A 72,089-nucleotide genomic window follows, 5' to 3' on the forward strand; every position below is an offset into this window, starting at 1 on the left:
CAGACTTGTTGTGCTCTGAGGTTTGTCGAAGCAGAAGGAAAAGAAGAAAAGTGTGCACAGTTGGACTCACTTTTCTGTGACACATAACGCATTCTTTCTGCCTTCATTAAAAAATGACTCACTGGATTGTGGGTGATTGTGCCTGTTAGAGGCAAGTGTCTGCAGATTTGTATTCAGATCAAAAGCTGCAGCAGGCGGTTTTACCCTTTTCTTTGGGAAAGCTGTACTAACCAGTGAAATCAGACGCAACCCACTAAGGTCAGACTTAGGTAACGACAGTCCACAACAGATGACACAAAGAGCAAACATGTAGGCAATCCAAAGTACACATGAACCCACCTTTTCCTCTAAAAGGCACAATTTAATGACTGCAGAAGATTCAGGAACATTTTTCTTGCATCAAAGCAAAGACAACTAGCGGATGAGTCACTTACCGTTAGTCTCATAAACAATTTGTTGATACAAGCACCAAATGCACTCCCAACTGCAACTGTCATGTGCTTGCTGGAATTTACAAAGTCATTTCCTGTCTTTTATTACAGGGAAAGAGACCAAAGCCACTAAAATAGGCCAAGACAAGGAGTGAGTCACAAACAAGGGGCATGAATTAATGACAGAAAAATGGAAGTTCCATTACTGTAGGCTACTTGATGTTTCCTTTGTTTCGCTCTATGGGGAATACGAAACACAAGCTATTTACCGTTTCTTTCGCTCATTCCTTCACCGTGTCTCAATCACGCTCTCCTTTCCTCTCAGTCTCCATATTCCTTTCCCTCTCTTACCGTGTCGGTCTCAAAAAGCTATTAACCATTTATCATTCTTTCCCTCTTGATTGCCTTGTACTGCCCCCTCCATCTCTCTCTCCCCCTCTTACTCCCGAGAGTGCTCTGGCGCCAGAGGATTGAGACGACAAACACACACCCACACACAGTCCAGCTCTGCGTACAATCGCCATTACCATTCATCCGATTTGTTTTTCAAACATGTAAATTAGCACACTTCGAGTGTGGCGGCGAACCTGAAATGCTCTTAATGTTTTGCTAAGTTGTCATGATGGCAGCATGTTTCTGTACGCCTACTGAGGGTAATGGCTTTTGTGATCACACACTGCAGATAAGCACCATGTGACAAGCAATCCAGTCTTGAGCGTGAATATGATGTGACACAGCATTGATCCTCGTAGGAGAATACTCAGTTTACTCGGCCGCACTGAACCAGGGCATCACAGACAGCAGCATCTTAAGTGCTAATAGGGATTGAGTGTTTTTCCCAACCCTTGAGTTGGGTGGAGATGCCCACACTAGATTCAAACACAGGTAGTTCAGTTGGAAAGGTGCTAAAGTAAGCGAGTCTGGTCTTGAGGTGATTTTATCATCTTAACTGGTTTCATGTTTGTCTTAAAGATACATGAATTCTTGTGCTCTTGAGCGCCTCCCACTGGCAATAATCTGTAATTTTGTGAGCACTCTTCCCAATTTAACCAGACGGCTGGCTCCTTTTGTCATGGTTCTAACTCTTGATTTTCCTCATGCTCCTTTCCAGACTGTTTGCCTTCATCTGAGTGTTGAGTTTGTTTTTTTTTCTTTGGTTTGTCACTTATTTCTGAAGTTGTATCTGTAGTCATCCATCTTTTCTTTGTTTGTTCAGCCATAGTAGATAACTGTTTACTCACAACGCTTAGCTCCGCCTACCCTCTCTGGCGGACCAACACTGCTGGCTGATGGAAAACGTGTCACTAACTGGGCGCCGCTTGTGATTTTTTTTGTGAAAGTTGCCACAGACACCCAGTTGCGTAATGAGACACAAGTTTGAGATTGTTACTTTAACTATGACTCCATGAAAACATGCCATGTTACACAAGAGTAATGCCTTCCTTCTAACGGACAGAGTTTCGAATGCCTGTTGCGCCTTCTTGGTTGCTTGCATTGGTTGATAAGGTAAGATAAGTAAGTACACTCTGGTCTTTAAGATGGGTGCATCAGCATAGGCATCCTTCTTAAAGACCTTCTTCTGGCACTGTTCTACCACATAAAAATCACAAGAAAACTCTAAGACACTTAAAGCCATTAAAATGCTTGTCTTGTCACGATGCGGTCACGTTAGACCTCAAAACGTCTCAGACGATGGATCAGAGATTTAAGAAGATCTGATTGAACAACAGGCCCTTTTATAAAAACAAAACAAAATGTTTGTCAAAAAAACTTGATAAAAGACCAACAAACTGATTTCTACACATTTTCTCTTTTAGTCTCGGTCAGACCAAGATTAATTCTCCAGTAGTTTAATTCATAGTTGGGTCAGATCACGGTTAGATCATGCTCACCTCATTAAATTGGACACTCCAGAATTGGTTAGTGATTGGAAACAAAGCCTCTTCTGTCATTCTTGTTTAGTCATATATTTTGTGTTCAGTTTTCATGTCCTGTTTTATTTTGTCTATCACCCTCCCCTCTTATGAATGATGTTCTGCTTCCTGCATTGTGTGTTTTCCCTCCTGTGTGATTATGTACCCCGCTCTTATTGTTTTCACCTGCTCCTTGATTGTCTCACATGTGCCTGATTACCCTCTCATCCTCAGTGTATTTAGTCTTCCCGTTTCTGTGCCAGTTCATCTTTCCTCTTACCTGTAAACCTGGCTCTTTTGTGAAGATGTTTCCCGTGGCTGTACCAGCCTGGTTTTTGTTTTCTTTTGAATATTTATTTCTCACGCTTTCTCCTTGGACTCTCAAACCGTAAGCCTTTGTTTTGGTCTTTCTGTTTTTTTGAATGAATTTCTTTAAAGTCTGTGAGTCCTCTCCTTTCATGTTTAAAACCTCAACATAACAATTTCGTCTTAATGGTTGTTTTGTTTCTTTTGTCCTTACCTGTCTGAACAAATCTGATTCAACCAGACCAAACAATACAGATTTAAAAAGACCCTGAGTTTCAAAACTACTCTGACTTAGACTGAGCTTAACTGATCCTGACTACAGAGCTGGAATAAACTGTCTTTTTTGCATCTCAGTTACGCTGCTGGCTGTCCCAAAATAGCCAGAGGGAAATTTCCAGTCTAAATCCTTAATTAAACAGAATTCACAGCATCATTCCAGCTCATTCCAATTTGGACTTTACTGTTGCTACGCCTGTCAAGCTTTCACCCCGGCATGTAAATAATGGTGTTTTCAACTATAACAGTGAGAGATGTTCCAAGGGAAATAATAGCAAATTTCTGGAAAAACAGTTCCCAGATATCAGAGAGAAGTCGACAGAAAGGACGACAACACACATTTGAAAGCTACATCCAGAATATAATCTGTCAGCGGACTGTTGAGAATGAAGAGGACATAGAAATCGAGGTCTCACCGGTCTCAATGCAAGCATCGGACACCCCAGGTCCTGACAGCTCATGATAACGATCATATACAGGAACAACACTGTTCTTGCAAAGCAGGGTAAGTCAATAACAATGTAGTTTTCTTTTACGCTAAGGTGTTTAGTTATGACTCTCTATGGTAAATGGACTGTACTTTATATGGCGCTTTTCTAGTCTATCTGATTGACAGTGCCCAACTGTCAATCAGATAACACATTCATACCCGTTGGCTATGCCACCGGGAGCAATTTGGGGTTCAGTGTCTTGCCCAAGGACACTTCGACATGCAGCCTGAGGGAGCTGGGGATCGAACCTCCGACCTTCCGATTGAAAGACGACCGACTCTACCACTGACCACTACCGCCCCTCTATAACTTTCATTATCTAATATGTGTTAGCCCATTGCTAGCAAAACGAAATTATCCCACTTTTTCTTTTTGTTTAAAGGATGTCAGGACATTGCTCCCATATCGTTGGCTTGATCCAAACACTGGATCTGGATTAACTTATAATTAATATTCAACCATCTTTGTTTGCTAGCCAAGTTAGTTAGCGTCTTACCTTGGAGCAAACAAATGAGTTTTTGTTGGCTTTGGAAAAAACAAAACTTATGACACCCTTCTCTCAACTTTGAGGAAATCTGCTGTCGGACTTGCAGGTTCCATATGCACACCATTACGGCATCTGAAAGCTTGATAGGCCTCCCAAGCCTAGTTACAGTTGCTAACGTAGGATTGGACAGTGACCGTTCATTGGGCTTAGCGAATGTGTAATCCCATAACTGATAATATTTCACCTAACAAGTTAATGGCTGAAATCGGGGACAGCTTGTCTGATGGGACTTTCTGTGTAACACTGGTGACAGTTATTTTAGCCAAAACTATTCAAAAAAGATGAAAGATGTAACAGACCAGGATTTGGCACTAATGATTTCTGGAGAATCATCCCAGTGATGAAATTGTAGCTCCAAAATTGATGCATTTGAACAATTACACATTAGCTGTCTTTGAGGCTTATGTGTTTCTTGTAGTGCCTCTGATAATGAATATGATTACAGTGCTGAGAGGCAATGTAGAACAAGCTTCAGGCTTGTCAGCGAAGGAAACAGGCATGTGATTGATGCTGAACAGGGAAATCAAACCAGCAAGGTGTACGACCAGTATGGTCTTGTTACACAACTCTACTCTACTACACTTTTTTCCGGTATAATTTTCATCTCTCGTGCCCTCATCACAGAGGTACACAATGTTCTTATTTTTTTCAGTTTATTTGTTTACGGTGCATCAATTTAGTCTGCTTTGTGCCTCGTGGTAGGGCCCCTTGTGTGTGGACTAACAGTACAAGAAAAATGTGTGCTGCTCTTTTAACATTACACACCGCACGCAGCTGTGTGTTGCTCTCTTCTACCGCATGAGCTTTATCCCATTACAACATCAGTGGTTTGCAGCATTATTGAGCTTGTGGTGAAAGAAGGGAGAAATAGAAATAGGTTTTCCTGCTTTCCAAATAATGGATGCTTAAGTCCAGCTATGAATGCCATTTGGGGACTTGATTGAGGACTTAAAAATAAAGGAAACAATTTCTTCGAGCACTTATCATATTCTGCCAGCTTTGCTTTCTTTGAGCTTTAGGTGTTTTCATTACTTATCATGTTCCCCAATGCAGCACTTTTACATTCCTAGTTTTCTTTTACTATTTTTTACTGTGTACTTTTAAGTTATTACTTTTTCTCAGTTTTCTGTTTTTTAGCAAGATGTGTTTTCTAGAGATGACAAGACTAGCTGACAAGCTGTATGCAAGGCCAGTGACAGGAAAGTTCAATTAAATCAAAGATGCTAAAGGGAGACTCCTCAGGGATCACTGCGACCTCAAAGCCAGGGATCATGGGACTGATGGTGTGCACTGAACACGACCCCTAAATGTGTGCGTGCTGCCCTGCACAGTTCCTCCAGCAGCTCAGGTGCCTTTCTGCAGAAACATAAGGAGAACTGATCAACCTCACTGCAATAAAAAGACAAAAGTTATTTCAAATAATCCTTTTCTTTTATCATTTTATTCCATTGTGACATTTTCAATACATTTAGGGTGGGTTCACATCAGCCTTGTTTAGTCCGACTGAACCGAACTCTGGAGCGTTTGTCCCCTCGGTGCGGTTTGTTTAGGTGGTGTGAACGCTGGAATGAAACTCTGGTGCGGACCAAACAACCGGACCATGGTCCGCTAGAAAAGACGAGTTTCGTTCCGTTTCCAAACGAAGCACGGTCCGGTTTGATTCTGGTGAGAACGTAAACAGATGTAAAGTAGGACCAAATACAGGAAACAAACCATGAAACTGTGCATTGTAGTTTATGGGTCCTGACATTTACAGAGACACCCAGCGAGATGAGTAGAGGACAGACGTGGGGGAGCAATGAGGAAGTAGAAATATGGGCTGACCAAACAATTTCACAAATGCTTGTGGAAACGCACAAGAACACGGAGGTGTTCAAACTGATAAACTAAAGGAGAGGAACTGATCGATCTGTGGAACAATGTTGGTTAAAAGTAAAAAACACAATTTTGACAACAAAACATTAAAATCCGTGATCATGTGTGTGATTGATCAGTGTGCTCTCTTGCTTTGTTTACTTCAGAGTTTTCCCACGTGGAAATTCTGACCAATCAGAGAGCAGTTTCCCCGTGCATCAAAACTTTTGGTCCCCTGGTAAAAGCTGCTGTGTGAACACAAACCAAACTTTAGGAAAAATGCAACTTTTGTAACAATTTGTTCTTTGATTCGGACAAAACAAATGGACTTTAGGTGTGAATGCGTCCTCAAACTCTAAATAGTTTATCTGATTTGTAATATCAGTAAATGGACTGCACTTATATGTCCCTTTTCTAGTCTTGCGACCACTCAAAGCACTCTTACACTACACGTCACATTCACCCATTCACACACACATACACACATCGTTGGCTATGCCACCAAAACAATTTGGGGTTCAGTGTCCTGCCCAAGGACACTTCGACACGTAGACTGAGGGAGCTGGGGATCAAAACACCAGCCTTCCGATTGAAAGGCGGCCAGCTGCCCAGGGATCACTACATCAGTAAGCAAGTTAGCAGATTGGCTTGTGGTAGTGCCTGAGTCTGATGGATCATGTGTCACTATTGGCATGCTGACATTAGCATTTAGTTTATAGAACCAGCTGTGCCTGATTACAGCCGAGCATGGCTGTAGAGCTAGAACTGAATTTGCACACAGGCTTCTTGGTGAAACTCGGACTCGGATAAACATATAAACTTTGGAGGCAATAAATGTAAAAGCAGATAGTTACAGCGGGACTGTTTGGGTAAAGAGCAATAATACCTTACAATGAATATGATTTAATATCTTGTGTTTTGTTGGACAGTTTAACTGCTGTTATTTCTTTTGAAACAGTGTGTGTTCTCTTTTTTCCCAAAGGCATAATTTACTTAGTGAGGTATAATTGTCGTGCATATTCTATTTTGTTCAGTGAGTCTCTCTAGAGGGCAGAGGCATACCTTGTAAAGCCTGAACACTTCTTTTTTGCTCTCCTGTATTCACTTGCTCTCTCTATTCTTCTCTTTTCCTCTTTCCAGGAAGACTTGTGGTGACAGAGTGTAATTGAGAAAAGCTCTGCTTTGTCTCCTTGTTGTAACTGGCTGCTATTGCATCACTGCCCAACAGGTAGGGGTTAGAAATACACACACACACACGCACGCACGCACACACAACCGTGCAACTCAGTCCTGTAGAGATCAGAGAGGATCCAGCTGGTGGTGGTACATGGGACTGGTCAGAGGTTAATGGATAGAAAGCAGAGGAGAGGAGGACAAAAAGGATTGGGTGAGTGGCGCAGAGTGGGGGTAAAAGGGAGCAGTGAAAAGAGAGTGGAACACAGGGATAAAAGGGAAAAAGATACAGGGCACAAAGCACAGGAGGTAAAAAGAAAAATCCAATTCGAACAGATGAGGAGGGAGATAAAGATGACACGAGTGAGATATAGAGAACAAAGGTATCTAAAAGCACAGAGGGGGAGTTCAGCAACTTACTGAATAATATCCTGACAGCTGCCGTGGAGTGAACTTATTTTTGAAATTTGCAGAAATGTAGTCCCTGGAGTGAAGCTTGTGTACTCACTCCAAAAAACAATGCACCAAAAGCATAGACCGAGGTGTAGCTAGCGACCATATTTGACTCAACCATGAATCAGATAAACCATCAAACATGGCCAGAACACTTAGAAAGCCACAATATGTATGTGTTTTCATTGTCTTTGCGGGATGAACATGCATGATAAATGCATCGCTAAAGATAGCCTGAAGAAGAATATCACACTCAATTTTCACCTTCCAAGAAGGTAGTCCTTTTGATCTTTTGCACTGCAGAAGCAGCAAACCTTTTGTTTTTAACATATTCTCTACTGAAGCCCATTTGCTCCCTCAGTATTCCCCCCCGTACTTCTTCAAAATGATACCTTTAATTTGGTTTTGCATTTGCAAAATCCCCGGTGAGCAGACTCATCTGAAGTTCCGTTATCTCTCTGTAGTTACATTAACTCAAATGGTGCGTAGCCAGGTGTCACTTTGCACTCAGCACAGAAATGCATCCCATCTTTGATGTGTTGTTGTCAGCAGCGTTGCTCATGGTGTAAATGTTCAGGGCCATTATGGGAGCAGTTTTCCTCAAACACTAAACTTGGCTTCACTTTATGTTTATTACACTGTTTTTTACCTAAAAATCATATCATTGGATTGCATGAACAGTCTACATGTGAATAGTTATTTGCTACACAGTATGTTAGAAGTTACAATGTTACAATTTCACACAAGCAATCAATATCATCAAGGTGAATATACTAATCAACATCAACAACATCCCTAATATCATCGTCATCAGACATGACTTTTGGATCACGTATGTCTTTGTTCCCCTTTTCCAATTTTCCTTTATTTCTATTATTATCTTTTATATGTGATTTTTTTGTCATTTCTCTTGTGTGCATGTCTTCTGTCCAGCCATTCTTTATGAATGGATCCCTTTTATTCAAAATCTAACTTCAGGACTACAGCTGTAGCTGTGTAGTAATCCAGGGGATGTATTGTCTGATGGATGTGGGCTATGACAGTAATTCATTTGAAGGTCAAGCTTAAACTGTGCCTCCTCCACAAATGAGACCAAAACTAATGATGCGAGGATTTATCAGCCATATCAGTTAAACATATTTTTAGCACATTTCAAGAGAGTTTAAAGACTCTGAGAACAGTGAAATGATTTATTTAAAATGATACTGGTAGATTCATAAACTGAAATGAATGAATAGTCAAAGCTTAAAGGTGCTATATGTAACTTTCAGAAAATCCTCATTTCAAGTGACACAGTCGGCTGTTGAGGGAACTGCAGTCAACCTTCTTGTACGTGCTTGGATGCGAACGAGCATCCAGGGTTTTTGCCAAAGACACACAAAACTGAGCATGCTCAGTCTCGGAACTCACCGGCTGTTTACTTTTCACTGAAGAGTTGTGTTCATTGACCTGTGTCATGTTGACAGCATCATGTTGTCCAAAATCAACACTGTTTGTCATAAAACCTACATTAATAACATGTTAGCTGGTGAAGCTATCTGTCAAGCTAGACTGACAACACTGACATACACACTCGGATAGTATTTTGGTTGTCATAACGTTAGCGAGCATGCTAAGGTTAGCCAACTAGCTCTGACATAACTACACTGCATGGATCTGGCATTGTGCTTCGTAACCAAGCGGCAGATTACTCAATTACCAGCCAGATCAGCCCCGGGAGTCTGCGTGAGTTAGCTGGTGTTATCTACTCTACGGTATTTTACGAACCAGCAACTCATCACAAGCATTAGCTAACATTAGCCAGGCAGGGCAGGACGGCTGGAGAGAGCTGTGATGACGCGCTTTAGCGGTGAGAGAAAAAACGCTTTACGCAGGTTTTGTTTTTATAACAACAATAAGTTTTCTTTACTACAGTGCTAACAACGAGCTTACAACACGTCGCAAGAAAGCCAGTTGTGGGTCTGTTTTGATCCCCAAAAGCAATCGAAGGTCTCTCCATGAGCCGCATGCCCTGCCGATGTTGACTCTAGTTTTCCCCCTGACGTCGGGAAGAGGAAACCAAACAATTAAAACAATTTAAAAAATCAGCGTCAGAGATGAAAAGCAGTTCTAAAAAGGTGGGGATCAGCTTGGAAGAAGAATCTGAGTTGGGTACAGCCATAAACATTATGTCACTTAACAACATTATAAAGGTCAGACTCTCTTCTTCTTCCTGGGATACTGGCAAACTGGTGATTGAATGATAAAACTAAGTCCCACTGCCAACATGAATCGCCAATAGGTCAGTACAAGACAGTGAAAAACTGAATCAAATTACAAAGGTTACAGTACTCCTGTCCTTAAGCCTCTGCACTGCCCAACAGCTGGATACCCAGATACTATGCAACTCTCCAGCTCATCATGGACTTGTTCCTGACTGTAACATTGATATGCTGACAAAACACAGTAGGCTCCTGGTAGAGCTCACAAATCAAAAGACTCTACCTCTTATTGTACCAAAATCCCACAGAAAAAGTAGTGCTGCTCTGAACTCTGAAATAGTCTCCCTCTGAAACTAAAGCCAGCTTTCAGATTAAAGCTATTAAGCCCCTTTTCAAACGTACTGTTTTAGCCTGGCTAAACTCATTATTAGTTTTCTCTGCAAAAAAGTATGAATATATATCAGCCCTCCAGGGTAAACTGAAGTTATGTTGAGAAATGACATGTTTGTGTATATGTAGGGCTTTACCAGGATCGGTTTAGAAGCAGTCAGCATGATGAGCCAAGTCATCACAGATCAGACGCTGATGTTTACAGATTACAAACACAAAATTCACAGCAAACATTTGTGCAACACCATTTTCTTATTAAATCTGTCCCTGATTATGTAATTTGAGCTGTTTCGCCACAGTGCAGACATTTTTATAAGCCTCAGAACTACCCCTTTGTTGGAAACCTACTGACAGTTGTGCATCTAGCATGGCTTGTTTTAATAATAATAATTATATATATATATAGCACCTTTCAAGAGCAGAAGTCCCAAGGTGCTTTACAGAGAGGATAAAAGAAACAGACATGATACAAGATAAAAACACAAAGCAAAATTAAAACAGGAACAGGGTAAAAGCAACAAAATACAAAGCCAAAACTAGTTTGGGGATAAAAGCAACAAGAACCAGATACAGTCAGGGTAAAAAGCAGCAGAAGCAACAATATACACAACAGATTAAGTGAAGGCTCGTCTAAGCAGGTGGGGTTTAAGGTTCTTTTTGAAGGTGACAACAGTATCCAGAGATCTGAGACTTCCAGAGTGTTGGAGCTACAAACTGCAATGCACAGTCACCTTTGGTGACACCTGCTGGGGTTGTAAGGCTGTAGGAGATCTGAGATGTAGGCAGGTGCTTGTCCACGCAGGGCTTTAAAGGTGATGACAAGAATCTTCAAATGTATTCTGAATTTTATGGGAAGCCAGTGTAAAGAAAACAGAAGTCTGGCTGCAGCATTTTGGACTAGTTGTAACCGGTTCAGAGATGTTTAATTTAGACAGGTGAAAAGTGAATTACAATAGTCCAAGCGGGAGGAAATGAATGCATGAATTATCATCTCACAGGGTCTTTCTTAAGAAGCTGGGGGTTTACTATTCTAATTGTACATGGTTTGTGTGGGTTCCAAAATGAACACTTAAAAATATGACTTTTGGTACGGGTTAGTTCACTGCTGTAGCTTAAGTTAAGCAAACTTGCAGGGATGTGCTTATTTGAGGAGGAGGAAGCAGACCTTTGATGTATTATCAATACTCATCATGCTGAAGGTTTAGAAGGTTCTGCTTGATGCCAGCAGCTGTTCTTCCTAGAAACCAGTTTTCCTTCCCACATATCCTCAGGCTCTTTTCTCCTGGGCGTCCAGCATTGTATGCACCAAACCAAAGATAACAGGGCTTCGCTGCAAGGAATCCATACTGGAAGGTACATCAAGCAACAAGTTTTCTTTTGTCAGAGTGAAAGTTATGTCTTTAGTCTTATTACAACATGTGATGGCTGACATGTCTCCTATTTAATGAGATGAGAGGGCTTGAGGAGTGTTCCTCTCTAACTGCTCAAAACAATAAATTACCAATCATTATCAATTCTCTTCTTCAATGTATTTTGTTTTGCCATATTTATATTTTTTAAAGTAGTCCCCATTTTGTATTTATTTACTTTGTGCATTTTAACTCTTATGATTGTTTTTAAGAATTGTATACAGTGTGTTCCTCTAAAACTACTCGATACAGTAATCAAGCCTTCTGCATAGCCGTACTCTTTACTACCTTCTAAATGTTGGCTTCCCTTTGGATCACTGATGGTGACTGGTGCTTCCTCTGGTCATGACAAACACACATCCACCATGATAACAATTCTGACTTTCTAATGTATTCCCTCGACAAACGTTGATCATTAAAGCTACACCAGAAGCATAATGACATCCAAATGTTGCATTTCATGGTTTTATCTGGAAACCAAAATCAAACAAAGGCCATTCATTTTAGAAAAAAGTCAATTAAAAGAACACAAAGTTTATATGGAAAGATACAACAGAAGGAGGAGTCAGGTGAGGCAGAGAAGGGAAGGGCACTAAATCATTAACAACAAGACGGAATCCTTTCTGCCTCATTTTACTATTATTAACTCTCAGATGTACGTCGCTTTGGACAAACGCGTCCACTAAATGAAACTGTAACATTGTAACATTAAAACAGTACAAAGACAAAATAGCAAGTAAGTAAATACAGTATAAAAATAAGAATAGATAAATAAAAAATAAAATATTTGGTAACTGTTATATAAGTAGGAGTAAGTGACAAAATATTCTAATTACTCTAAGTTTACCTCATCAAACCAAAAATACAGTATACATTAGCAACCACCCATAAACCTAACGTATAAGTAACAACTGAAATTACCTTAAAAACTAAACCTAATGCCCAACTCCCAAAGAAAACAGAGTTAATGCCTCATTTCGAGTCAACGTTACCACACTGAAACCAAATCAACAGCTAACAACTACAGCTATCAACCAGAGATAACGTACAGAGCAAGAGACACAGAGGGGTACTGCTCAATTCATCGAACACACAGAGTGGCCCTTTTTAAGATGAACAGATGGCAGGTGATGAAGAAGGTGGAACTGGGGAACACTGATGTTTGCAGTATATATTATGAACATAGGAAATACATCTAAAATAAAGTTAATACCTATAATACTAAAAGTTTCTCCTTGATAATTAGGATGTATTCAAATAATGCAAAATATGTTCTGTTATTTTCCAATTTAACGACACTAGTAACTACAGATACACTACACAAAGGGAAGGCACAGAATAATGAGCTGAGAGGCAGAATGGACCTGCTACCTACCTACATGCTTTGAAGCCAATACATGGTTTAATAAATGTGGGTGTAGATGTTGCATTTACACAGGCCAGCTCAGCAGGTTCAGCTGCAGGATACTACCTCCTTTATAGTGATATATTTCAAAGAATCTTTCTTGCTGACAGGGGTCCATCCAATTACCCAGTACTGTTACTGTTTCAGAAGTGTTCAAGTTTCATGTGGTTGCTCCATCCATTTATCAAAGAAGGGATGTCTTACGTGTGTCTAAAAACACAGTAATACAGGTTTAAAATGTCACTGAGAACCATGTGACCAAAGCGAGATGATGAATCATGCTAAATATTCACAAGTCAGTGCAGGTTGAATGATGCGCTCCCAACAGAAGATCCTCTCTTTATGCTGAAATCAATGGCACAGAATTCTATATCAGGACAGTGCTGCTGGTGCTGTTTGCAGTAATAAACCCGAGAGGAACAGTCAGGCTCCTACAAGAAGCCATCAACTTTAATCATGTTTATTATTTTTCCAAAGAGATCGAGGCTCGTGTTGCTAGAGACGAAAAACCTGCTCATGTTTAAACAATTTCATGCTGACCAAAGCTAAGAGGCATTCATTTGTGTCTCACAGGGCTGGTATGGGTTGTTGGGCTCAAAATGAAGATGGATGTCAAACATTTTGTTAACGTAGCGGAGGTCCAGGTTTACAGTTTAAATGTTAATGACTTAAAACTGAAAACAAATCAGGAACAAGCATTTTGCCTGGCCTTGTCCTTTTGCGTTTTTTAATAAAGCAACTCTACGTCCCAGCCCCCGATGCAATGTCATCAGAACATAATCATTATGAATATGTGGGAAATGAGAAATCACTTGGTTGACTGCAGATCAGACAGTCAGTGCTGTCATTCACCAGGTACGGAAAAAAACTGAGTTATTAGACTGACTGTCTCTTTCATTTACAATTTTAATGGCAGTGGCACGGTGCTGCTTTCTATTAGAGGCGAGAAAGTTCACCCTCCATATGAATTTATACAAAGTATAGTCAAGTGTGTTGTTGGCAGTGTGTAAAAGGCCGATTCTTATCAACCCTACTTATGTTTAAATACCTGGTATATGACAGAGGTGGAGAGGCCAAGCCACTGGTGGCAGCAATGGGCCCATTACAGCTTTGCTCACAAGAATAGACCTTTTTTTATAGCAAGCACAGGTGTACCTGATATGATGGCGATGGTCCATTTAGGTCTGACATTATGCAATGTCAGGGAGCCAGCATAGCAGGGTCTTAATACGGACACAACTACTGTATATGGACAACCCTTAAGCTGGAGATATACTTGCTTTTAACAACACGTTTGCATGTGCATGATGGCTGCCACACGTTTCCTGCGTCTGTTTGGAGTGTCGGCTGTGAACGTCCTCAAAAAATAACGCTGCACGTACGCAAATATGCAGCTTAACTTAACTCTCAGATGTACGTCGCTTTGGACAATAACATAGTTAACATTACTGTTAACATTGTAACAGTAGTTTAGTGTAGAGGGGATGAGACAGGGTCAGCACAGCAGAAGGGACAACAATGGCAGAAAGTTCTGATGACAAGCTGATAATCAAAGTCCGCAATATCCTTATCTGTACAGTGTGTCATTGCCACTGCACAGCCACAAACATGCCTGTCAAAAACAGCTGGAAACAGATAAGTTCCATGTTCCAAGTCCAGAACCGTCCGTGCAAAGAGGAACATGTTGGAGAAACGGAGCGGGGACGGTTCCGACGGTGTGTTCTGTCCTCTGAACACACAAAAGCTGTCACTTTTCTGCCATGATCTCAGAATTAACATCATAGTAACCTCCGAGTGTCATATCTGTACTTTACACCCTGCACATGCAGTAGTTGCATACGGCTCTCTAACGTGCTCCGAGTAACACATGTAGTGCATAGACAAGTATGGGAACAATAACGTTCATGAAGCAGCCGGTTGTGTACGCGAACGCAAAGTTAAAAAGCAAATATATCTCCAGCCTAACAAACATGACCCCAGCACATCTGTGGGATATCTAACATGCAACAGTCACATTGAAGGACGTGTATGTAATGTGAAGCACGCTTAAGACACATGAATTCAAACATGCCATGATGCAATTGTTTTTGCTGCTTGATATCAAAAGGATAATTGCATGCTTTTTGATTTCCATGACTAATCTGCAAAAAAAGTCTGATATGACAACTGCACCCTTTTACCACATAACTTACAGAACCGATCACTGTGCATGCTGAGTCTTTGTGTCAAGTGCCTGTTAATATGCACATGACACAACAACAAATTGTTGACCATTGTATTTTTTCATTGGATAATAATAACAGAACCGTTATTCTGGATGAAAGATTGTAGGTTTTTTTTAACAATAACCACATTATCGTTACCTTAAAAAGTCTTTGGTAAACTGAGAGTTTAGACTGAGACATCAGACACAAAAAGCAATGACTCCAAACTGAATCACACAGTCACATTTTGCTGTGCACCTCTTTTCACTGTTAGCATTTGTAAATAAATTAGGATGTGTAGCCGCAGTAACACTAAGAGTCGATGTCTGATCGAAGGCTACCATGGTCGACATTTAAGTGCTTGTGATGGGTGCTTCTGCATGCATGCTGAGCAAATAAGTCTGAATTTCAACTAGCAGGCTGCACAGGGTATTGATTCTTACCAATGCTAATACATTTCTGAGCGGATCGGGCCAGCACTGCGGGCTGAGGTACATCCAATTAAACATAAGTTGGTTCGATGTTCATCTCTGCCTGTCAAGGCCACCATAGAAATCCATGCTGGCACTCACATACGCACTCACCTTCTCTCAAACTATGAATTGATGCTGTTCCACCACCATCTGTGTCCAGTCGATGCTGATTTGATTTGTGAATTCATTACAGGTGAGTCTATGATTGCTTCTCCAATGCTTTCAGGACTGTCTAAGTGCTCGTGTGTAGATTCTTCATTCAGCCCCATGTTTTTCAACTATTAGTGCATGCTTGGACACAGTCTCACATGTTTTCCATATTACCTTCCATATTTCAAGTCTCATCAGTTTACATCTTCCAAGCTTTATGTGGACATATTTATCTTACATGGTATCTTGGTGATTGCAGTTCACATTGTGTACTTTAAACATTTTTCTATATTGACTACAAAGAGACGGCAAGTTTGGCTATATTTTTATCCTTAACCCCTCTAGAAGGGCTTGTTCTTACAGTACACATGAAAAAAGGGGGAATAGAATTGTTCTTTGTTTTTAATGTCTAAAGAACCAGCCTTGAGGTATATTACCTTAACCAGCTGGAGAGGAATGGAACAAGTGAAGTTGATTAAGAGCAGGCAGTGAATGTTTCAGCTCGTCTAAGTTACATGAACTTTTGGATTTTTCAGAGATGGCCAGGTATCTGTCAGAAAATTGGATGCTCATCTATAAGTTACAGTAACACATAAGTCTACTGTTGAAGCTGCCATACCTAGCTGTTGTCAGCAAGATCATGGTATTTTAAGTTGTACAAACATGTAGAAACACTTTGAATCAAGAATAATCTGGGAAGTATTTTGTGGACTTCTTTGATGATGTATATTTAACTCCATATACGGGTGATGCTGATGTTGTGGGAAAAAAAGTTCCACAAACTCTCTTATCTGCAACTTAATTTCAATCTCTAATATATAATAAAACATGGTTGAAAAACTCTTAAAACTAGGTTATAAAACTTGGTTAAAAAAGTCTCAAAAATATAATCAAAGTCTTAAAAAACTCAGACAAGCAAACACTAGAGACTGGCAGAATCTGATGCAAAAAGAGTTTGTTCCCGTATAAATACAACTAAACAAACCCGAGTCCATCCGGATGAGACTGCTCACGGGTCAGCCGCTCGGGTCTTATATACTCTAAACCCCTCCCTTGCTGGGCTTCAGCTTGCCCCAACACCTGTTGGAGCCCCCCCTCGCTCTGGCTCTCTGCCCTCAGTTTGTTTCCTCTCAGTTTTGCCCGACCCATTTCCAACTTTTTTGCAGGACTCTTCCTCACTCCGGCCAATTAGGCACGTTCATGCACTGTACAACAGATAAGACTATAGGAAAGTTAACTTTAAGACATTTAACTATAAAAACTTTAACTTTAAAAAATTTGATTATAAAGTTTCAACTAAAACATATCATTATAAAACTTTTGATTATATGACTTCAACTCTAAAACATTTGATTATAAAGCTTCAAAAATGTTTTCCAACACTGACGTGTGTGACAAATAATGATTTGAATGTTGTAAGTGTCGGGTTTGGATGCATTGAGCAAGAGGTTCTTACGGTGCACTATGTGACTACTTGGACAACCTGCTGCCAATAGCTGTGCTCTGTTTTTGTTACACTCAGCTGATTTCCTGTAAATGGGGAGGGAGGAGCAACCAGATCATGAGATCCAGGCATCGAGGGGGAACTTGAAACAGAAAGTGGTCGTTTCAGACTCCATTTTGAGTCAACAGAGCAGAAGGAGAAAAACTGGAGGCTGAGGCAGGGTGAGTCTTAACCCAACATTTTTATCATTTGACTGTCAAAGTGTCTCAGTCCTCTTTCTACCTGTGGACTGTAGAGGAAAGAAATGTTATAATGAACTGTGTGTGTGTGTGTGTGTGTGTGTGTGTGCGCGCGCGCGCGTTTCTTTATGTGGTTCTGCACGTTCTCTCGTTCTTGTGTGTGACTCTTGATAAAACGTGTTTTTTCTTGATAAGATGAGTGTTCGTGTGGAGGAAGAGGAGGACAGAGCAGAGTCTGCAGAGTCCAGCAGTCTGTCTCTGAAGAGTGACAGGTCCAAAGATTCTCCTCCGTTTTTCAGTAATGAACCCGGACCCTCAGACACAAAGTAAGAAAACGGACACGAACTAAATTATGTGATTCATTTCGGTAACATCTAGCAGCTCCATGTTGTCTTTTGATTGCATGTTTGTTTCACTAAAAGTTTGGGACAGAAAAGTCATGTATCATCCTTTTAGTATTTGGGACAACTATCAATCATCTAAGAGGACTAAGGATTCATGTGACAGGAATAAAACTGTCTTGTGTGTTGCAGAGTTGAGCCCAGCAGACAGACAGCAGAGTCTGCACTGTCTGCACTACCCAGCTGTCTGTCCCTGAAGAGTGATCGGTCCAAAACTGAACCTCTGGATTTCAGTAATGAACCAAGACCCTCAGACACAAAGTAAGAGACTGTTTTTACTGTAAACTGACCTGATGATGTCGCTGCATTAAGGATGAATACAAATTGTTTTGCTCATAGTGTCTGCAGTAAGAACTCTGCCTCATGAATATATATATATGAATATATCTGTTTTAAACTAAGGTGTATATAAAAACTTTACTTGTGATGTTTTTTTCTGCAGGAAAACTCTTGAAACCTTTATTTAAGAATCAAAACAACCATATTTTCATGTTTTGTCCCTCAGGTCAAAATCTCTATATTTGATGTATTTTTTAATGTTGCTCCTCAAAATATTTTGTTGGTTTGGCTCTTCCTCAGATCAGTGATGATCTACCAGGTGCCATCCTAAATGAGTTTGTCTATAATTATGCAGCATGTGCAACAAACAGCTTTGCACACCTTGGTTATGTGTGTTGATTGTTTGACTTAAATTATGTTTTTATTGATCTGTGATTTAAGTTCGTCTTTGTATAAGTCTATGCATTTAGAGGCTGTGTTTTATTAGACAAGGTGTATGCAATATTTAACATCTTGTTCTTAATTTGTTTATTGGGGCTGCTGTCCCACTGTACTCTTGACTAACATGTTTGAGGTTGTTTGCAGCTGTGTGTAGCACTATTGCTCAGGGTTAATGTCCCCTTTGGGTGAATACGTTTGTTTTATTTTTAACTCGTGACTTGTGTAAAACATAGTGAAGAGAAATTGTGGCTTAAAGCTCCACTCAGTAATTCTCCAGTGGATTTAGGTGTTATCAGACTATTAAATGGCTGCAATCAGTTGTTGTCTGGAGGATATATGTGAGGGCCCTACTATAACTCCTGGTCAACTGAGTAAACTGTTATCATCTACTGCTAAGGTGGGATAATAATAATAATAATAGTAATAGACAAGGGCTACACGGTGGTGCAGTGGTTAGCACTGTCGCCTCACAGCTAGAAGGTTCCTGGTTCGAATCTCGGATGTAGTGGGCCTTTCTGTGTGGAGTTTGCTTGTTCTCCCCATGCATGCGTTGGTTCTGTCTGGGCACTCTGGCTTCCTTCTACTGTCCAAAGACATGCTCGTACTTGGTGACTCGAAAAATTTCCCATAGGTGTGAACGTGAATGAATGGTTCTTTGTCTCTGTGTGTCAGCCCTGTGTGTGTGGCTATAGTCCTGATACCTTGACCTGTCCAACAACCTCCATTATGTTTTAATGCTCAGACATTTGTACCCTTTTAAAAATGGTGTCACTCTCAACTGTTAAATTAATTTTATACTTTGATCATTAAATGTTATTGAACCTGTTTGGCACAAAAGCAAACAGATGCAATTCTATTGTTATATATATTATATAAGTGCAGAAAATTACAGAGCCCGGGAGGCGACATGGGAAAAAAAAAAATTAATGTAGGAAAAAAAAGGTACATTTCTGCGAGATAGCTGTCGAAAAGGTCAATGTACTACTTCCTGTGTCACAGTTTAACTGGTGTTGAATTAACTGGTGGCGGTCACAGATGTGTGTGTGGGCGTGGCTTATGAGTCCGTTGTACACAAACGAGGAAATAAACAACTCGATTCTACTTCGCTGCTTTATCTCAGTTAACCGGTGTCTTTTGAGACACTGTAAGACCAACAGTTTGCTGGGCCATTCATTATTCTGTGGTCAACATATGACTATAGTGGACCATACACTCACCACTGCTGACCACTACAAATGTGTCGTCTCTGCTTCTGTTTTCTTAAATTAACGTTATTCCATGGAATCATAGAGTAAATAGACGAGACGGTCAAATCGGTAAACGCTTCACAACAATTAAAACTCAGTACATGTAAATTATGAGTCGCTGCAAATGTGATCTCAGCTTGTTTTTATGTCAATAGCATTGACATGTGCACACATGACCAAAACGTCTCCAGAAGTAACTGTCTTGAACTTTAAATTTTAGTTTCAACGTTATCTTGCTGCACAGTCTCCAACCTGCTAATGAGTTTAAAGCGTTTATTTCCTCGTTTTTTGTACAACGGACTCATACGCCACGCCCACACACATCTGTGACCGTCACCAGTTAATTCAACACCAGTTAAACTGTGACACCTGTCGCCAGGTCAGAGTAAGCTCTGCAACGAGATGTCGAGATGAAAACCGTGCCTGCTGCTAAGCACTGATGTAATCTTTGTATTTGAGGCCAATCTCAAAATAAAATTCAATGAACCTCTCCCACAGATGCGTGCGTTCCATTGTTGTGGTTGAACTGACCCGGAAGTAGTACATTGACCTAAATAAAACCTTTGGCGAGATCTCGCAAAAAATATATGTTTTTTGTTTTTTTTCTATCTTAAATTTGATTTCCCATGTCCCCTCCCGGGCTCTGTAGAAAATGGTGTTTGAACTATTAAGCTGAATAATTTAGTGATTACTGTTGCTGAGTTTTCTGCATTATGAAGTGTTACTTCCATTGCTGTCTGGGATATATGTAAACAAAGTAAGGACAGTTACTATGGTTAAAAAACATAAAGAAAAGGCTTCATGAGTTTATTCTCAATAAGGAGCACAGGCTCTGAGACTCAGTGAGTATTTTTGTTCAACTAGAGAGGAAGACACAAATATATTCCAAATGAAACTCAGCACACACTGGCATCATTGTTACTCCTGATAATACTACGTTAGTAGTTGAACTACAATGCTACAATGTATAGTAATGTTAGGTCATTACTCAGGTACCAAACTGTGTTCACCTGCGGTTTGTGTCAAACTCCAGAGTTGCCTTAATTTCCCATTGCATCCCTGGACAGTCGATAGTGACAGAAGACAAACGGAATGAAAACAAAGGCAACTGTCTGGACTTGAACCTGTGACACCTTTGTTACATACTATGTCTGAAACCAGCCAAGCCGGTCTACCTCAATCTAATTGCAGCCACCTCTGACCTTAGTTCAAACAGTACTTACTCAAGCTGAGCCAACCAAAGTGACTGTAAAACAGTGAAGGATATAATCAGATGATGTGAAGCATTTGCAAGTGTTTAGTTTGTATTTTTAACAAACTACTGGCAGATCAAAATATTTAAGACTGCCAGATAGTAAATAAGATTAAAAACACTTTTACTGCTCTCTGTGAGCGATCGGAGCATCTACACAGTGTGGATCAAATGGTGATATTTTTCAACCAAATTCAACAAATCATTTATAAAGAAATTTCTTCACAGAAAGAGGAAGAGGAGTCATGTTTCTGTGGAGGAGCAGCCGTCCTGCTGTGCTGTGTGTCAGGACGTCCTGAAGGATCCAGTCTCTACCAGCTGTGGACACCGGTTCTGCAGACAGTGCCTCCCCTCATACTGGGATCAGTCTGGTTCATCAGGAGACTCCTCCTGTCCCCAGTGTGGAAAGAGATCCAGAACAAGACCTGGACAGCAGACAGCCAGTCAGACCAGCACTGAACTAAGTAAGACACACATCAGTCTGCTGATGTCATTGTGTCTGATGATAATGCCTTACTGTTTTAATATGGAGACATTTTGTTGTGGGATTGATGGAAATTGAGAACTTCAAACTGCTGAGGTGAACAGACTGTTTAAGAGGAGCGGAGCCCCCATGACACCATGACATCACCCTTTTGTTTGTGGACAATAGTTTTCCATCGCCGTCCTGGTTTTTGGATAAAGAAGTGACCATATTTTGTAGCCATATTTAGCTTCATGCCAAAGCTAATTCTTGGCTATATAAATAACATACAAAGCTAACAAGCTAGGTATTGTCTCGACAGAACTCTTGGACAGTCTGATAGAACGAACCTCATGACAATACATTTTATGTGTGTGTTAATTTCATGACAAATTCTCAAGAAGGCACCGACGTGGAAACATGGCAGAGAGGTTAAGTTCATCGGCATAAATTAGCACTTTACCAGCAGGCAGCAAGCTACACCCTTCTTTAATTGATTATTTTTTGCAATAAGATAATCACCAGGCTGTCAAATGTTCTTGGTTTCATCTCACACGTTTTCTCTTTTTTGTGAAAGGTGGTCTGCAAGAGGTTTTAGATCAACATAAGATCAGTCTGATGACGAGATGTGAATGTGTCACTGAAGGAAGTGATGAAACAGGAAGTAGGACCTCCCTTAAAAGAATCTACACTGAGCTCTACATCACTGAGGGACAGAGTGAAGAGGTTAACACCCAACATGAGTTTTGGCAGCTTGAGACAGTTTCTAAGATGAAGACCCTCCATGACACTCCAATCAAGTGCCACGAAATCTTTAAAGCCTTAAAACCTGACCAACAGAGACGCATCAGAGTTGTCCTGACGAACGGCGTCGCTGGTGTTGGAAAAACCTTCTCAGTGCAGAAGTTCACTCTTGACTGGGCAGAGAGCTCGGAAAACCAAGACATCAGTCTGCTGATTCTGCTTTCCTTCAGGGAGCTGAACTTGATCAAAGACGAGCAGTACAGTCTTCTCAAGCTGCTTCGTGTTTTCCATCCAGCATTACAGAAGCTCACAGCAGAGACGCTCGCTGTCTGTAAACTGTTGTTCATTTTTGACGGCCTGGATGAAAGCAGGCTTTCATTGGATTTCACCAACACTCAGGTTGTGTCTGACGTCTCACAGGAGTCATCAGTCACTGTCCTGTTGATGAATCTCATCAAGGGGAAGCTGCTTCCCTCAGCTCTCGTCTGGATAACATCCCGACCTGCAGCAGCCAATCAGATCCCTCCTATGTGCGTTGACAGGGTTACAGAAGTACAAGGCTTCACTAATGCGCAGAAGGAGGAGTACTTCAGGAGGAGGTTCAGTGATGAAGAGCTGTCCAGAATCTTGTCACATATCAAGACATCCAAGAGCCTCCACATCATGTGTCTAATTCCAGTCTTCTGCTGGATCACTGCTACAGTTCTGGAGCACATGATGACCACAGACCAGAGAGGAGAGCTGCCCAAGAGCCTGACTGACATGTATGTAAACTTCCTGCTGGTTCAGACTACAAGGAAGAAGCAGAAGTATGATGAGGGGCATCAGGTGAGTCCTCAGGAGCTGATGGAGGCTGACAGGGAAGTTCTTCTGAAGCTGGGGAGGCTGGCGTTCGAACATCTGGAGACAGGAAACATCATGTTCTACCAAGAAGACCTGGAGCGGTGTGGTCTGGATGTCACAGAGGCCTCGGCCTCAGGAGTTTGTACTGAGGTCTTTAAAAGTGAGTGTGTGATCTTCAAGAAAACCGTCTACTGCTTTGTTCATCTGAGCGTTCAAGAGTTTCTGGCTGCAGTCTACATGTTCCACTGTTACACAAACAGCAACACGCAAGTACTGAAGGCTTTCCTAAAAGAGTACAAACACATCTATGATAGCCGTGACACATCCCTGGATTACTTCTTGAGGAGCACCATGGAGAAATCCCTTCAAAGTAAAAATGGTCACCTTGAACTGTTTGTTCGCTTCCTGCATGGCCTCTCTCTGGAGTCCAACCAGGGACTCTCAGGAGGCCTGCTGGGCCAGATGGACAACAGTCCAAAAATCATTGCGAGAGTCATCAACAACCTGAAGGAGATGAACAGTAAAGATATCTCTCCTGACAGAAGCATCAACATCTTCCACTGTCTGACTGAGATGAACGACCGCTCAGTACATCAGGAGATCCAAGAGTTCCTGAAGTCAGCGAACAGATCAGAGAAGAAGCTCTCTGAGATCCACTGCTCTGCTCTGGCCTACATGCTGCAGATGTCAGAGGAGGTTCTGGATGAGTTGGATGTGGAAAAGTACAACACATCACGACAGGGAAGACTTAGACTGATTCCAGCTGTGAGGAACTGCAGAAAGGCTCGGTAAGTCCAGGTGTAAGTAACTTTATAAATCAGGGTAGATTATTATTTTATATATATATATAAGTATTGTTGAGTTCTTCAATCCACACTTTTAAATTTGTATTTCTCTAAATATACTAGCTCTTCTTCTTTATTGCAAAATGATCTGTTGTATTCTCATCACAGAACCGTTTCAAATGTTGACTGCAAAATGTTGGTTTTCAGTCAGTTTTGTTTTTAGCTGTTCAGCTCATGTAAAAAAAGCTTCTCTATTAATTTCTAATATTTGTTACTTTTTATATTTCTTTCCTCTATTTATCTTCCACTGGTTATTAAAAGCGACATGCGAACCTGGAAAAAAAACACAGGACTTGACTGAAGAGATCACAGCAGCAGTTAATGCAGTAAAATTATTTCTGCATGAGTAGAATCTGCAAGGTGTCCTTATATAATCAGCCGAGCATTTACTATAACCAATAATGTTAAGTTTAAAATAAGTTTTAATATTATGTTTTATTTTCTTAAAGATGTTTCTGAAGCCACAGAAAAATGCTTTCATGCAATTCTTTCTGCCATGTTTCTGGTAATTGTTTTGGAGCCATTTCAAATTGAGGACAGGATTTTATGGGATGCAACACATTACTTTCTTCTCTGACTATAATGCACTTTATTTTATTACATGCACGCACACACACATACAAATACACACACACATATGCTTTATATGTATCCATGTCAAACACAGAAAGATAAGATGAGCTGAACCCTGAGGTGATAAAACCGTGTTGTGATCAAATTCATGAAGTAAACACAAAGTCTCTTCTTTCATAATAACATATTATGTAATGTGTGTCATAACAGAATTATTAACTGTGGACTGTCAGAGACTCACTACAAAGTTTTGGTGTCAGCTCTGAAGTCCAACCCCTCCCATCTGAGAGAGCTGGAGCTGAGTTACGATGATCTGCAGGATTCAGGAGTGAAGCAGCTGGCTGCTGGACTGGACAGTCCAAACTGTAGACTGGAGACTCTGAGGTCAGTTAACTGAGACCTTAGCATTTAGTTTTTGGTATTTGTCAGTTCATATCCTTGGCTGAGGTTCCAAAGTTTCTGTTCATTAGTGTTCAGGATTTGCCTGATCACAAATCTGTTTTCAAAAATTTTCCGTCTTTCCAAAATGGCAGAACAATAAGTGGAGTAACGCAAAGAGGAGAGATATTTAATATTTGAAAATTTCCACATTTACAGTATTTACAGTGATGAAGAATATGAGTTTGGCTCATAAGAGGCTAACAGAGAGATGGAAGCCCTATACATTTGGAGGTTGTGAGAATTTAAGTACTATCCTACATCATCTTTGAGCACAGCAGCATCAGATACTGTAGGCCTACTTGTTGCAGAGTTGTCTCACAGAGGAACTTTCTCTGCTTTGGCTCCAATCTGGTGATACCAGCGCTCCAGTGGGTAGCGCCTGGTGATGGAGACAAATAGCCTTGATTCTGAGCTGGCTAAAAGCATCCACTTGAATGGATTTCAGCTTTCCAGTTCTTTAAAGGGAGGAGCGCAGGTACTGCTCCAGATGCTGGTCCATCAAAAGCTGAAGTTGGATGAACAAAAATCTTCACTAAACCTGTCTGATGAGATTTCTTCAGTTGCAAAAGTTAAGAAAAACGGGCTTGCTTGGCAGGCAGGTTCAACTTAAACGTGATGTTCACAAAAGTTCAAAATTCTTAACTTGGACAAGAGTAACAGAAAGTTGTGTAAGCAGTGAAAAATGAATAATAATGAATAAATGACAGCCTCTAGTTTGAGATTCTGTTGTTATCTTCAATTTGTTCTTGACAACAGATCTGTTGCTTTGTTTTCATGTCAGCATTGCAGAATTATTAAAAGACACAGATCTTTAGATTGCAGCTAAAAACAAATCAATACTCTGCACTACGAACATCTTCACGTCAACTCTTTCCCATATGCACATACGTATATTTAAAGAGTTATTGGTCTGTAATCAATTCTTCTGTCCATACTGTATGTAAAGCAATCCTCTTATAACCTGACTTCAATGTTACGAGATAGAGGACAAACATTCAGTCTTGCACTTTACATAAATGCCTTTACAATTTACCTTGAACTAGTAAGAGTCCTCAGCAGACTGAGCTGCACATACCAAGCATTGTGCAGCTGCAGTGGGGGAATAGTGACTCAAAGAGTGAATTTAGTTCTAAATAGAAAACACAGACTTGATTTGACTGACTCAGACTGCCGAAGCTTCATATTAGTGTCAGATGAACATACGGGGGTTTATCATACTGTGTAGTTTTGTTAGGAAGGGACCACTTCACACTCACTGGGGTAAATCATTACTGCCACAAGTTAGTCTTTACTGTGAATAAGCATGTGGCTGTTTTAAGACTGAAACAAATGTGGACATTTCATTTTTATTACATGTAACTACTAAGCCTCCAAATACAATAAGAAGAAGGTAATATAACAACTGAAATAATGAACAGTACTGTCCGACCTGTCTGATGTGTTAATGATTCTCTTATATGTGAATGAGATCAGCAGCATGTTATTGAGCTCTGAACATTCTGAAAAGATGTATGAATTTAGTGGTGACATTTGGATGATGTCTGCACACATTATGATGATCCACAAAAGCGGCATTTTTATCTACATCATTTATTCTTTCTTTTTTCAGATTGTTGGGCTGCAGTCTGTCAGAGATCAGCTGTGCTGCTCTGGCCTCAACTCTGAAGTCCAACCCCTCCCATCTGAGAGAGCTGGAGCTGAGCAGAAACAAGCTGCAGGATTCAGGAGTGAAGCTGCTGTGTGGTTTTCTGGAGAGTCCACACTGTAGACTGGAGACTCTGAGGTCAGAAACCATTTTGTACTTCTGTGCTGAGGTTAATATGATGTGAAAGTTGTGTCCATTTTCTTGAATGAAACCTTTATTGCACTTTGGTGAATTTGCCTTGCACCAAGAGCATAAAAAAAAACAAAAAAAACATAAATGACAAAACACATCAACAACCATACAGGACAGCATATAATAAACATGATCATTAAAGCATCGCATGGTTACCTGTGAGGGATATGTAATACCAAGTTCAAACTGTGTTATCAGAGCTTGTAACGGAGCTGAATGCTGTTTGGGACAAAGAATGCGATGCCTCTCTTACGCCGGGGACACACTGGATGCTGAAGCGCTGCGAAGCGCCGCAAAGCGCCGCTCAACGAAAAGCACTTCCGTTCACACCAGACGCGCATTTCTCCGCGCCGGTCGACAAGCGCCTCTGCTCCTCAGCTGTCGTTTTAACACCCCTCCCGCACCCCCTATAGCCAGTCCACTTTGTGTCTCTCTCTTTCTTGTGTGTGTGTGTGTGTGTGTGTGTGTGTGTGTGTGTGCGTGTGTGTGTGTGTGTCTGTGTCTGTGTGTGTGTCTATGTCTGTGTGTATGTGTGTCTGTGTGTGTCTATGTCTGTGTGTCTGTGTCTATGTGTATCTTCATCTCTCTCGCGCTCTGTTTAGATACTGACAAATATATAAAAGCACACAAATATAACATTGCATTTTTCAATCGCGGTGTTTTATTTTGAAATTTGTTTTAATTTTGAAAACTGGCCGGATTCTCTCGTTGTTTCATGTGTGACTTCCTGCCAGGATTGACGCGATCGCTCGTAGAGGTGCACGCCACGGCGCGTCTGGTGTGAACAACACAATCGGTTAACATGGGCGCCGAAAGGAAACGGGCTCCGCTTCGCGGCTATTCGCGGCACTTCCACAGCCGGTGTGTTCCCGGCATTAGTCCGCACCCTGGGCCTTCTGTACCTGCATATTCAAACCATAGGGGGTGCAGTGGGTCTGTTATGACCTTGTGAGCTAAATTCAATGTTTTCTGATCTGTTATGTAAGAAATACTGCACATTTGTCTCCCAGTTATCTTGCTGTTTAACAATCCTGTCCAGTTTGTTCTTATTTTGTACAGACACTGCTCCCCCCAACACTGAATACAAAATGTCAGCACACTCTGAATGAAGTTCTTATTAATTTCCACATAGTTCTGTCAACAACTTCTAAGTTTCCTTAAAAAATAGAGACGCTGGTTGAGCCTTTGCAAATCTTGCATTGGTGGAAGCATTAGTCAGTTTGTTAACAATAACGCTGCACAGGTACTTATAAGTATTCCTGTACAGCTTCAGTGATTGTGTGGTTCATAATTATAGGGGACAGAGAAGAATGTCTTATAAAATCAATTATTCTTTCTTCAGTTTTCTTTGTTTTTTAAAATCAATGATTAATGAGTAATCTAGTTGTAAAATTGGTTCATCTAAGCTCTATGATTGATCCAGAGCATGTCAGAGCATCAACATCTGCAAATTCAATCAATATGCAATCATCCTGATGACTAATACAGTCATTGGTGTACAATGTGAATAACAAAGGTAAGAGTACGCAACCTTGTGGTACCCCAGTCCGAGTGCTGATTACTGACTGACCTCCATGAATGTTGACAAATCAGTGAGAAAATTATATATCCATCCTATGAGGGTGTGGATAACTCCCACACTGCCCGGCTTACCTGCCAATATATCTGCCTGAACAGTATTTAAGTATGCGCAAATAAGATGATTGTGTTTCCAAGTGTTTATAAACTTTGTTCAGAAATGTAACCACGGCATCCTCAACACCTCTCTTTACTCTGGATGCAAATTGTCAAGCATTCGTCTGACTGTTAGTTTAAGACTTAAAATTAGACAACTAAGGGCACAAAACATTTCATAAACACTGAAGTTAAAGCAATAGGTCTAAAATCCTATAATTTAAAGGGGCTTGTCTTTTTTGATTATTTTAGAAATTTTGGAATTAATTGTAAGTTCAGTGAAGCTTGAAAATCTTAAGTGAACACAGGCCCTTACTGCTCAACATTTTTTAAGCATATTCCCTTATATTCCATGAGGACTGATGGATTTCCTTGTATTAATCTTGGTGAAGGCACACTGCACTTGGCAAAGACACATTAGGTGTTACTCTAAAATGTGTGTCACCCTCCCTTCAGTCTACCTTGGGCTCCAATTGGGATTGACCACCTGTCTCATATTCTGCAAAAAATAAATTTAACTTACTGGCAAATCCTACTGTATGTGTAGAGTTGATTTGAGCCACTGGTGGAGCTTATTGTGTTTAAGAGGTCACTGCGTCTGTATGTCTGCATTTTACATTTGCATTTTACACATTTGAACCTGCACCCTGTTGTGTTCAGGTGTTTGGAGTAAACAAAACTTTTACCTTCTTAACTTTCTTCAGCTCTGTACAGATTATTAAACATTTAAGGACTTGATGCAGGGACATTTTCCTCGACAGTAACATCATTTATTCTTTTTTTCAGATTGTTGGGCTGCAGTTTATCGGAGATCAGCTGTGCTTATCTGGCCTCAACTCTAAAGTGCAACCCCTCCCATCTGAGAAAGCTGGAGCTGAGTAACAACAAGCTGCAGGATTCAGGAGTGAAGCTGCTGTGTGGTTTTCTGGAGACTCCACACTGTAGACTGGGGGTTCTGAGGTCAGTTGTATTGGCACTCAGCTACAGACTTTAGATTGATATTTACTGATCCACACTGAGTACCTTAACGCTAAAGTCAAATTTTTCCATTGACTGCAGCAGAGCAATGATTGAGTTAAACATTTAAAACCTAAATATAACAATGAAATCCTACAATAGAATTCACCCTGAACCTCTTAAACACCTTGGTCCGTACTCATAAAGCTTCCTAGTGCAAAGAGTTGCTCCAAGTGAAGAAGTTCTAAGAAAATTCTTAGAATTGTGACGTTTTCTATGAATTTCCCCTTAAAGTTAAAACTAGATCCTTGTAAAAATAAAAGTTATTCACAAAGCATCTCAGCCCTTAAGAGAGCTCCTAAGGTGAGAAACAGTTCGGAGTAGTGAGGAGGACTTTTAAGAGACTTAAGAGTTTCTTAAGCAGAGAAGAAAATGGTGGAAAGACAGAGCGATAGGAGAAATGTTGTTGCCTAAATTTGGCAACTGGAAAAATGCAAAGTGCAGCAGTGATGACTTGGGTCTGTCACAACCGTCAATCAGCAGGGTGATCACTATTACAGGGAATAGGCATGGGTAGAGCGGGCTTGGGTATGGGACGCACATCCGCATCATTGCACGGGCATATTGTAATTCTGCCTTTAAGTTGACTTTGACAGCAGTTACAAGTAAGAAGTAAACTATCTCACCTGTGCTTGGAGACTCCTGTTTGGGTGCTGCAATCTCCCCTCTCCCTTTAGACTTCAACACATACCACTGCTTTTTGCACTCCTCACTAGTGCGCACAACCAGAGGGAAAGAGACATGTATCTGCTGCGCTACATATTCCCATGCCTGCCTCTTGGTTTGAGCTGTAAAAATGTATGTCCTAAAATGTTTTTTTGATCAACTACTTGAGATGAAAGTAAACACTGTCCCTCTGTCCAGTTCGGTTTTCTGGTTCTTCTTGTTAAATGCAGCAAACGCAGCTTCTTATAGCTTTATATAGGCTGGCCAGCATTCACAGTAATTGCGAAGATGAGCCATTTTCCCTCATTAATATCAGTTAGATCAACTACTAAAATTAGCAGCATGGTAAATAAAAGTGATCAAGTAAATATAACTATCTGCATGTGAAGATGAGCATGGTTTCAAACATTCTGTAGGCTTTATACTTTAAAGTGTGGCTTACAATTTATTCAACAGAGATGTTCAGTACATAAAACGGTGTTCATAATTACACAATGTCTGAGTAATTTATATGATTAGACTTAGATTTTACTGTCCTTCTATGGCCATCATCACTAAGAGAGCTTTTTTTTTAACCAATCACGGCTACTGAAAGAATGTGTCATACCTAGCAACGGGGTCAACCACACCTTCTCACTAAGATAAAAGTTTCTTGCTCAGAGTTGCTCTGAGAGTGTTCCTAAATCACTCCTAAGCTAAGACTCCTTGCTAGAAGTTTTTAAGCTAAGTTAGGTCTCTGAGAGTATTCTCAGAAAGGCCCTGATTTTATCTCATACTTCTATTTTTTAAAATGTAAAATAGATACATATATTAATTATTTCGATTAGAACTAGTAGAAAATAACAAATATGTTCAGCAGTTTTTCCCAACATTCAATTAAAATATTTGGCGCTTCTAACGACTGAAAAGTTTAAACTGGATATGAGTTAAGTTTATGGCTCCACTATTTCGAAAAGATATATTGTAGATTGTCTCCTGTTCACATTCTTTGGCATCTATGACATTTTAGTATTTTGATTGGACTCTTTAATTATGGTCTGCTGGTTTTAAATGTATTTATTTTTTATTCTGTTTGGCAATATTACCATGATTTCCAAGCACGAAGGTGGACGAAGAAGCAAATGATCTCATACTATCAAACTAAAAGACAATTTTGCAGTTCACAGATAATCCGTAATGCAAGATAAAATAAAAGAAAGAATGATTTTCACAATGTAAAATATAAAACCAGCAAGCGTCTGGTGGCCGGGCAACTGGTTCTCAACCCGCAAGGATAGGAATGGTGTTGGGTGCAATGCAAGCTGGTTGGCAGGCAAAGGCGGGGACCTAGGCGTGCTGATCTCCCGCAGCATAGACTGGCCCAAGGGACGTCACCACTCTGGCAGGGAAGGAACCAGAGCTGGTGCTAGTGCAGGAGCTGGAGCGTTATCAACTAGATAGTTGGGCTCATGTCCATGTACAGCACTGGGTATTGGACAATCTCCTTGAAAGGGACTGTACTCTGTTCTTTTCTGGAGTGGAGACAGGCGCCGGGCGGGTGTGGGGATACTCACAAACCCCCAGCTAGGCCCTGCGGTGTTGGGGTAGGGGAACGAGAGGGTTGCCTGCCTGACTGCAAGTTGCAGAGAAAGGCTCTGACTGTTGACAGTGCTTATACGCTGAATAGCAGTTCAGAGTATGCAGCCTTCTTGGAGTCTGTGGGCGGAGTCCTAGAAAGGGTTTTGCCTGGAGACTCTATAGTTCTTCTGGGGGACTTCAAGGCCCATGTGAGCAATGACCACTCAGGGGTAATTAGAAGGAATGGCCTACATGATCTGAACCCGAGTGGTGCTTTGTTATTGGACTTCTGTGCCAGTCATGGATTGTCCATTACAAACACCATGTTTTAGCTCAACCATGACTCAAAGGTGTACATGGTACACCCTAGGCCAAAGATCAATGATCAACTTTGTTGTTGTATCATCAGATCTGCGGTTGAATGTCTTGGACACTCGGGTAAAGAGAGCAGAGCTTTCAACTAATCACCACCTGCTGGTTAGTTGGATCAGGTGGCGGAGAGGCTGCCGGACAGACCTGGCAAACCTAAAGGTGTAACGAGTGTGAACTGGAAACGTCTGGTGGAGGCCCCTGACAGCAAGGTCTTCCACTCCCACCTCCAGAATAATTTCCTATGCATGCTGTAGTTGGGGATATGGAATCTGAATGGGCCATGTTCAAGACCTCCACTGCGGAAGCCAGAAGGCAGTCTGTAGTGGCAGCCGAAGAACCTGCTGGTGGACACCGTGAAGAAAGCCATCAGGCTGTAGAAGGAGCCATTTCGGGCTTGGTTAGCCCAGGGGTCTCTGGGAAGCAGCAGAGAGGTACCGGTTGGCCAGGAGGGCTGCGGCCTCTGGGGTTGCAGAATCAAAAACCCAAGTGTGGGAGGAGTTCAGGGAGGCTATGGAGAAGGACTTTTGGTTGGCCTCAAGGAAGCTCTGGCAAACAACAACTCAGGAGGGGAAAGCAGGGCTTCGCTCAGGCTATTTTCAGCAGGGGAGGGGAACTGATGACCCAGACTAGGGATATTGTTGAGCAGTGGAAAGAACACTTTGAGGAACTCATAAACCCAAACAATATGTCCTCTGATTTTGGAGGCAGAGTTTGAAGATCCAGGGGAAGTCTTGCCTATATCCTTGTCCCAGGTTGCTGAGGTAGTTGAGAAGCTCCTCAGTGGCAGGACGCCAGGTGTAGATGAGATTCGCCCTGAGATGCTGAAGGCGCTGTTGTCGTGTTGAAGTCTGGGACAGTGCCTGTGGAATGGCAGACCGGGGTGGTGGTTCCTATTTTTTCTGCTTTCAGGCCATCCGCAAGAACGCTCTCGCTCAATTTGTGCCCCTCCTCCAGGCCGTTAGCCTGTTGTTATAACAAATTTGTCTTTGTCTGCATCTGGGTCCTCTTCCTTATTGTTTAATAACTGAACGTGACAGAAGCAGTAAACTTTAGCCTGTATTATGCTATGAGTGTATTATATTTGAACACACTTGCAGTTGAGTTTAAGAGGTGAACTCAGTGCGTCTTTATTAAAGTTGCAGCTTGTTGCCATTATTAATAGAGATTTTTTTTACACTATTTAACCTGCATTCTGTTGTGCTCAGGTGATGGAGTTTCAAATTTCTAAACTCTGACCTTGTCAACTTTCTTCAGCTCTGAACAGATTATTAAACATTAAAGGATTTCATGCAGGAACATTTTCCTCTACAATAACATAATTTATTCTTTTTTTCAGATTGTTGGGCTGCAGTCTGTCAGAGATCAGCTGTGTTTCTCTGGCCTCAGCTCTGAAGTCCAACCCCTCCCATCTGAGAGAGCTGCAGCTGAGCAGAAACAATCTGCAGGATTCAGGAGTGAAGCTGCTGTGTGGTTTTCTGGAGACTCCACACTGTAGACTGGAGACTCTGAGGTCAGTAACCATTTTGTACTTCTGTGCTGAGATTGATCCACATTGAGTATATTAATGCTAAAGTAGTTTTTCTTCTTCACGGGTTAAGTCTATAGACTGTAGCAGCACAATGTTGAGTTACAGATTTAAAACTTTAATATCACAAGACAAAAAATCGTACACTGTAGAATTCACTCTGAACTTCTTAAGCACATGATTTCATATTTTATTTCACACCATGTTTTTTTAATTTAATGGAATAGATACATACATACATATATATAATTTCAATTTGTACAAGAAGAACATATATGTTCTCTATATTTTTCCATCATTTTATACACAAAATAATTAGTGCTTCTAATTATATTGGTGCTTTATGACTTCAAAATTCCTAAAGAAATATTCTAGATGTCTTAATTCATATTTAACCATTATTCATCCATATATTTGGTGATTGTTGCAAAGCTTCGGATTTTCGAGTTGAATCTTAAATGATTTGTTGTGAATTTTTATTGTATTTGGCTGCTCAACATGAGTTTGTGTAGATGGAGCCGCTGGTGGAGCTTGCAGAGGTTAAGAGGTGAAGTCACAGTGTCTTTATTAAAGTAGCAACATGTTGCCATTATTAGGGAGAGCTCCTTTTTGCTATTTATATTTTACACATTTTAACCTGCATCCAGTTTACATATTAAAAACTTTTACCTTCTTAACTTTCTTCAGCTCTGACCAGCTTATTAAACATTTAAGGATTTCATGCAGGGGCATATTTTCTGTAAAGTTGCATCATTTTTTAAAATTATAATTTTTTTATTTTTTCAGATTGTGTGAGTGCAGTTTGTCAGAGATCAGCTGTGCTTCTCTGGCCTCAGCTCTCAAGTCCAACCCCTCCCACCTGAGAACGCTGCAGCTGAATAACAACAAGCTGCAGGATTCAGGAGTGAAGCTGCTGTGTGGTTTTCTGGAGAGTCCACACTGTAGACTGGAGACTCTGAGGTCAGTAACCTTTTTTTTTTTTACTTATGTGCTGAGATTTATATGATGTGAAAGTGCATTTGCACTAAACTGCAGACACAAGGCTGATATTATACTGATCCACACTGAGTATCTTAATGCTCAAGCCCATTTTCCTCTTCAGTGGTTAAGTCTATTGACTGTAGCAGAGCAATGTTGAGATGCACTCTGAACCTCTTAAACACCTGATTTTATCTTATACTTCTATATTTTTCTAATCTAAAATAGATACATATAGCCTATTAATTATTTTGATTATTACCATATAACCTATAACAAATATATTCAGCATGTTCCTTTCAAACATTTAAATTGGAATATTTGGTACTAATGACTGAAAGGCTTAAGCTGTTGACATCTTTGTTCACATTCCCCAAAAGTGATTCTGACACATTTGGCATCTTGGAAACTTTAGTATGTTGAGACGACTCTTCCATTATTTTCTGCTGGTTTTTATTGTATTTAGCATTTGTGGTGTTCTGACTGCACAACTTGAGTTTACAAATGCAACCACTAGTGGAACTTGCACAGTTTAAGAGGTGAAGTCACTGCATCTTTATTGAAGTTGCAGCATATGCCCATTATTAAGAGCTCCTTTTCTCTATTTTTATTTTACACTTTTAAAAGGATTTAAAGGATTTCATGCAGGAACACTTTCCTCTAAAGTTACTTAATGTATTCTTTTTTCAGATTGTATGACTGCAGTTTGTCAGAGATCAGCTGTGCTTCTCTGGCCTCAGCTCTGAAGTCCAACCCCTCCCATCTGAGAGAACTTCAGCTTAGCAGAAACAGTCTGCAGGATTCAGGAGTGAAGCTGCTGTGTGGTTTTCTGGAGACTCCACACTGTAGACTGGAGACTCTAAGGTCAGAAACCTTTTTTTTTTTACGTATGTGCTGAAATTAATATGAGGTGAAAGTTGTGTTGACACCATAGACTGTATAAATAATGGACATAGCCACCGTGATGTCGCCCATTGGTTTGACGGCTGCGTAATGATATGGCCGCTCCAAGTTGGATTTGGAGCCACATGACCATATTTGTATGAGAGGGCGGTGCTGGAGAGAAGCGAGGGGTTGGCAAACGCCAAGTTATCAAAGCTGTCTGTGCCACAGTCTGTCAGTTCTTTATTTATCAGACAGAGAAGAAGTAGAGGACTCGCCGCTCGCTCACCCGGTGAAATAGCGTTGGAGGAACGACACGTAACGTGAGACTTAAAATAACCGATCTTCTCATCACTACGGTCTGCCGTAATCTCTCCAGGGAACAGCCAACTCCTGACTCCTATGTACTGGCTGGCAAATAAATAAATGTATGATAAACACTGAACAGACTAACAAGCCAGATATGGTGAGGAACGCATACCTGCTACTTAGTGCAAAAAAGAGCCAGATTATGTCCAATTTTTGCTTTAAAAAATCCCCAAAATTCTCCAACAACACAAACATGGTGAAGTTAGGTCCTGTGACTGTGTGTGGTATAAACGGGATTGAAGTTTCTGCTGGTCTTTAAACTGGATTTACAGCACACTTTCTGACAGCTGATGAAGGGACTCTGGAAACACTGATGTGTGGCTGTGTCTGTGTGTCTGCCAGCAGTATCCACCATTCAAGTGACCACGCCACTATAATTTAAGGCTTAATATAAATAAAACGGGTGAGATATAAACAAAATTCACCCCCCGTTTATAACAAAACCGTTTTTTTACCAGGCTGTAAACGTGTTTATTCCTGCTGGCCATTTTCCCATCTGCTGTAATGTTATTTCTTGTTTTCTGGAGCCTCAAGTGGCCACTCGAGAAACTGCAGTTTTTTGCACTTTTTTAACACCGCAGGTTGCCGCTTGGTTGACTCTGAACTGCAGACATAAGGCTGGTATTATACGGCTCAACACTGAGTATCTTAATACTAAATCTATTTATTCCGTTACAGATTGTATGACTGCAGTTTGTCAGAGATCAGCTGTGCTTCTCTGGCCTCAGCTCTCAAGTCCAACCCCTCCCATCTGAGAGAACTGCAGCTGAACTACAACAATCTGCAGGATTCAGGAGTGAAGCTGCTTTCTGATCTTGTGAAGAGTCCACACTGTAGACTGGAGACTCTGAGGTCAGTCCATTTTGGTTTTAGCAGTACTGTACTAAACATAGTTATTATCACAGCAGCAAGATCCAGTGTTGTCTGCTGAACCTCCAACCCTAGTGGCAACTTTCCTCAGTGAAGCTGTAAGAGGAGAACGGTGACGACAGAAATCCCAGCTGATGTGTTTGGAGAACATCTAGGACTTTTAGCATCGTAGTTTATATCTGTCCATTTGACAGTAGAATTGTCCAAACATTTCTATGACAGACACAACTTTTGTGTTACTGTAAAACTTTGAATAAACGCTGATCCCAAATTATCCCTTTTACTCGTGGGGTGTGGCTGCACGTTTCACTCAATTAGTAGCCTGGATACATGCATTATTTATTTAGTTCTCTGTACAGTGTAGCAACATTTTCTCCCCCCTTCACTAAAATGCCACACGTCACATTTATTGGCCACTTTGGTAACAAGGAGAAAACAGTAGAACCAGAATGCTGTCAGGTATTAAGGCTTGCAGAACAAAGAACAGGAGAAGCAGCAGTGAGACACTTCTCTGTTGAACCCAAGGGTTAAAAAATAAAGTAAAGCTGAACCTATGTCAGAGAAAGACGGTAAAGAAGCCAGTATGCATCGGGAGGAAGAAGGTAAACAACCAGCACTCGTACTGTATGCGTGTGTGGAACTACAGCACAAAAGCACTGCAGCTCAGAGATGAAGGATAAAGAAATTTACACCACAGTGAGTGACGGGGGGGACAGGAGAGACTTTGCTGCTTGTTGGCTTTATAGATGGTAAAAAAAGTTTAATAAAAACAATATTGACCAGCATGTTTTTGTCTCTAAAGTAACGTTTTTTCGGGATACTGTATGCATTTTGTATAAAGGTCAGTACTGGTTTAAATACACTTTTTTCCCATCTTCCCGTCCAAGACTTTTGTACAAAAATAATTAAAGGCCCGTCTTATAAAGATGCTCCTCACTAAGGCAGGGTGAGTTTATAGATTAAAGTTTTTTAAAAGTAGTTACACCATGTTCTGGGTGAATACTCAGTTATGATTGGCTGCAGGGTGTCAAGTACTTCATGACAATTAGGACCTTTTTCAGGCTAAGGTCGAAAGTAAACATGGCTGGCTCTGTTGTTCCATAAACTGTATAAATAATGGACACAGCTACCGTTATGTCACCCATTGCTTTCTCGACTGCGTAAATGAAACCGGGATATGGCCGCCGCCATGTTGTTTTTCTGTAGCCAAGTGACCATATTTGGATGAGAGGGTGGTGCTGGAGAGGAGCGAGGGGTTGGCAAATTCCAAGTTATCAAAGCTAAACAGTCTGTGCCTGATTCATCCGCTGGTTAATGAGCAAGTTTAACTTTATGATTCCCACAGCGGAGATTCTTTTTGTGGTGGTGACTGACCGCAGTTGTTTATTTATCAGACTAAAGAAGTAGCGGACTCGCCGCTCGCTAGTCCGCTGACAGAACGGCTCATGAATGACTTTAAATTGACCGGTCTGCAGTCTGCCGTAAATGCCAGAAACACTCCTGACTCCTATGCACTGGCCAGCGATAAACACTGAACAGCTATCCTGTAACCAAGCTATACCTGCTACCTAGTGCAAAATATATATAGTAGAATTTAACTCACCGAAAAGCTGGAGCACAGACTTCTTGTACGGCCTGATAGTTCCATAAATCATAAGCCAAGCCAGATTATGTCCGTTTTTTTGCTTGAAAAAATCCCCATAAGACTCCAACAACAAAAACACGGTGAAGTTAGGTTCAGTGGCTGTGTGGTACAAACAGGATTGAAGTTTCTGCTGGTCTTTAAACTGGATTTACTGCACACTTTCTGACGGCTGATGTAGGGCCTGTCTGGAAACACTGATATATGACTGTTGTCTGTCTTCTTCTCTCGTCAGGTTGTAGTTTTGATATCTGACAGTGTGTGTGATCAGAGAGCTGGATCAGCGGTGTCCTGGTGATCCAGAGAGGGTGAAGCAGCAGCATCAGCTCGTGTGTTGGGAGGCTCTGAATGGGCCATGTTTCTGTGAGTTACAATAGAGAGGAAAGCAATGACTGACAGAGGACTCATACCAAGTGGAGATGACTGCACACTCAACCACCTCATCCACTCTCCACCTGGACCAAGACTTTATGTTGTATTTTTTCTGAACCAAAAGTGACACCACACAACTCTAAATTTTCAGTCATCTAAAGTGAACACAGGTTAAATCACTGTAATCTGCTATATTGCTTTATTTCTTAGTGTCACTCCTGCACGCTGCTGAATGATGGAGAACAGTATCCTTTATCAAACAGATACATTTAATTATGCATACGTCTGCAGTTTTATATGAAGATGAGATTATGATTCTGGATACATTGTCATATAAATTCTGTCTTTACCTTTTTTTCTTATGAATCCAGCATTATGTTCTTTAACAGAATGCATTCTTTGAAGAGATCAGTGTGCTGACACCACAACAATAATGAAGGTGTTAGAATGATGATAAACTTTACATCACTTTCTCATATGGGTGATTCTTCAAATACGGTCCATTTGGAACCGGAAACTTTTGGAAAATCCAACATATAGTTGGAGAAATGCATATATGTTGTATTCCTCCATTCTGTGTGGAAACCCTTCCTGATAATGGCTGCCCTGAAATATGTCTTTATTTTTATTGTACCAATCAGAGGAAATTGTCATTTCCAGGACACCACAAAGACAGTATTGTAAGCAAAAATATCAACATATCTTGTGTTTTCAAAATATTAAATGACCTATCACGTACAGATAAGCCCAAATGTATAAATATATATATTTTCATGATTTTAAAGATTATCTTTATGATATTTAGATTAAAAAATGGCTTTCAACTCTGTAAGTCTTTATGTTTCTTGCATGGATTAATCATTGAGTTTTCTAATCCAGTACATTTATTTTTATACAAATACAAAATATTTTAACTGTGACTGTATTAATAATTGTGCACTGTTTTCTTGAGTTGAGGTATTACTCCATCCATGTTAATACATTGAACTTTGACAGTTTGGATAAAAGAACATTATGATTAACAGTATCAAAAGCCATTTTAAAATCAAGGAAAACTGGAGAGAGGGCAAGCTCAATTATGGTAGCAGTAGCTTGCCTTGGCACATCTGGTAGGTTGCCACAACCTGGGGAACTGCCAGTAGCTACTGCCACCCGCCACGACCTGCCAGAGCTGTAGTGGCAGTTTTGTTGGCTGCCAGGACCTGTCAGGGGGACTACCAGTAGCTACCGCCACCTGCTACCGGATGTGCCACGGCAAGCTACCGCTACCATAATTGAGCTTGCCCCCACTGGGAAAACTGCAACAACAACACTCTCACTATCAAGACTGGATTTAATTTGTTTAATAAAATTAGAATTAGCTGTCTCTGTGGAATGATGTTTCCTGAATCCAAACTGCAAAAGGTGCAATGGAAAATGATCATTGTTTAGATGGGCTATTAATTGGTCAAAAATTACTCTTTCAGTTAGTTTAGAAATGACTGGGAGAATATATTTAGGCCTGTAATTAATCACATTGGTTGCATCACCAGCCTTTAAAATAAGGGTTATTACTGCTGATTACCCGGCATTGGGAAAATAGCATTGTTTAATTTTAAGTTTAAATTACAAGTAATTTATAAGGCAATTACAAGTGAAATCCACTTAAAGTGTTTTGTTTTTGTTTAGTTGTTTTGCCACTGACAAACTCAGATTTTTATTCTGTGTCTGAAAACTTTACGAAAAGCCTCCCTACAGCATTTGGCTGATGAGGAGCAGAGACTTCAGCTATCGTATCCTCAGAAAGATGATGGTAAAATCATTAGAGTGGAGTTTGTCCAGTCTTAGTACGGATTGCATATGTTGTGTATTTGCATTATGTACCCTAAATAGATTAATGGAGCATTTTGGGATTGTGAAAGCAAAATGTCACACATACACTTTGCACAGCTTGCATGGACTGCCCTTTAAATATAGGTCAGACTTTTAAGTTGCTGAAAACAGTAAAATGAAATGTAAAATGTGAGATAAGAGTGCTTCCTCCAGGTGGTGAGTGAGAAACTGCTTCAAACAAAGATGTTCAAGTATCTCAGTTTCTTTTTCACAAGTGAGGGGAAAATGAATCGTAAAGTGACAGGTGGTTGGTGTAGCATCAGCAGTAATGCCGCCATTGTACACAACTGTCATGGTGAAAAAGGAGCTGACCCGGAAGGCAAAGCTTTCAATTTAGCAGTCGATCTCCGTACCAACGCTCACCTTAGTACAAGCTGCCGAAATGAGTTTCCTGCACAGGGGGGTTGGAATAAGCCCTAGAGATAAGGCAGGTCACTACTCCTTCACAGCGAAAGGAGCTAGCTGAGGTGGTTCAGGTACCTGATTCGGAAGCCTCCTGGGTATCTGGGCTAACTTACTTGCTCGTGACCCGACCCCGGATAAGAATGCATGCATGCATGGATGGATAAATGACACGTTCACGTTTTTCTGACAGACTTGTTCTGGCTGCATCGTCTGTCTGAGGCAAAAGAGGTAAGGAAAGGGAAGAAGATCAAAGTGGATGGTTGAGCATAAAAGGCATTATGCACATCATGGAGATTAAAGGCATTTCAATCTACACGTGGCACAGTCTCAAGTTGTCCTAAATTTAGGGTTTTCCATCAGAAAACACTTTTTGTAAGGCAATGCCAAGTGACCTGTTTGGTTTAATGCTGACATAATGGGATGTGTTTGCGAATCAACCTTGTCAGAGATGGACGGCTGCAACATGATGGTTGAAATGCTCATCATATACTGCATAAAGTGAAAGTGTATTTTCTTAATATAGGTGATCATGAAGAGGATTGAATGGTCCCACGTTTTATGTTTGCTAGCGGGGTAGGGGGTTAATGGGGGGCACAGAGGATTTGTGATGAAGAAAAATTGAGTGTGAATGAATGTTTCATGACATTATTAATAGATTGGGGGGCAATGGTAAGGTTAGGCATAGACAACTAAACAGATGGATAGAGAGTGAGCTACAGGCTGGGCTGCTTTTAAAAGAAGTCATAGTCTACACAGTCTGTGGTCCAGTTTTGTGTCTTTTACTGTGATGTAAATGCCAGTTAATTAACATCCAGTGAAATGTCTTTACATCTAATACATGGACTGGCACACAATTTAATAATCCATGTTTCTCGGATAATATATCAAACTTTACTTTAGTACTTACTAGTACTAGTACTACGGACATTTATGTTTACTAGAATTAAACTGTAACAACATTGGTCCCCCATGACTTTTCAAGGGGATTTGGCTGTTGCCACTTGTAACCTTTACTTTCTTTTGTTTGCCCCCCTGTTTCACACAATTTGCCGATTACAAAATATACCAATACTACTACTACTACTACTACTTCTACTACGTGTCTGCCCCAAGATGCCAAGGTGGCACATTAGAGCCTGTTGGTTGTTTCCTTTTCCTTGTTCTTGTTTTTGTTGCAGGTTACTGGTGGGCGGGGTTTCGCCGTACCTGGGAGTGTCTCCCAGGTGCATTTAAGAGCTGCCCGTCGACCTGCACACCTGTCTCTCCTCTCGCTGCTCTCTGTTCGTCCCTGCTCTGCTACACGCCAGTGCGCATCGCATGGCGGAATTACTTTGTTTAGTTGGCTTTGGCTGTAGTTTGACACACTGACTAACAGACTTACACACCTCATGCTCTTTGTACATTAAATTACGTTTGTTTTGTAATAAACATTTACTTTTGAACTGTTTAGGCCGTGTATTTACCTTTTATTCTCATGTCTTGTGAACTGGGTCATGACTGCACCCAGTGAGTGTGAGAAGTGACAAGCATTCCCAAGTCAACATTTTGACTATTACACCATTTGGGTACTCAGTGTACTTCAGTGAACTGAAGTTTGTCATAATTGTCATTGGAAATGCAGTAATGTGCTGGAAAGAGCATTTGTAAGTATGGAAGAAGACAAGTGTAACAGTGCAGGATGGGAGTGGTTTGGGTTAGTTTCCTTTTTGTGCAAAAATGTATGATTAAATTCTGCTGCAGCTAAATTATGGCTTTGAGACAGTCTCTTGGTGGCTAGTAGGAACAAAGAGAATGTATTAACCATTAATTATCCCAAAGTTCACACGACATGTGGGTATTGTATTAAGATAGACCTAATATAATACTAAACCTTTTCTCTCATCACTTTCATTGTGAGAATGATTGTAGCATTAAGCTCAAAGCAGAGCCAACATAGCCACTAGGCTTATTTCCAAGAATCACCTACAAGGCACAAGATGTTTCAACAGCTTTCATCATCTGCACAGGTTGCATCTTTATTGTATCGGTGACAGAGCCACAAGCCAGCATGTATTTGCTCGTCTTTAAAGCATTTAAACAAGATGAAAGGGGCCTGTTAGATGAATGGGCTGGGTCAGGGAAACACATAAAACATTTAGTATAAAATGAAAAGATGTCAGAATGCACTCAGTGGATGGATGGATGTGTGGACAGGACTTGAGGGAGATACAGATTAGATTAGATGGACAGGCAGAGTGGCCGGGTTTGACATACAGCTCTGTTATTTGTGAAGAGGGGACAGAAGAGATGCATGAGTGGATAGTGGATACAGACACAGAGGCATGTTCCTGCCCTTGACATGCTCGTAAATGTGAGCTGTGACAAGCCTCGTCCATCTAGCAGTGATGACAGCTAAACTCGACCAATAATAAGTAGTCAAACTTTTTAGGTGAGAGGGGATGAGAAAAATAGTGAGGCTGGAAATGGGGGAGACGTGATGACAGTTTGTGCCCTGGGACTAAAAGGGAAAGCTCAAAAGGGTGAGAGGTTAGAGAGCTGGGCACTAAACTGATTTTTGGATTGGTGAGAGGGGAGCACACGCTTGAAACACAGTGTCAACACATTTCCGAGATGGATAGAGACAGAAAGAGAGGCAGACAGGTAAAGGGAAAGATGGCTTACAGGGGAGGAGAGGGGAGTGTTGGCTTGTCATGTGAAGTTATTGAGCTGCTGCCAAGACAGAACCAGAGGAGCTGAAGAGGCAGTCTTCCAGGAAGACACATTGATGACTCCTCCTCAGCACAGCAAACTCATCCATACATGTACTGATGTTCTGCACTCCTCATGTTGTAGCTTAAAATGTAGCATTTTGCTGCATGGGGAGACACACCTTTGTTTCGACATAGAGTAAGTAGATACCATTGATGGCACTGAAGATGTATGGTAAATGGACTGTACTTATAAAGCTACATGTCACATTCACCCATTCACACACACATGCATACACGGGCGGCAGAGGCTGCTACTTAAAGAGCCCAACTGTCAATCAGGCTATGCCACCGGGAGCAATGAGGGGTTCAGTGTCTTGCCCAAGGAAACTTCGACATGTAGCCTGAGGGAGCTGGGGATCGAACCTTCATACTTCCAATTAAAAGACGACTGACTATGAGCCACCGCCGCCATGTATATTAGCATGGCCACAATTAAACTGATGTAAAATAATACTTCAATGAAATAGGACCTCTTAGAGATGCAGTAGGGTCAGTACACCTAAACTGCTAAAGGAAGTTGTTTTACTTACTTAAATATTGGCATCTGACAAAGAAGATACTGGCCATGCTTTTAAAACATCTGCCTCTAAACTTCTGCTGCCCTCCCAGCGCAGTAAGTGATAAAACATTCATTGGTGAAAAAAACTGGAAATGTATTTGTGTGACTCAAAGCATTTAAATAAAACTGGTTATAATACACGCATCATTTTTCAAGTACTTTCAAACCTTTCTTTAACAGTAAGAAATACTGTATCTACTTATAATGACATAAAAGTGAACTTTTAATCAACAATTTAACAAAGTAAACAACATGATACCCATGAACTATAAAAAGTGAAATACAGGTTTGTGAAGTCAGAGGATCATTCATTGGAATAAAGACAAAACTAAATGAAAAATGTTCAGTGATGCCTGTGATTAATTGTACTTATTTGACCATAAATGAATAAATAGATGAATAATAATTTAAAAGATGGATAAATTGACAAACACACTTGTTATTGCTGTCGCTCAGAGAACCATGCGCTAGGTGTGTGAAGCTTGGGGGGCGGATGTGACTCAGGGGTTGAGGGGGTCGGCCTTTAATTGGAAGATACTGAACCCCAAACTGCTCCCGATGTGGCATGTGTGTGTGTGTGTGTGTGTGTGTGTGTGTGTGTGTGTGTGTGTGTTTCTGAATGAGGATTACACAATTACAACCTGATGAGCCTTCGCTATCAGTTGTGTGTGACTTGGGTGAATGGCATGTGCTGTACAATGTTATAACTACTTACTGTTTAGAAGGAGACGCTTCTGATAGTGAAGCTTCACTGGGCTCAGTGTGAGAAGCTTCTGTTGATGCAGTTGTTTCCTTTCTTTTGAACAACAGGACCTTGTTATCAGCACCAGCCTTTCTTTGCCTGTCTGTCTGTAGTGCCATAATCGTATGTAGTGTAGTGCTTATTGCTTTATTTAATCCATGGAGATTTAATTCCCTGTAGTTTAATTATCATGACATTAATTCAGACACATGTTGAAATCAGGTTATTATGATGATAAACAACACAAAATCACTTCAGGGAAGCCTTTTTTTACTTGGTGGCTTTTTTTGAACAAACCAGAGGAAAGCCGGATTGCTGACGTCAGGGCTAGTGAGCTGGCTTTTAGCTAACTTAGTCCTTTTGTTTCATTCTAATATTAAATTGTAATAGTCTTGACTGTCGAGAAAAAAGGTTTTTTTTTATTGAATGTAGTGCAAAATTGCAGCTACTTTTAGGCATGTAGCAATCTACAACGCTTGTTCTCTCCCGAAAGGAAAGGGGTCACTTGATGACACATATCTTACGTATCACTGCTGTCATATACGCTCCTCATCTCACTCGAAACCTGGTGTATATTGTAGCCATGCAACTGTTTGTCTGCAATATTGAAGAAATCCACTAAATGCTTACTTTTAATTTTATCTGAATCATTTTCATGCAGACAACGTCACGATCAACACTACATATCCTCATTTCTGCCAATTGTGAAGTTTGGTGATGAAGATATGGGAAGGACAGACACACAGACATGTATTCTTATCTTTGTTGTCAGATCTGATTTGATGTAAAATGTCTGCTGCTTAGGCGTCGGTTAGCACCACTGACCAGTGCCCTGTGTTCAGTTCCGACCTGGGCCCTTTGCTGCCTGTCATCCCCACTCTCTCACATGTGATTTTCCAGTCTCTCTTCAGCTATCGTATCCTCAATTAACTACCCAAAACTGCTTTATTAATAATCATAAAAACAGAAATGTCAGCTGCTGGATGCTCTTTGATGAATTTGTTGTTGAGCTGTAATGCATCCGTGCTGTTTGAACCTGCATATTCCAAAATGTATGAGTTGGCAACAACATTTTTTAAAGGGATGAAAATAAACACTTGCTCACAACATTTATGTCTGTCTGTATCTAATATGACACACTGAGATACATTTCCTAACTTCTGCAGCATGTCTGCTCTCAAATGAACCTTTCTTTACTGCAACACCAACAATAATAATTATCCCTCTAAAATGTGTCAGCACCTTTTCATACAGAGGCTTTTTATGTGCCATTTTCTAATTAGCATTTAATTACACGGTCAGGTCAACAAAAACCCATTTCTTTCCTGTCAGCTATAAAACAAACAAGACCTAACAGCTTCATAAAGCAGACGGCACCATAAAACTGAATCAGCCCTCCTATTCCTGTTCAGTGGAGCAGCTACTGGAGTTTCTCCTAATGGCTTTGTTCACAGTTGATTCTTTAGTTTGGGGAAAATGAGTTTATATTGTCAAACTTAAACTAAACTGAGACAAGTGTAATCTCTTCCCTTGCATTTATAGTGTATTGGGTAGATTAAACAAAGGGCTCATAGCACTTTGAAGCCAATTAAACCTTCTGAGAACACATGACTTGAAATATGTACCAGTCTGAAGTTCACTTCTTAGCCCTGTTAAGTTTATTAACGCCAAAAATATAATGAAATTCTGATCTAACTTCCAACCATGGCAATTTTTGCTCCTGATTATAATTTGACACTAAGCTTTGTTGTGCAATTTCTCCTAGGTTGGGAGATAATGTGCCTTTACTTTAAAACAATTAATGATTCATTTTCTCTAACAAAAACCTCGCCCTATCCTGTATTAGCATTCGAAGGTCGTTTGTATAAAGAAAAAGGGAGAAAAAAAGCTGATTAATTTCTAATTAGCTTTTGTTCATTAGACTTTAGCGATAATGGGGCGAAGGGTAACGTGCTAATTGGCGTAATATGCTAATTAAAGGTAAACTAATTTTCTCTCACAGCAAGAGGTTTCATGGGCCCTGAGGGTGAGAGCAAGGTGTAGGGCATGGTGTGGTTAGTAACCTTCAGTAACAGCACATATGCAAATTAAAACACAGAGAGAGAGCGAGAGACAGAGAGCAAGAGAGAGAGGTTAGAAGAAAGAATGGATTTTAAAAAAGGGTGGAAAGGTGAAATGTTGGGTTAAAATTAACATTTAAAAACATGAAATATTGTTTCTACTTAAAGTTCTAATCTCAAAGATTTTCATTTAAATAAATGTCTGTTAAGTCTCTATCTATCGCCGAATGAGGTAACACAATGGTGATGAGTCTATGGCCCACCGATTCAAGACACTGCATTTGTAGTATTACAGACTGGGTGTCTGTGGTGACTTACACGGAGAAAATCACAAGCGGCGCCCAGTTAGTGACGCGTTTTCCATCAGCCAGCAGTGGTTGGTCTGCCAGAGAAGGTAGGCGGAGCTAAACGGCTGCTTTTCCGGTCTCTGCAAGTGTTGCGAGTAAACAGTAATCTACTATGGCTGAACAAACAAAGAAAAGATGGATGACTACAGATACAACTTCAACAAGAAGTGAAAATCCAAAGAAAAAGAAACAAACTCGACGCTCAGATGAAGCAAACAGTCTAAAAGGAAAGCAACCATCAGCCAGGAAAATCAAGAGTTACAACCGGAGCCAACCGTGGACGTCACACATGCAGCACTGTCTGGATATCCAGGAAGTGTGCTCCTACAGTTACCGTTTAATGTCATGGATGCAGCCAAAGAGAACAAAACTGAGATCTTTGAGATTACAACTTAAATTAAGAAACTGATAATTGCTCATATCAATTTATTGCATCCATTGAAATCTCTTTTAAAAGATTCTCAATATGAGATAAGGATCTGTAGGCGAGGGACAAGATATTTGGGGTCGGTGTTCTGGTTTTCATTAGGAGTAGTGTTATTGCCAAGTGTTTCTACAAGCATTGGCTGTACACATTGACTATAGTCCAGGAAGCCATTGCCTGTCATCTAACGATGATTTCGCTTTTTGTTCAAACTTATCAAGGTACACCGGAAGCCCTGATATATTGTCCGTTGCTCCCAGAGGCTATGTTGTTATGACATCGTCAAAATAATAAATTAGCATAATAATAAAATGTATTATTATTATTATCGTCAGACTATAGACATAAGGATCCAGGATTGCATTCATTGTAACCCTTCAAATGGATCAGACATGATGAGCAAAAATAGCATTCACTCCATATTTTTCTACCCCACCATACATCACCCCATATTTCAATACAGGCCTACTATACGCTAAACAATGATAAAAATTAAAGCACACAAAATGAAGCTTACGTTGCCCCAAAGATGTTTTCACGGATGGATATTATTGAACTTAACACGGACAAGATATATGTGCTGCAAGGTCTCAGTTCAAAGTAAACTGTGTAAACATGTTGCTCGCGTACAGCAACAAAAATGGCTCCAGCAGGAAGTGGTACGAGCGACCAAACTCCATTCGGTCCACAGAGTCCCTTTCACCTTTAAGAAGAAGCTACAGACCCAGCTCTTTATGATCTCTGACCTTAATCATATTGATGCTATTGATGATGATGACATCGAGGATGTAGTTTATGCTGATGATGATGATGATGATGACTATACTGATCTTGTTGATGTTGCTGATGATGATTATTATTATTTAAACAAAAAAACGCCCTACACACTGCCTGTCAGCACCAGCGTCCGATCGCACTTTAGGCTGTTTGTTGGCTCTTCCTGACTTCGTTCCCTTCTGTCTTGATCGTTGCTTGTGTTGTATTAACTCTCAGATTTACGTCGCTTTGGGCAAAAGCGTCTGCTAAATGAATTTGTAACACTGTAACACTGAAAGACACTTAACTCTACGTTGAGATGTTTTACACTAAAACGTATTTACCCTCCCCTTCACAGGCAGAAGAGACATCTCAAATTCTTTTGTGTTCTTAACAGCAGCTTAACGTGAATCAGACGTACGACAAACAAAAGACTGGAATTAACTGAAAACATCATTGCTTCAAACTGTGTTGCTTCTGTCTTTAATGTTCATGATAAAATTGCACCATGGCTCATACATCAGGAGTAACTGGAGGAGATTTAAGGAGGATATTTGGAGGTTCTTTTATAACCATGTGGATTATTTGTAACTCTGTTTTTGTTGCGCCGCCGGACATGGATTCACCTATTACCTGAAAAGCTTCTACTCCCACAGAACTCCGTCCACTGAAAAGTAAATCCAAACATCTTCATCCTACCTTCCAGAAATCCCCAGAGCAGCAGAGTGTTGAGTGTAACATGACTCAGATGGTGTACAGATGGAATTAATTTGTGTGCACAGTCTATGCCAGCAGCTGGTGATGTCGGAGAGCATGACATAGGAAGCATTGCAATCTTTGATGCAGTGAAAAGTGGAGGCAAAGTTCATCATACGGGAAATTTAGCAAAAGAGCAAGTGAATGGTTACGAGTCGAGATAACTCCAGTAACAGGCTGTGCTGTGTTGAATTTGGAGTGACTCTGAGCAGCTCAAGAGAAATATAAGAAATAGAAAGACCTATTGAAGAAAATTAGTTATGGGTCAAGCTCAGCAGTAAAAACGGAGTGCATGACCGTGCGTTTGGGTGAGTGTGGCATTCGGTCACATTCAGAGGGAGGGAGAGGGAGTGTATGGAGAGAGCCATGAGGTCATGTTTGGGTCACAAATTACTTTAATAAAACATTACTCTATGTTAATTTCAGTGTCAGATGGCAACATGGTATTCAGTCATGTGTTATAATGTCTGTTCCCTCAGCAAGTGGCCCGGTGGAAAGTTCACTTTGAGTAGATTTTTACAATTACGATGAAAAATAAACTTCCAAAGGTTAGACTGAACATGAAATTAAAAATGGAAAGAGGTGAAGTGTGTAAAATAAGGGCACCATTGGAGTGCAGACGGGGAAAATAGGATTATTCTGATGGAAACGGAGTAGAAGTAGAGGCATTAGCGGGCTCATAGCTATCGTGCTAGAGGAAGTGTCTGACACAGAAATGAAGCATTATCCTAAAGGATGGAGGACTGTAAGTGCAGACTGTTTCAGAGGTCACTATCAACCTTGTTGGAGAACCACAGTAATCAATACCCTGCACTTACTGAGATCAATATGTAAAATCCTGCAACAGACTTCTGATCATCAATCAATATGATCATGAAGCCGATATTAGGTCCACCACATGTGCACTTCAAACTTATCACATATTTGAAGTAGACTGAAAGCAAGTTAATCAAGGTCGATCCTTGATTACCAAAGGGTTTACAGGAGTGCATTAAAAATGTGTCTCATGTTTGATTCAACATGTGCACCATACAATATAATTAAACATAAACATTTTCTTTTATAGAAATGGCCCAAGCCGCAAATCTGTTTCACCTGCACATACTGTATAACCATATAGATGCAATCATTGTTGGCCTAATTCTTAAGCTTTCATTCTTTAAGCAAAAGAAAGCTTTTGTTTGTCGTGTCATCACTTCATATATTTCGTGAAGGTGTCCTTGTTACGTTGTAAAACCTGGTAAAAAACAATAAAAAAAGTGCAGGTTTCACAGCCATGAAGGTATAACCATTCAAAAAGAAAAAAACCTGCACTCAGTAATTTAGGAAAATAAAAAGCTCATTCAATGTTCATGTAGAAAGTCAAAAATGGCATTAATAACGTCTCTTAAATGACTCCTATGCAGCTTAAGAGCAAATCCATTTGTTCAAGTGGTTTTTGCATGATCCTCAATGTCACTGAGAGTGTTTGGAGATACGAGTTTTCATCCAGGAGCACTGCTGATGTGCTTTCAGATCGTTTGCATTTGGCTCCAAATTAGATTAGCACAAAGTCAATACCTGTCAGTACTATGATGCAATGCAGATGCAATTACTCAACAACTGAAGGAAATGCTCTTCATGTTTGTCTGACCTTGACATTATTTCACTAATTTCTAGCTATACATAATTGCTGGTATGTGCCAAGTATAGTAATCGTATACAAGTATGCATGCCCATAAATGAACAAATATAACCCTGATGATAGGGAAGACAACCCTCATACAAGATGCCAGATATGCTGTGTGGTGGCTAGCTGCTTACAGATTCAGTATCAACAGTATTAATGGGATTATTTCAAGTGGTTTAATTTGCTGTCTTTCAAATATAAGAAAATGTTAATTCATGCCATGTCTACACATTTGAGAGAAAATGGTTTCAGAGCAGCCCTAAAAAACGGGGGAACAAAGTGCAGTATGAATGCAGCGCGTTAACAAGAGCAGCAAAAACAGTTTCGTTCAGACAAACAGTACACACAAGACCCAGAGCTCTTTGTGGTACTTCATTCAACCTAATTTAAGATAAGTGCTTATCTGATGTAAAAGGAACAAGGACATTTATGCAGCGTGTTTCTACTTTTAAGCAAGATGAGTTTGTGATTTACTTTATTTTATCCTCCATTATTGCTGATACAAAGCCATAAAATAACATTGTGCTCCATATTAGGCCCATAATATAGATCAATGTATGTGTGTATCAAACAACCCAAAGCTTCTGTATTTAATATTAGTCTTCTTTCCATGAGCATCATAATCTATCTGGTGCCAGAAAAAAGAGACAGTGTTACATTCATTTCAATGTTCTTGTACTTTTCTGAAGCCACACTTGGGCTTGGAACCATAAAACATGCCAGCAGTTTAACTGTGACATGGAAGTTAAATAGGTACAAAGCAATTTAGCCACAACACAGACATTGAGTACCCCCCTGTTTATTTGAGAAATGTTGTCTTTGTAATTACACCAGCAGCTCATCAAGGTTTTTTAGTTTTAATGTCTAATCACACAAATATGGCATACAAAAGTAGAACAGAAGTAATCCAAAGTATAAACTTGAGATTTGCAATGTGTGTGTTTCCACCTCCCTGAGACCATGTAGGTACATGGGTATTACTGAAAACAGAGTTTTTGCCTTCTTTGTTTCCCAAAAAACCCTGTCCAATCGAAAACACAAAAACACAACAGAAACGCTGTCGTGAGAAAGTCTCACCAACAGGCGGCGATATAACCCAGTCATAAGAAGTAGAAGAATCGCGGCCAATCAAAAGTCTGAAAATGTCTATCCCGACGTCTTTGTTCCTCATTATAGTAGACGAGTAACTGTACATACATGTGTAAACATGTAAAAACTCCTGTTAAGCATCACGGTTTTTGTCACATCCGTCATTTTGCAAGGAATGTCCGCTCATTAGTGACGCGTCAGCATGGAGATAGCAGCGCACAGCTTGACATCACGAGCCAAAAACTATGTTAACCTCGTCTACACGTCTCCATGGAAACAAACTTTCTAAAAGTCTTCACCCTGGCCGGAGTTTTACAAAAGTTTTCAGCAACCTAAAACGGCATTTGTGTGAACGAAAGGCCAAAAGCAGAGAAAAAGCTACGTATTGAAAATACCCATGTACGTCTGCACATGGCCTGAGACCTGTATTTATCCGATTCTCTCTGCGTAGGTCCTTCCAGCTTTAATGTGAAACCTAGTAGTGACAATGAAGCAGTTTCTGTTGGCGTCACAATTAACCTCTGAACTCACATGGAGCTGATTCAACAGGCTGCTGAAAAGAAGAACTTTTCCATCTTCATAAGGAGGTCAGTCACCCTTTATAAGACTTCAAACAACAGCTCTGTGGATACAGGACTCACTCAAGTATCAACTCTTATTTCCCTACAGTAGCCTGTTTTTTCGAATCCAAAGCACTTATTACACATGAAATTGCAGCGTTTGGATCAATGAGATGTAGAGCGATGACTCAGGGTGCTCCCCCTCTCTCCTCTATAATCCATCCTGTCTCTCTGTGACACTCTATTTGGTTAAAATATCCAGTTTCATTGGCATAGGTGTAGGGTAAACAAAACTGTCACAGCGTATAGATGAATGTTTTCTAATATTTTGTACTCTCAGGCTCTCCTCTCACTGTCTCTCTCTCTGGCAGTTCAGGTGAGGTATTCTTTTTTGCCAAAGCTGGCAGACTTAGTGCTACTCTCACAGTGAAATATGGCCTCCTCTCCTGTGGTAATTAGGCCTAACAGTTATGATTCAGTGAAGCTGGCAAATCACATTAAAAGCAGTGCATTAGCAGTCCGCGCTAACATAATTAGCTACACTTTGAAGGCAGCTATAATCACAGAGCAGGAACCCCTGGGCCACCCTGCCAGCACACAGGGTTAGCAACACTGCACTGATTAAAAATCTGTCATGTATGGACAAGGTGGGAGATTTCCATTGGACGGCAGACTCAATGGCAAACTGCCGGCTGATTTGGCAAATTAGTCAGACAAGAGGATTAAGCAGTCTACACTGCTGACAGTCATCTGTTAAAACTGCAGTGGTTAATATTTTTACATAAACAATGGCATGGCATGTGTAATGTGAAGGTGTGATACAAAAACTCCTATCAGCTTCGTGACTTGTTTCCTCTGTGTGTGAGCACGAGCATGTGCGCGTATACGTGCGTGTGTGTGTGTGTGCAGCCCAGATGGAAGACATGACAGCTCCCTATAAGTGAAGCCAAAGCCTCTCCATCGCCACCTGCTGACTGGCTGCAGTATAGGTCATAAAGCCCGCCTCCTCCATGTTAACAGATGGGACATGAATCAAATTATAAAATCAAAATACACATCAAATACATTTTTCTCAAACTTGGTTTCTGTCATTATAGTTAGTTCTTATCATGCTGATTTATGTCCGAGTGTTAATTTTTCTGACAAGTTTATTTTTATTTTATTATTTGATGCTGTCAAAATGATGATTGACAGCTCTAGTTGACAAATGGCGCTCCTGCAGCCGATCTGTTCCAGATTAGCAGAGTGGAGGACGAACGGTGAGAGGACACATAACTAAAACAATCACTACAGTGATTGTTTTAGCGTTAACCTCAGAGCAACCCAAAGAAGCTGTTAAACACGCCGGCGTGTGGGATCCTTACTGTTTTTTTGGTTAGCTTCACCCACCAATCTCTACTGCGCAAACTCTGACTCCAAAGGACGTCACCATCGCAAGATGGCAGCACCTATCACGGGGGCTATTTTGGCATCACATTCATACAATGGGAGCAGAAGGAGACCTGTCGTCCATCTATATATACAGTCATTGGTGCAGCCGCAATGATCACTTTGCCCTACATGACCAACCCAAATAGCACACAACAATTTTGACTAGTGGCTGCATAAAGTGACACTTAAAGCAACAAAGAGCTAGATTATTAGTTTTCGATCCACAAACTCTTAATAACCTCGTTCCAGCCTTCAACAGGCAGGTGTTTGTTAAGAACAAGGCTGTTGACAAAGCCATTATTCACTGTCTGCCAAGCATTAAATGACAGGCAAAGCTAGCAACTAGCTTGTGTACTGTTTTTGAGCACTTAGCTGCCCTCAGACGTTGATGGACCAAATAAAGAGCTATAAAAGGAGGCAGAGTTTTGGATTTCCAGTCATCTGGTAAGTAGAAACAAAAGGTCTCTTTTTATATTATAGATGTGTAAAAAAAAAAATACAATGACAAGACATCCCAGTCTGTCTGAGAGTTCATGTACCGCTCCACTCATTATTTCTTAGCCCACTATAAAAACAATCTCATAAACTGTAAGTGTGCTGTTCCAATTATGAAGATTTTTGAAATCAAATTATGCTCCCTTGTTTCTTCATCTCTGGTGTTGAGAACATATTGCTCAGAAGTATTTCCCACTCATAAAAACTCCCATATATAAAAACAATTTCATTTTATATTTTAGTTTCTTTTTTCTCTGCTTCTCTTAACACCATAGATTGGAATTCCCTCTGTGCTCCCTTAATCATAGTTCCCTCAAGAAAACGTAAGCCTTCTGCTCTCCAAGCTTTCATCTGTTCGCTTTTCTGCAGCAGGGTGACTGGCTACTGCTCACATGATTAGTGGAGATTCATTTTGAAGGTGGCCATAATCACGGACTTGAAGCCCAGGGCTAATCTCTGCCAAGGGCTGAGGATGAAAACACTGAGGTGATTGAACATGCCATATATGGAAAGAGGGATAGAGGGGCAATGATCTAATCAGTTTCTGGGGGGGCTCTTTAATCAAACAGCTGCTCAGACCTGAGAGAAACAGGCCAATGTGATACTGAATGAAAAACAAAGAATAACATGATTAGATGTGATTTTTCTGATGTAAGTCTCATGGGTGCTCCTAAATCCCATAGCATTTCTTGACTGTCCCCTGATATCAAATTGATGTAAGACACTTTATTGTATATATCATCATCATTTGACCTCTACTGAAAAACAAGTCGAAATAGCTCATCATTTTAAAAGCTATAGATTCACTCTAACTCCCTCTTAAAACTCCCACTTCAAATTACACAGAGAAGCAGGTACGTGTGCACTGCGTTTTTGTGGGAAAACACAATATTCTCAAAAAGTATTATTAAATTAATGTCACTCTATCAACTGCATTCCTTAAACACTGAGGAGAAAAATGATTTGCTGTATAACATACAGCATAACTTGTATTGGACAATACTGCATATAATTGTGTCTCCTTAACACTCCATCAACATCTCTGTCATTTTCATTTCGGTGACATCACCACTGCTCCGATATAATACAGCTGATGAGGATTGATGCTGACTTACTTGATTAACTGCTGCATACAACAAGACGCCCCTCACCTCTCACACAGGTTGACCCTATACTATCATATGAGTGGCAGCTTAACCAAGTGATAAAGACGTGCTGTTGGCATCAAAGGCCAAGAAAGGGGGAGTACATATAGTTCCATGTCAGGAAGGTGAGACAGGCAGGCAGACAGACAGACAGACAGATGGGCTAATGAACTGTCAATACGGTGTCCTCCAGTCAGCTGACATCTGAATGAGTGACACCCGTCGGCAGCGCTCATCTCTCTCAGACCAGATGACAGATTTGGAGCGTCATTTATTAAACGCTTCAGAGGAGCCTTACAAAAGTGTACGTGACAAGAATACATGCACCAAAAATATGTTGGACACTGTGTTGAGTGCTAGTTTTGAGCTAGCTGCTACAGCCTGTTGGCTTTCACCTGCAGCCAAAACTCATAAAGTGATGCTCTGTGTCAGTGTATAAGTATTAATATATACAAGTAAGAACAGAAGTATAAATAAGGCTCTGAGATTGAAATGGGCAAGTCAAGCTGGATAGCAGTGAGCTCCATTCACCCACAGATACTTTTAAATGGTAAATCCATGTTGTTACGATATACTGGTGTTTTTGGCGCAGTCCTGGTGAGTTAAACTCCCTTCATTGCAATAAAGTTTGCTGCTCATTAAGCTATCGAGAGGCTACATCCAAGTATTTCAGGGGAAAATTTAATCAGTGACTACAACTCAACTTCCCCTTTGCAAATCTTCAGAAGCACTGCCGTAAAGTATACCCCTGTATACCAAATTTCGTTGCCACTTTGAAATGACAAGTATCCTTACTATGAAAGGTGTTCATATCCACCTGCTGTGTGCTGCAGTAAATGGGCCCATTCAGGATTAGCTGCGGGCGGGCCTCACGGGTTTGTGTTACGGTGCTGCTCAGAAATCTGCTAATTTAAGAGAATATGGACGTCAAAATGAACAGGATGAGCCAATGCTCCAAATGGTTGTAGTTGATAGTGACGATTCCTGTTAACATAACACTTCTTGGACTTTTACAGATTAATGAATAATGGGAAAAATGACGACATACTTATAAAGAATGAAGTGTGAAGAGCTGGAAAGACCCATTCATTACGGCTAACAATAATGTAGAGGACCAGGACTGAATTGGGTATTCGCCTTTATAATAGGACTGTCTGATATCAGAGGAAACTTGGACACATGGAAAAATGAGTATCAATAGTGGAAACAGTGGAACAGGTGTGTGGATGCAAGGCAGATGTATGCACCGCCAGATTCATTGGAAAAGTTTGAGCTTCTTTTAACTTTTTTTTAAAAATAACTTAAAAAATAATGAGTGAAAAGATGACAATTACATTGATGACTGCAGGAAGTGGTGAGACAACATTTCTGAGCAACAGTACAGAAGCATATACAGATGCAACGATGCAGCCAAAATGTTCATGTTAATATTCCATCAAGGCAAGAATTATGTTACCTTAAATGCATGAGGAAATATTTTTTAAAGAGGGAAGATACAATCATATGGTAAATTATTAAGCGCTCTTCTAGTCTACCGACCACTCAAAGTGCTTTTACACTACATTCACACACTGATGGCAAAGGCAAAGTACCAATCTCAATCAGATGCCCATTCATACCTGATGGGGTATGCCACTGGGAGATATTTGGGATTCAGTGTCTTGGCTAAGGACACTTCAACACGTGACTGTAGCAGTGAGGGATTGAACCACCAACCTTCTGATTGAGAGACGACCAACTCTACCACTGAGCCATAGCTGCCCGTCATATCATGATCACATGAAAGTAGCTTTTATGCAGGAAACCTAAATAAGGGTGGTGGAAGCAGTCTAATGTAGACAAACCTGGGTGGATCAGACTCTCTAGCTCCTTTTCAAGTAAATAAAATGGTGTAATTACGATGATGAATACAAATCCAAACGTTGTCCTGCCTAAAGAGTTAGAGGATAATTAAAAAACGATTGTCTGTAAAGAAGCACTCTTCAATGTCACTGAGATGATTCTTTGCAATAATTATGCACCTGTTTTTCTCTATAAGATAATACCAGAAGAGGATGCCGACCATGTTTTGGATGCAAATTTACTGGACCATTATTGTCCATATGGTTGGAGAGCAAATGGGACTGGTTGATATATGGCGGTTGAAAAATCTATGCAATTTCAAATTATACTCTTTTTCTTTTTTGCAAGTCTTATTACACATTTCATATCCTTTTACTACTTTTATACCAATATACTATAAACAGTGTTGTGTTGCTACAAAGCCCTTTTTGTTTTTGTATAAAAACAATAAAGTTTTTGTTTAACATTTATGCTTGAACTGTCAACTATCACTATTAGAACTAATAAAAATATAAAAAGGGAAGAAGGAGGCCAAACATTTGTCCTTAATCAACATCGACTTCTAGATTTTGGTGGTTTCTTCCTTTCACACACATCACACTAACCTGTCTCAATCCGACTTATACAGCCTCAAAGAGAAGTCATGTGGGACTTTAAAACGATAAAAAAGAAACAAATGCTTGTTGTAAACATTGCGTCAAACCTCTTTCACTTTGTAATCCGAGCCTGTTTATTTTGCTGTGCTTCCTTTGGGAGCAGCTTGCTTAGACAGGTGCACAGGCACCAGCTAATTAAGCTAATTTGTATTTAAGGAACACATTGCATCTCTTCGAAACAGAATAATAGGACAGTTACCATCACCTCGTGGTTGTCACTGCTGCAGCTGTCTTCAAATAAACATCCGTGCCTATAGTCAACATGTAGATCACAAGTCTCACTCTCCAGCTTTCAATTAGTAAAACAATGTTTTAACACAGATTAAATACAGAGAACAACGAGCAAGCCTATTCACCCAACAATAAAAAGACTGAGGTCTTCATTATTTGGCTCCTCGTCTCATTTCAGATCAGGAAATCCATCTACGTGACAGCGCAGACAGATCCCATTCAGCTCATGACAAAATAGCGAAGACATTTCCCTCTCTGCTCCTTCAACAACCCACTTTGATTTCCACTTTTATTTCCCTTAAAGCGAGCACTTGACTTGAGGCATCACTCAGTGGGTGTAAATCAAGTTCCAACATCAGTCGCAGCGTGTTACATGTGTCTGCACAGATCAGGTCACCACTTTAACCTGAAGGTTCTCATAAACTCAACTCAACAAAATGTCATGTCTGTTGGAGTGGTAACGGTGCTGGGGGAACAGCAGGTAAAGCCATTAGAGACACAGAGGCCTTTTTTAAAGTGAATTGTTCTGTGATATTACCTCACTTTGAAGAGGAAAAAAAGGAAATGTAATAGATGAGTCTGGTTATTTTTCTTGCAGTTGATGAATGCCATTAGAGTAATGATGTTCCAGTGAGATCACCTTTTCATCTAGTTCAATCAATTTTGCAGTGGTATACTTTTAACCAAGAGGAGCCAGTTGGCTGAACTTAAACACCTCTGTAAAGAGCACTGAGAGCCAACAAAGGCTTATTTTTTCCATTTCATTTGTGAAGTAGTCAGTGTCTCTGTATAGAGATGTTCACATGCAGTTTTTCCTCCCAATTCCAAAGCACAAATTTTGGAATTAGCTGAGTACCTGTCCAATAACAGTGCAATAGTGAGAAGAAAAAATGACACACACATGAACAAAAACATACAGAGAATGAATGCCATGGACCTCTATTTTATAAGGTGGACAGCCTGTCATGACTGAAACAGAACATAAATTAAAACATTTTCATCTCTCTCTTGTGTTCCCTGTTAAAGACGGATGCTGTTTTCTGGGGGGCAGTGTGAGGAGGAGTGTGTAAGGAGGACTGGCCGGGTTGCAGTGCCTTTTCCACATTTTAACTTGCCATTTTTTTTTCTTACAAGTTGCCAAGGGCACTTTCTGCTGGCACATCATTGTGGTTTGTTCTTATTACAATACTATGTGGTTAGAAGTTTTGCACCTATCTCTCTTCATTTTAAAAGCATTTTAAAGCGTTACTCAGTGATGGAGCTGTTTCATCATCAGCCCTGTGAGTGTTGACTCAGCAAGCAAACAGAGAAACTTTGTGTTACATGTAACAATAATACATTCTAACTAACAGTTTGATAGTTTGGCATCATTAAAGTTATTATATTTATTATGGTTTCAGAGCTATTTGTTGCTTTTCTGGTGTTTTGTTTTGACTCAAACTCAGTGTAAAGAGCTCCAAATGCCACATCGAGTATCACATTAAAGTTGAGGTTGTGTTTTAATGAAGAAAAACATCTTAAATTGTTCCTGTTTTTGAGATTGAGCAGTTTGTTTGGAGTGAGTCGATAACTGCTCGTTTGAGTGAAGGTTCTCAGTAAACTGGAGCAACATTCTTAACTTGTACTGGGGTGTAGAAGGATGGACACTTTATTCAGTGTTTAGGCTTTAATTACCTGTTCAGTTTGTTTTGGACAGGAGTAGAGCTCTGCGGGTCATTAGGCTTCCAACCTAAAAGCAAGTGAAGAACCAACACACAAGCTGGGCTAATGCTAGTGGCAACTTGGCCTGCAGCCCATGATGACATGCTGGGTCTGCCTATGTGTTAGAGAAAAATTACATTACTACTTTATTCAGAGTTGTTATGACTGATGTTAATGACTTTTTCAACTGTTGTTGTTTGCTGTCCTCACATGACCTGAAATAGATTTTCATCTGTCAACTTGCTTGTAGGCTTCTGTTTTGGAGGGGTGAAGAAGAATTGATTAAAAGTGATTTATTTTGGGTCTGCTAAATTACATGATCAGAATGGTGCACAGACTCGCAATCTTGCCGATACTTGATCCTTTACTGGAGACATTTCTGCAAATGGCATCATACTGGAACAACTCTCTCTCTGGATAGATGTGATGGATAGATGGTAGAGATCCAGATTGCTTACCATGCAGGAGCCTTGCAAGACCTAGTGTTGAAACTGATGATGGAGCTCTGCAACCCACACACATAAATACACATTTACACACACACACACACACACACACACGCACACGCACACGCACACACACACACACGCAAAGCTAAAGGCTGATCCAGGGTGCAGCAACTGGGTCTAAGTAATTGCTCTTGGAGAGCTGTGTGAGTTAACCCACAATGAAAACATTCACAGCCAGTGGAGCCCAAAGGGAATGAAGGAAGGAATTCATTCATTGTTGAGGCTTAAGAGTGATAAATAACAACTGCAGAGGAGGGAGGACAGGGAGGCCTGTTCTTGTGTAGGAAAGAAATCAGACCTACAACACAGTTTGGTATTTAGACACACTCCCAAAAAATGCCCTGTTAAGTTGTTTAAGATTGTGATTAAAGCAAACCATTGGGAAACAGATGACTGGACTAATACTGTCAATGAAATATAAACTAGCCTTTAGCTTGACATAGATATGAAAAACATTGGAAAAAAAATGTAACATATGTGTCTGTAAGGTGCAAACCATTTAATTTGTTGTTTTCCGGTACAAGCTCTGTGTTGCCCAAACCGTGCCTCCTCCTGTGGTCACCTATAAAATGACTGTTTTAGACCTTCCTGTTTACAGTTGTTTTAAATTAACATATAATGATTCAATAGGTGTAAATGTGTTTTATTATATGTATTGTATGTTGTATAGATCAGGGGTTCCCAACCTTTTTGACTACACAGACCAGACAGTAGCAATAATATTTTTGACAGACTTGGGGGGTAGTTTGGCAACAAATCAATAAGTCCTATAGGTATTCTTACTGATCCTTGGGAATCAGCTCTGCTCATTGTCATGCATGTGCATAAGTCACGGTCACATTTACAGAAATACAGACAGATCGTGTCTGTATTTATTCAGTGAGGAGACCACATCTAAGTGTTAAATACGGGACGAGCCGACGAGAGGGACGGCACGGGTCAGAGACAGATGATCCATAGTGTGATCCTAGCAGTTTATCTGAATGTATAATGTGATCCGGAAGTGAGCAGTTTATAATCATGCAGCGCAGTGAGGACACCGATCTGTGTGTGTTTCTCAGGCTCTGCCCCTGACTTCATAGCGTTGCGATCAGTTGCGTATTTCCACGAAAACCCTTCATAAAGCATAAAATAAGTCTTAAAACGCTGTGACTGAGATGAGCCGGAGGTGATCACGTGTGGTTTACCCGAGTTATCATGCCGCGCGGAGAGGAGACAGACCTGTGTGTGTTTTGATGCTCATACCTAATCAATCAATAACGTTGTGATCTGTCCGTATTTCTGCGCACAGTTAAAGTATAAGCTTCGTCTCCACAGGCTGTCATATGCCCATATGCTGTGTAGTTCATATATTTCACTGATAAACACAGAGCTTTAGAGGAGCATCAGGCTTCATGATCAAAGTGTCATGGGATGCGAAGCCAGGGTTGCCAGGTCCGCGATTTTTTTCAGCTGAATTTGGCGACTTTTGAAGTGTCTTTAGAGGCACGAGGCCCTGTGCGGTCACACATTTCACACAGCCCACGTGATGGTTCTGACTCTGCGTATGTTTGGAATGTCACAGACCTCTGTTGGGTTTTATGGCCCGGTACTAAACGACCTACGGCCCGGTATCGGTCCATGGACTGGGGGTTGGGAACCCCTTGTATAGATAGTTTCATTAATTGTTTGTTTTGAGTGTGTTTTCTCTATTCTATGTGCTTTTGCTTTATGCTTTTATTGTTATCATTTGTTTCCTTTGTTTTTCCTGTGTATCATGTCGAGCACTTTTAGTTGTCTTTGGGTATGAAGTGAGCTGTATAGATACAAGTGCCCTGACTGGCCCGTATGGATGTATATGTGGTTATGTTTGTGTTTATCCTTGGATGTGCAGAGTTTTTATTTGTTGTGCTTTGAAGACCATGAAACTCCAGTGGCGTGTAACACGCTCATACACACACAGCATGTATGTGTGTATGACACAATAGGGTTAACACACACACACAGCTCAAGATTTTCACTCCCAGGCAGACATGTTTGTCACACACACACACTACACAGTGACATAGACATGTACATGCGTTGGCGCATTTATATAAGGTGGATTCTCTCAGGGCATTGGAAAGCACACACACTAAGATGTCATTCCCAACACAGCTATATTTCAACCACCAAGTAGCGCGGGAGCAGTGGCAGTAAAGGGCAAATCCACAAAATTGCTCTTTTTCTTTGCAGACACAAAGGCAGAAATCCCATTACTCCCCTGGTAGGTAGCCCTGTAGGACACACACACACACACACACACACACACACGTATCTCCCCTGCTATGGCTGTGTGGTGAAAGTCAGAGTACCAGTACTTATTTCTCTGCCAGCAAGAGGGAGACAGGATCATTTACTAATCCCCCACCACCATAATCACCGCAGGTCCTGCCCCATAAGACTTTCTGTGACTCACACACATACACTTACACACTCCTATTTGTTTCAATCTTTACATCTTGTCGTTCTTCAAATTGCTGCTTTTCCTGCAAGCTTTCACTGTGTTCCCATCACATCCCTCTTGCTCGTGCTGCTTCCTCTGCTCATCTTGTCATCTCTGGACCATTTTTATTCCTGTTTCTTTTACTGAACTGAAGAATCAGGCCGAAGTGAACCAGGTAAGGTGTGAAACATCTGAATATTTGTGTGTTGCAGGAGAGCATCTCTGGTCCGTACGGTCATATTAAGGCTACAATAACAATTAAGGATAGAGGAAGATATTTGTTTGGATTTCGTATCGTCAAATCAAAGCATGAAGTCACTGTTGATCTTGTTTCTTTGTTAAAAACCAGGCAGCAACGTCCGGTTGAAAAATGAAGCCAATGCTCAAGTGCAAAAAACTGCAGTTCCTCAAGTGGCCACTTGAGGCTCCAGAAAACAAGAAATAAATAAGCATTTTTAAAGCAGAAATTAACAGTTTACAGCCTGGTACTAAAAACAATTTTGTTATAAATATCCAATTTTACAGTTCAAGATAACTGTACGGGGGGTGAATTTTTTTATAACACACCCGTTTTAATTATATTAAGCCTTAAATCATAGGGGCCGGCTCACTTGATTGACAGGTGGATCCTGCTGGCAACAGACACACAGACACTGAGCTTAACTTCACCTGTTTGTGTTGTTGGAGCCTTTAGAGGATTTTTTCATTCAAAGTTTGGACAAATAATCTGTCTCTCTCTCTGTGGGATTTATGGAACTTTATGGCCGTGCAAGAAGTCTGAGTCCAGCTTTTTGGTTAAATGCGAGTATAATTGTATTGATATATTTTTAGCACTAAGTAACAGGTATACTGTGCTCGCTTTAGCTGCTTGTTGGTCTGATAACTAAACACCTGCAGTCAGTCACTGTTACAAACAGAATCTCCTCCTGGCAAAGTTAAATTAGCTCATTCATTATTTATACAGTCTATGGCTAATAACCGCTAGCTACGCTGAGGAGCATATAGCCTAGCTACTTAGCCATAGCTGGCTGATTCATGCTGCCATAGGCTTCACCCAGTGGTGTAGTCTAGTTTATTGTAGTGGGTATACTCTGATTTTTCCCCGCCCAGCCTCATACACATGCGTCCCGAAGCGACCCCCCACCACGCTTATTAACGCATACAGTATGCATCCGCACATAATTAAGAGCATTCTGAAAGACTGGATATGTGTTATCAACATGTCAATTTATTATAAACAACATAAGACTTTAACAGGCAGTTTTATAGCAGTACTAACAACAAATATTCACACCATGGCTAACAAATGCATGAAAAGCAGACAGTAGTAATAGCTCTGACAACTTTTGATATCTAACATATCATATAGTAAGTGAATTGTGTAAATGTCTGAAATGAATGCCTTTAAGATGACCATGAATTAACTGTACTCTCATTTGCATATAGAAATTTACTTTATTAATTTCAATTGTTTATACCAGCTTTGCATGTTAGGTGGTATTTACCTAATTTCTGTTTCTCCATTCTAACCAAGGATGCTTTTAAATTCCTGAGATTGACTCTCTCTTCACGGGGCTGGCCAGGTCGAGTTCAAATCTAAAAGGAACAAGGGCATATCCTGTAACTTATATCACTGTTTATCATTAAAACATTGTATTCTGTTGACACACACACACACACCAACAACAACAGCAGCATCTCCTCCCTCCTCCCCGATCATTCATCAACCAACTACACATGAGTGAAGTTAGCTAGCTCTAGATGCAACTCAATATACCAAACAATCCCCTGCTGTTACAGTAACGTTAGTATAACTTAAATGACTTCCACTCACCAGGTATGATGATAGCATCACTATCACTATCACTTAACGTTACGGTAGTATCAGCCTTAGGTATCAGCAATAATCAATCAACAGGTATCAGGCTCCCTCTCTGTACTTTCCGTAACGTTAGCAGTTTCACCGGGAGCGGCAGAAGCTTCAGGGTCAGCGGACTTACGAAAGCACTGAAAGAGTGTTTTCTGAGTTTGCTTTCATTTCACATCTCTGTGGTGATGCTACACATTAAGGTTAGCTGATTTTAAACGTGAAACTCTACATACGTAGCTACTGACGAGCCAGAGAAATCACCGCCAAGCAATTGTGTTGTTTCCTTGGTAACGTAAGGTGAAGTCATGTCACGGCTGACGGAAACCCATATGGTCCAAAAGTCCGCGCATGATCGTAACACAGACAGAGCGCACGAAGTGAATCTTATGAATGAAAACGTGTTGTTACGTATCCTTGAGCATTTTAAGTGGGTATACGGAAATCTGGGACCTTTCCTAGTGGGTATACGGCGTATACCTGCGTATCACGTAGACCACACCACTGGCTTCAGCCCTTCACGCTCTGCCTCTTTGCCCACCTCTGTCATTTTCAATATAGCAACCGCTAGCGCTGGCTTCAAAACGTTTCTTCAGAAAGCAATGGGTGACGTCACTGAGACTACGTCTATCATACAGTATGTGTTAGAATTTAGCAACTATAAGTGATAATGAGTAAATGTAAGCATGCTCACATGCAGGATGGTGTAGCCGGTAAATATTGCCTGCTAAACTTTAAAATCAATGCATTGCCAATAGGTTTCTCATGTTACAGCACTGGGACAAAGTATGCTCTTTTAAGAGAAATCTGTGCTCAGCCCGTCACAAATGACAGTCAGTAGCAAGGTATTTACTAACTATTTACCTACGTACGCTGCAAGCCTCAGTGCTCAACTCATTTCGAGCAGGCGAGTTTATCACCCTCAACACAGGAAGCTCACTGGGAAAACAGGCTTCTAGCGACCATGTTTAAACTTGGCTTTAAGGATCATAACGTTTGTCCCTGACACTGTAGTCACACTTTCCTGTGGCCCTGTTGTTTTATATGCTCTAAAACACACGCCCCCTCGAGTACAGGTGAGTTACACCAAACCCCTCACTGTCCCTCAGCTTATTTCCTTCATCACAGCTGTCTTCAATGTTTTTATCATGGTTAACTTGTGATCAGATTATTCCTGTAAACTATCACTATTTCAGTCGTATCACATTAAACTGGAGCTGCTGTGAGCCAGGAGAGGAAAGTGAGGAATGACAGAAAACAAAGACAAAACATTTGTGTGAAAGCTTGCAGTTTGTTGCATTGCTGCTTCTTTCTTTAGTGCTGTTCTGCTGAGTGCAGAACTCCTGTAGGTAACTCACTAAAAGGCTGTGGTAAGTTGCATTTTTCTCTTTTTGTCCACCTCTGCAGGTTTTACACCTTCAAACAGAAATGCTTTGAAATAAATATTACATGAGACCGAACACAAGCGCTTCTGTTTCTGGTTACACAAAAAGGATCTTACTCTTTAAAAAAAGGACGATCTTTGTAGGGATAATTTCTGTAATGTTGTCGGACACCTGGAGTAACAATCTGAGCCTGTCGGTGGTAAAAACAAGCACTTTGAGTGCAAGTACTTTGATTGGGTGCGATGTTGCAGCCACTGCAGACCTCCACTAGACCGATTCCAAATGTTTTTGTTCCTATGAGTCATTTGGACACGCAGATTTAAAAAAATAAAAAATAAGGCCCAGGTTTAAAAATATGGAATATCTCCTTTAAGAAGTTCTTTATTTACATTTAAAGGTACAAAACATCAACACAAATATGAATCACCAGAATCTTTAATTAAAATATAGCAGGCCTGTAAAAAACAACCCTTTCCTAAGTCAACTGTGCCTCTCCATGCCCTTCTTTCTCACTGTTCCCTGGCCTCTGTCTGCTGTTTGTCTCGTCCTCTCTGTGTCAGCTGATTTTTATCTTATTATTGCTTCGGGCCTCTGGGCTGTGTGATCAACAGGTTATTCCTTCGTGCTATCAGCTCTATTTGGCTGTAGACAAAAAGCATATCACAGCTGCTTCGTTTCTTAAAAGGCTGGTTAATGTTCTTTTTCTTGCTTGTCCTGCAAAATCATTTCATTAAAGATTAAAGTACATTTATAGTAATTCAAGTGGCTTCTGCAGTAAAGCAGTTTATGGCAGCACTCTGATTTCCCCCTTTTTTTAATTGCATGTGCAACTCTGTCGAGTTAGCATAAAACATATACAAATTTAGGTTGGACTTTCTAAACAAGCTTTTTCTGGTAACACACGCTAAAGCTTGCTAAGAAAAATGTCCTCTTATTGACCCATTATACTAAACACGAAAGTTCACTGGAGACTCAGCAGTTGAGTTGCATTGCCGTTAAAGGAGGCACAATATTTTGAGAGAGGAATGAGAATTTGTGGAATGAGAATTTGTAAATATATAACATTATATATAACTATGTTATTACTCTATGGCACACATTATCAACAAATGAGCAAATTAGTACAAAGCTTTTAGTGACCTGGCGTCCTGCAGCATCAGCGTGGCACATTCGTGGTCTGTACAGCAGAGTGTTAGGCATTTGTCACAAAGAAAAGTCAGGAAGCTTTTCCCAATTGTGTCAACTTACACAGTGTCAGAGCCCGACACCACACTGAAAGAATCTAACAGGTAATTGTTTCCTGCAAGACAAAACCACATCTCCTGTTCAAAGCCAGAAATCTGTCTTGGTCCAGGAAGCTGTGACCGACCTGAGAGACGCTCAGTTTGATGTCCTCCCTCTTACCAGGAAGCATCCTGTTTTTAGTGAAGGGATCAATTAGCTGTGTGCTTTCTTGCCAGCTCATTGTGGCTGGATTTTAAGGGCCTTACTGACTTAATTTAAGCAAACGCATTCCTGATGATGCCATTACTCAGGTTTACAGTTATTAACACGGTGAGATCCGAGCAGTCAAAAATGTTATAGAAAATATGATGTTTATTAGATTTGTTTTCCTGCAATGGGACCAATACCAACTAGTCAACCTGAGAGTTAGAGTCGAATCCATTCCGCCTGCTCATTGTGAGAATTCCCAAATAGCGAAGTTCTAGTCCACGTTTTCACTGCTGCCTCGTGCCCAGGCAGCTCTAAGGGCTCTCAGCTGCTTAGTTCTCACAGACAGGACACAGCAGCCTCTACGCTAATGTTTTGATTCCCACTGAAATCTGATAGAAGAGAAACGGACATAAGGAGACTTTTGAGGGAGAGAAAAGTAAGTCATCATCGCTGCTGTTAGTAATCAGATTTAACTCCGGAAACAGTTTGTTGGCCCAACAAAGTTAGCATGATGTTGATTTGTGTCACTGAAATAATAATTTAAATTTAATTTAGGTTAGCTCTGAAAAGAGAGCTGGCTGGCTTATTATCATCAATGGAAAAGAATACAGTTCTGTCCGCTAAATAATTATCACTCCACCACCCCTCTTGACATGTAGACACTTGAGACTGAGTCAGAATGCAGGGAGAGGGAGAGAGCTCCACTGAGGTGAGTGATGAAAGGGATGTGACCGTTTAGAGTCATTTGTGATGCAGGCTCTCTATCAGAATGTTCTGGAAATCTGTGGGGATATTAAATAGGAAACATTTCAGTCAAAGGGCACCATATGACCGATATAGACAGGAGAGCATCATCATTTATCTGAATATTTTAAAGTTTAAATAATCAATGAGTGGTTACTATTAAAGAGGCTCTGAATTAGTCATCAAATCAATTTCTGCACTTTTATCTTTTTAATATCTTCAAACATGTGATCTGACTCAGGCCAACCCCTTCCTCTGGAGGAAATGACAAAATATACCCATCATTTGGAGTTTTTACTACAGCCAAAGGCACCAGAATACAGGAACCCCCAGACCCCCCGTCAAATTGTCCCACCCACTTTATTTATGCTTCCCACGCCCATGATTTACATCTTAAGTTCAGTGTTGATAGAAACTGAAACATGTTCGGTCACATTGTCAACATAACAGGCTCACAAAGTTACATTTATTGCGTCACTCTAAAATACATGTTTGGGGAAACATGGTGAATGGACTGCACTTAAATTGCGCCTTTCTACTCTCCAAAAAACATTTAGACTACATGTTAACATCGACCCCGTTCACGGATGTTCATTTACTGCTATGCAAGGCGCCTACTCATCAGCATGGAATCTAATTCACACTAACTCAGATACTGATGACACAGCCTTTGGGAGCAATTTGGTGTCAGTATCTTGCCCAAGGACACTTTGCATGAGAAGTGGGGGAGGCGGGGATTGAACCGTGGATCTTCCACTAAGTGAATGACCCATTCTTGCATGTCACAGCAGCCCCGCATATGTTGATAATTAAGTTAAAAATTTGCATCTGAAAATGGAATCCCATTGTTAAATGATCTCATCTTGCACAGACATATTAATGTCTAGCTGGTGACCCTCTATGTTAAGATTTCTTCTCCTCTACCTTTCAGATCTGCAGACCTTAACAGCAGCAGCTCCTCTCTGCCAATTAAAGTCACATTATCCTAATCACCCAGTAAAGACTACTCATCCATTCTTCCTTAGTTTGGGCATTGGATCAGCACAGGGACGTCCTGGCAGCTCAGTAGATTAAAGCCTAAACCACCACATATTCAGTGGTGGTTTCCAGCTCACAACATTTATCATATGATTGGCGCTCTTTAATTCTCAGGGAGAGACACATCCTCTGAGCTTCTGATTGTGTAATTTCTGTGCCCTAAAGGATCAACCCTCCTAAGTATAACTTGGGTCTCATTTTTGAAGTGTTGTCGAATAATTTATCAGTAATGGTAAAATTACACTCACAAAAATAAAGTTTCAGATCTGGGTACTTAAAAGAACTAGTCAGACAGAGCAGTCGCTGCCAGACAAGCAGACAGGATGCAACAAACTAACAGTTAAACCACATTATTCAAAGCATTTCATGTAATGCAATGCGACTGTGTGCACAGTGACTAGGTCATACTTTAACCAGTAAGGAGGTCTGTGAAGTGAAATGTTGAAACAGCCTGTGTGATCGTCTGATCCCAGTAGATCTAGTCCTGCTCTACTGTGCTGTGATTAACTAAGAAAGTCAGGAGGTTTCATACAGGACTTTTCACCCACACAGCGCGCCCTACCCCACAGGAGACATTTCTGGACCACAGCGCAGGGGAGCGCTGGCCCAAGCAGCTGGATTCGCAAGATCACAAGATCATTAACGCGGTGCGTGCTGTGGAAACACAAGCATTGACCACATGGCCGCGATCACATGGAACGCGGTGCGTGCCGAGGAAACATGTGGAGTAGAGTGGCCGCGATCAAGTTCAGAGGCTGCGGCGCACACGGAACAGGGCAGACACGGATCGTGTGGGGTATGTGGGTACGGGCAAACTTTGAGGCAACAAATACTGAACAGTATAGTATTATAATAAAAACCTGAATTGATATTATTTTAGTGCACATTAACAATACCCATGAGCCTTTTGTGCTGTTGCTTTGGAAAAGAGGACACTCAGTGGAATAAATCAGAGCAATAGTAATTTTCAATGTTTACAATTTAAACAGCGTCATTGTTGCTGGATTCATCCATAATTGACCCAAAATGTAAGTAAGATGAGGATGGAGTATGAGTTATTTGATTAAACTGAATCTTATGAATGTAATCTTTAGCTTCCTCTTCCTCAAGTGCATTGTTGAAGGACTCTTCCCTTTTATATTCACACTACAAGACCAGGGAACATTTGAGTTCATCAACTAAAAAGAGACTTCTTCAGCTAACAGTGAATGTTGTAACATATGATATGACACAGCAAACACACAACTCTTACCAAAGGGTCCTCCGTTGTGTCGCTGCTACACGTTGCTTTAACAGGCGCTGAGTGGTTTAGGCCACTTCAGCGTTCGCAATGCTTTGAAAGTATGTATTTGTCAGGGACAGTCTCCAGTGTGCAGGTTCTCTCTCAGACTCTTGATCTGAAAACGGCAATTGTTTGACTTTTTAAAGTAATAATCTCAAAGATTTTCATTTAAATAAATGTCTGTTAAGTCACTGTCCATTGCTAAATGAGGTAACACAGTGGTGATTGAGCCTATGGCCCACTGATGAAAGCCTTTGCATTTGCAGTATTACAGACTGGGTGTCTAGTGCGAGTTTTGCAGAATAAATCACAAGCGGCGCCCAGTTAGTGACGTGTTTTCCTTCAGCCAGCAGTGGTTGGTCTGCCAGAGAGGGTAGGCGGAGCTAACACAACATAAAATAGATGCTTATCTGGTCTCTGCAAGTGTTGCGAGTAAACAGTAATCTACTATGGCTGAACAAACAAAGAAAAAAGATGGATGACTACAGATACAACTTCAACAAGTGAAAATCCAAAGAAAAAGAAACAAACTCGACGCTCAGATGAAGCAAACAGTCTAAAAAGGAAAGCGACCGTCAACCAGGAAAATCAAGAGTTACAACCGGAGCCAACCGTGGACGTCACACATGCAACGCTGTCTGGATATCTGGCGAGTGTGCTGCCGCAATAACCGTTTAACGCCATGGGTGCCACCAAAGAGAACGAAACGAATATTATTTAATCCCATTGTTGAAAAAAATAAATGGGAACCTTACTTTGAAGGCAATGGGTTTTCAGTATACCTCCTTCTACTTTGCATTTTCATTGCATAATGGGAAATGTAGGATCCAGTGATTCAAGAACTGGACCCATACAAAGATAAACGTATCTCTGCCATTGCTGATTACTGATTTTTTGTTTTAAGTCTGCTGTCATTCCTAAAATTGTGCTTCAGTGCAAAGCTGTAATACTGAAATGCCCCTTTATGTGCTGCAGGTTGCAGCCGGCACTGGATCATATAAACTTTGGTATCATTTAGCTGATCAACTCTGTCTTGTGACTTGGTTTAATCAATCTTGTTACTTGGTTGATGTAAATACCTGTGCAGCTCCAGCTCCACATACTGTTTAAGAATAAATCAAATTAGGATATCTGATTGGGTAAAGTGCATGTTAAACTTGTGCCACTCACATTTCGACTCTAGAGTCTGGATTCTATCTGGAGGGGAGGGGAGAGGTGCTGTGCTGT

The 72,089-nt window shown here is 40.6% G+C and overlaps 1 protein-coding gene across 2 annotated transcripts; it reads left to right on the forward strand.

The window, feature by feature from the left end:
• Positions 1–17,302: 17,302 nt before the first annotated feature.
• Positions 17,303–39,457, forward strand: LOC138597736 (NACHT, LRR and PYD domains-containing protein 12-like). Of its 2 annotated transcripts, XM_069669215.1 has the most exons (13): positions 17,303–17,341; positions 17,555–17,685; positions 17,893–18,021; positions 21,208–21,443; positions 22,020–23,817; positions 24,658–24,831; positions 26,498–26,671; positions 29,186–29,359; positions 33,348–33,521; positions 34,323–34,496; positions 35,205–35,378; positions 36,444–36,617; positions 38,513–39,457. In XM_069669215.1, exons 2-13 carry the CDS (start codon positions 17,555–17,557, stop codon positions 38,517–38,519), a joined length of 3,519 nt encoding a protein of 1,172 aa, XP_069525316.1. In that variant the 5' UTR covers positions 17,303–17,341; the 3' UTR covers positions 38,520–39,457. The 2 variants fall into 2 exon arrangements, with proteins under 2 accessions (XP_069525316.1, XP_069525317.1); XM_069669216.1 differs by lacking the exon at positions 29,186–29,359.
• The last annotated feature ends 32,632 nt before the right edge of the window (positions 39,458–72,089 follow it).

Source organism: Semicossyphus pulcher, unplaced genomic scaffold, assembly GCF_022749685.1.
Source record: "Semicossyphus pulcher isolate SPU_LCO1_2020_fin unplaced genomic scaffold, fSemPul1.0.p SCAF_2, whole genome shotgun sequence".
NCBI lineage: Eukaryota > Metazoa > Chordata > Actinopteri > Labriformes > Labridae > Semicossyphus > Semicossyphus pulcher.

What these genes read in the sequence shown, in the direction of transcription:
- LOC138597736 (XM_069669215.1), top strand. Translation starts at nt 17,555, where the DNA reads ATGAGTGTTCGTGTGGAGGAAGAGGAGGACAGAGCAGAGTCTGCAGAG. An exon ending in CCAAGACCCTCAGACACAAA is followed by an intron (nt 18,022 to 21,207) that starts GTAAGAGACTGT and finishes ATTTCTTCACAG; the next exon opens with AAAGAGGAAGAGGAGTCATG. An exon ending in TGTAGACTGGGGGTTCTGAG is followed by an intron (nt 29,360 to 33,347) that starts GTCAGTTGTATT and finishes TCTTTTTTTCAG; the next exon opens with ATTGTTGGGCTGCAGTCTGT.